We start from the raw sequence: 72089 nt of genomic DNA, 5'->3' as shown, positions 1-72089 counted from the left end.
CAACCAGGTGGCCATGGACATTCCAACGGCCACCTCAGAGACAATGATGAACGCATTTACACAAGGCCTCGTGGACGGGGACTTCTTCCGCTCGCTCGTTCGGAAGCCGCCCCGAGACTACGATCATATGCTGCACCGGGCCAACGAATACATCAATGTGGAGGAAGCCCAAGCTGCCCGAAGAAAGGAAACTCCAACCGAGCGGGCTCCTCCGGCCGAGCGGAAGCCGCACACTGCTCATCAGCCACCAAGAGGACCAAGGGCCGAAGCAATTCGTTCTCATCCAAGACCTCATGTCCAAGAAGTAGTAGCCGAGCGGCCCAGGACCAAGAAGAAATGGACTCCCATGTTCTGCTCATTCCATCGCACGGACACGCATAACACCCGAGATTGTCGGAGTCTTCCCTTGATTGCTCATCCCTTTCCTCGGAGTGGCGGCCGCAGATCACCATCGTCTGACAGGCGACAGAGGCCCCGTGGAGCCGAGCGGACGATACCCGATAGGCAGCAAAGGCAGACTCCCGAGCGGCAGCATACACAGAGACGTGAAGACAATCCCCGAAGGTCTAGGGAGCAACCCAGACCGTCCACCCGGGAGGAAGAGAATAGAAACAACACTTCCTGGGGCGAGATCAACATCATAGCTGGTGGGCCGACCGGAGGAGACTCCAACCGAGCAAGGAAGGCGGGCGTCCGGCAGCTCCAGATCCATGCAGTCGGCTGCAGTCAGGAAAGGGCGAGTGGACCCGAGATAAGTTTCGGGCCCAGAGACTTGGAAGGAGTCGAAGTGCCGCATGATGACGCTCTCCTCATCAAAGCGGTAATAGCCAATTACACTATCCACCGTGTTTTTATTGACATAGGGAGCTCGGTCAATATCATATTCAAAAAAGCCTTCGACCAACTACAAATCGACCGAGCCGAACTGCTGCCCATGATGACCCCCCTCTACGGGTTTACGGGCAACGAAGTTCAGCCGGTCGGACAGATCCGACTGGCTATCTCGCTGGGAGAAGAGCCGCTCAGGAGGACGCGGACAGTAAACTTCGTGGTGGTCGACTCTCCCTCGTCATACAACGTCATTTTGGGACGACCGGCGCTCAGCGAGTTCCGAGCGGCCGTCTCCACCTACCACCAGAAGATCAAGTTCCCCGTCGAGGACAAAGTGGGAGAAGTACAGGGAGATCAACTAGCAGCTCGGTGATGCTACGTCGAGATGGTCCGAGCAGAAGCAAATTCCGCTCGGAAGTCGCCACGGATCGAGGTGAACGCTATAACTGAAAAACCTCCCTCTTTAGTTTATGAAGAAAAAGAGGAAGTGCAGATTCACCCGACCCAATCGGAGGCCACAACGTTTGTTGCGGCCGATTTGGAGGCAAGCCAGAAACAGGAAGTGATCAAATGCCTCCAGAGAAACTGTGATGTCTTCGTCTGGTCGACGCACGAGCTGCCCGGAATTTTGCCGAGCATAGCACAGCACGAGCTACATGTCCGACCGGACGCTCGACCAGTGAAGCAGAGAAAAAGGGATTTCAGTGCTGAACAGAATGCCATCATCCGTGCGGAGGTTGAGAAGCTTCTGGAGGTCGGCCATATACGCGAGGTTCAGTTCCCGAGCTAGCTGGCGAACGTAGTGTTAGTCTCCAAGCCGTGCAACAAGTGGAGAGTGTGCATAGATTTTCGGGATCTCAACAAAGCTTGCCCGAAAGATTTTATCCTTTGCCCCGGATCGATCAATTGGTGGACTCCACAGCTGGCTGCGAATTGATATGTATGCTCGACGCTTACCAAGGATATCATCAAGTGCCGCTCGCCCCAGAAGATCAAGAAAAAGTCAGCTTTGTTACAGCCGACGGCACCTACTGCTACAATGTGATGCTGTTCGGACTAAAGAACGCGGGAGCCACTTATCAGCGTTTGATGAACAAAGTATTCAAAGAGCAGATCGGGCGAAATCTGGAAGTATACGTGGACGACATTCTCATCAAGTCCGTCCGAGCGGCCGATCTCTTCGAAGACATGGAGGAAACTTTCCGAATGCTACGAAAATATGGAGTCAAGCTAAACCCCCAGAAGTGTCTGTTCGGAGCAAAAGGAGTGCGTTTTTTGGGTTACATTGTGACCGAGCGGGGTATCGAAGCAAATCCCAGCAAGGTGAAAGCTCTACAAGATATGCCGCCTCCAAGAAATCTGAAGGAAGTGCAGCGTCTGACCGGTCGGATAACTGCTCTGTCCAGATTCATCTCCAAGACTGCCGACCGGAGCCTGCCCTTTTTCAAAATATTACGCAAGGCCACTAAATTTCACTGGGACGAGGAATGCGATCGGGCGTTTGAAGAACTGAAGGCATATCTGAATTCTTTGCCTGTGCTAGCCAAGCCAGATGTAGGTGAGCCTCTTTGTATCTATTTATCTTCGAATAAGCAAGCAATCGGCTCGGCATTAGTGAGGGCGAGCGGAGAAGAGCCTGTATATTTTCTGAGCCATATTTTAAAAGATGCTGAATCTCGCTACACTGGGCTCGAGAAGTTGGCCTTCGCTCTGGTCCTCGCCGCTCGGCGCCTCCGTCCATACTTCCTGGCGCATACCATCATTGTCAAAACTAATAGTCCGCTCGGACGAGTATTATTGAATCCAGAAGCGTCCGGACGGCTTATTAAGTGGACAACGGAGTTGAGTGAATTCAACATTCAATATCAACCCCGCTCGGCAATTAAAGCGCAGTCCTTAGCGGATTTTGTGACTGAGGTGCAGAATCCAGAGCCAGAAGCTATGTGGAGAATATATGTGGATGGATCGTCCACTCGGCTCGGAAGCGGGATTGGAGTATTGCTGCTCTCTCCCCAAGAAGAAAAGATGCACTTATCCGTCCGGCTGGATTATAAAGCTACAAACAATGAAGCAGAGTATGAAGCCCTCATAGCCGGCTTGCAGGCAGCTCGGCATGTGGGTGCCGGTCGGGTAACGCTTCATTCGGATTCGCAGTTGGCCGCTCAGCAGCTCTCTGACACTTTTGAAATTAACAACGCCCGGCTCAAGCTCTACGCTGAAGCCTTTGAGAAGCTTAAAGCCAATTTTAGAGAAGTCATTGTCCAGAAGATACCCAGAGCGGAAAATCAAGCGGCTGATGAGTTAGCCAAACTCGTGAGCTCAATAACACCGGTCGCCATCCAGCAGCCAATTGAACAAGTATCTTTGGTGGCGCACGTCGACCGGATGGAGGGCCTCACGTTTCCGAGCGACTGGAGGACACCCATCATGGAGTTTTTGCGCTCGGGCGCCACACCGACCGACCGGAATGAAGCCCAGCTGTTAAGGAGGAGAGCCGGCCGGTTCACACTCATTGGAGATCAATTATACAAGAAGGCATTCTCTCGTCCGCTGTTGAAATGCGTGAGCTCGGAAGACTCGGCTTACATCCTCCAAGAAGTACACCAAGGATCATGTGGAGGACATCCGGGCGGACGATCACCGGCTAAGAAGATCCTGCTGGCCGGATACTTCTGGCCAACCTTACAAGCAGACGCCGCTCGGACCGTGTCGACGTGCCTCTCTTACCAGAAGTACCATAACTTCTCCCACCGACCGGCGGAGGAAATGAAAGCAGCTACTGTGTCCTGTCCGTTCGACCAGTGGGGAATGGATATCGTAGGTCCGTTTCCTATGGCGACTAGACAGCGGAAATTTTTACTTGTGGCAGTTGATTACTTTTCCAAATGGGTGGAGGCAGAGCCGCTAGCTAAGATCACCGAGCAGATGGTCAAGAAGTTTATCTGGCAGCACATTATCTGTCGGTTTGGCATCCCTCGCCGACTTGTTTCCGACAACAGACGACAATTCACTGGAAAGTTGCTCGAAGATTGGTGCAAAAGTTATGACATTGAGCAACACTTCACGTTCGTGGCATACCCCCAAAGCAATTGTCAAGCTGAGGTAGCCAATCGGGAAATTCTTCGCATTCTGCGTGCTCGGCTCGACCATTTGGAAGGAAGTTGGGTGGATGAAGTGCCAGGCGTCCTATGGGCCATCCGATCGACTCCAAAGGAAGGAACGGACGTCACGCCTTTCCATCTGGTATACGGCGGCGAAGTGGTGATTCCGGTCGAAGTCGGCGTCGAGTCCGTCCGGATCCAGAATTATGATAATGACAACGCCGAGCGGAAGACCGTCGAGCTCCGACGTTAAATATCGAGAGACGAGCCGGCGTCTATAAACCCGCTGAGTGGAAGACCGTCGAGCTCCGACGTTAGCGGAAGACCATCGAGCTCCGACGTTAAATATCGAGAGACGAGCCGGCGTCTATAAACCCGCCGAGCGGAAGACCGTCGAGCTCCGACGTTAAATATCGAGAGATGAGCCGGCGTCTATAAACACGCTGAGCGAAAGACCGTCGAGCTCCGACGTTAAATATAGAGAGAGAGCCGACGTCTATAAACCTGCCGAGCGGAAGACCGTCGAGCTCCGACGTTAAATATCGAGAGACGAGCTAGCGTCTATAAACCCGCCGAGCGGAAGACCATCGAGCTCCGACGTTAAATATCGAGAGACGAGCCGGCGTCTATAAACCCACCGAGCGGAAGACCGTCGAGCTCCGACGTTAAATATCGAGAGACGAGCCGGCGTCTATAAACCCGCCGAGCGGAAGACCGTCGAGCTCCAACGTTAAATATCGAGAGACGAGCCGGCGTCTATAAACCCGCCGAGCGGAAGACCGTCGAGATCCGACGTTAAATATCGAGAGACGAGCCAGCGTCTATAAACACGCCGAGCGGAAGACCGTCGAGCTCCGACGTTAACAATCGAGAGACGAGCCGACGTCTATAAACCCGCCGAGCGGAAGGTCGTCAGGCGCTAACGGTAAAATTCGACGTTCAAAGGCGAACAACCGGAGTCTATAAATCCTCCGGACGGATAGCTTTCTGCAAGGTCTTACTCGGTTGTAACAGCCGGCTCATGATCGGGCCTGCCTTAAGGGCGAGAATGAAGACATCGTGCGGCCGAGCGACTCCTTTATAAAATGTACTTGGACGCGAGAAAACTGAGACCGAGACGAAAGTTAAAGATTGGACGCGGTTCGAACAAACAAATAACAAAAGGAGACTATCCGTTTACGTCAAGCGGCGGACAGACAAAATTTATTATATTCGCCCCTAACGGCAGACATACAAAAGATTGCACACTTGAGAGAAATTTCATAAGCCCCTCATTCACTATCATCGAAATTAAAGAGGGAGTCGGGGATGGAGCCCATCATAGCCGCCAAATCTTCGGGGGGGACGGACAGCTCGGCGGGTATGTGGCATTTGGTCTTCAGATAGTCCACTGCCACTTTGATCGCCTCTTCAAAAGTTAAGGATAGCTTGTCGCTAAACCTTTCGCCAAATTCATCCGAACGGACGAATGCTTTCCGCACCTCCGCCGACCGGCCAGGCTCCCTGTCCTAATATTCTTTAAAATTAGCTTTAGAAGCATCGAAGGCAGCTTGAAGATCTTTCAGAGCCCCTTCCGCTTTAGCCTGGTCGGCCGAACGACCCTCTCGTTCGGCGGATAATGAGGTTTCCAATTCTTTAACCCGCTGCTCTAACCCCCGGTTCTCTACCTTCATCATATCCATGTCATCGATGGCTTTAAGCTTCCGGGTGGTAGCGGTCTTTATCTCCTTGTCCCGCTGCTTGACCAAAGCTTCGAGTCGAGCCACTTCGCTCGACAAGCCGGAGGACTTACCCCGTTCGGCTTCCAGCAGCTTTTTGGCCTTCTCCAGAGCGGCCGTTGACTGTCTGCTATCTCCTGCGGCTTTGAGCTTCTTCAGCTCGTCTTCCAGTTCGGCTAGGCGATTGCTGATTGCAATCTGCTCCACCCAATTCTGCAAACGGATAGGAGCAAGTTAGAAACTAAATCCAAATAACAAACATGACAAAGAACATACCCCGGTCGCCTGTTGTAGATTGTTGTCGCCCAACTGACCGGGAGTCATCATTGCAATTCGGAGCCGAGCGTCCTCCCAAGCTTTGGCGAGAGGACCCGTAAGGGTGATCTGCTGCTCGGGGACCACTGGCCGATCAGCAGCCGCCATATATTCCTCGGATGGGAGGCGCAAGACAGTTTTTATCAATCTCGGGCCGCTCGGATCACCCAGGGGCGCAGCGGCCTTACCGGACGACTCACCGGTGGAGGAAGAAGGACGGTCGCCCAACCGCTTAAGACGCCGTAGGGTTCGGGGAGGACTGGAGGGCGGCACCTCAGAGATAGCCCTTGGAGAGCCCCGCGGCATGGGGGTACTCTCTATAGAGACCGTCCCGGATAGCACTGGAGCTTCATCGCCCCGCTCGGACTGCGGTTCATCAGATGGAGTTGGTTGAGAGGCTGGCTCTGGCCGTCTGTGCTTCCGAGTTGCCAGGGGAACGTCGTCGGCCGAACGGCCCTCTACCTCGACTTGAGTAGAAGGCTCGAGATCGCCCGCAGCCTCGCCGAGAGAGGCAGGAGCGTCTAAGGCTTCGGGGACAGTCTGAGTCCCATCACCCTCTTCACTGGCCGGACCAGCTGAGGCCAAGCTCCGCTCGGCGACCTCCCTATTCTTGGTCGCCTCGATCTCGGCGGCTCTCAATTTCAGTCGCTCGGTAGCCTTGGCGCGCCACATGACTTCGACTGCAGAAACAAAGAATAAATCAGTTAGAACAAAAGAAACGGGAAGATAAGAGAACTTACTCATGCTGCAAGGCAGATCGGTTGGGATAGAGGACAAGCCGAATATATACAGTACTCCTGGAAGGAGCATCTTGTCGATGTGATATCGCTGGTCGACCAGCCGATCGGCTGCATGAAGGTAGGCCGGATCTCCCCTGAACTTGCCGAGCTCCGGTTGCGCTGGCATCGCCGTTTGCCATTTGATACGAAAGGCAGGTAGCTCGGGGAAACGCACGTAGAAAAAGTGCTCATTCCAATGTTTATTGGAGCTCGACATATTATCAAAAAGGACAAAACCTATCCTACATTGGAAAACGAAAGTACCCCATTCGGCCTGCTTAGGGTAGTAGAAGTAGTGGAACACCTTGGGGTCCAACGGGATGTTATTCAGTTTAAACAAAACTACCACCCCGCTCAGCAGCCTGATGGAATTCGGAACTAGCTGGCCGAGCGGGATGCGAAAGTAGTTGCAAACTTGCAAGAAAAACTTATGGGGTGGAAGGCGTAGCCCGGCCAAAAATTGGTCTCGGAAGAAAAGAACGGTGTCGGGCGGCGGTTCATGAGGCCGATCGGCTGGGGTGGCTATTACTATGTGGTGGTCGGAAGGGATGTCATAAGTTCGAGCGAGGCGCAGCGCGTCCTCCTCGTCAAACCGGCTCTCCATAGTTGTGTACCAAAGACCAGGAGCGCCGGCGATCGACTGGGAAGTGCTAGTCATGGGCGAAACGCAGTAAGAAATTCGAGGCAAAAAGAAGGGTTCGAACAAGAAAGAAAAGGTGGTAGACTTGAAGGGGACAACTAACAGAAAAAAGAAGGAGGGAGCGAGGAAAAGGAAGGCTTACGAGCAAAAGGGATGATCGAAAGGGGCCTCGGGTTCGTCGGGAAGCTGAAACATGAGGCCGCCGGTGTAGAAAGAACAGCGGGAGGCCGAAGGTCGATGAAGAAGAAGGCGGCGGAGAGAGGAGGCCGCGAGATTTATAACGTTAGCCTCGTACGGCCTTAGCCGTCCGATTCAGGTCGTGAAGAACGAGGTCTTCATCCAGCCGTTCATTTCAAACGGCGGCTGTCCCATCGGAGGTGACGCCACCGCCATACCCTGACAAAAGTAAGATCGCCACGTGTCAGCAGGATACGGGTTACATTTAATGAGCGCCCCTTACCGCACGCAGTGCACGTGGTGGGCAGTAGAGAAGAGGATTCGACATGGATTCCAAGGGAATATAAGGCACGGGCAAGACACCGCCGACCGGATGAGCATCCCTATGCCTGGTCGAGCGGAGTAGTGTAGCGGCCGTTACTCAGGCAGATCGGCAGTCCAGTCAGTCGGACCTCGCCTCCTTCGACTAGACTTGAGGGGGAAGCAAGTGATCCGGCGGTTAGAACAGGGGACCCCCATTTTGAGGGGTCAACGCCACGTGGAAGTCAAAGGTCCAAGTGGTCCATCGGAGAAGGATGAGCCGACCGAATTCATAAGAGAAGGACGGACCGATCGACCGACAGGGGAACGATGGGCTGACCTCCCGACCGGCCGACCGGTGAATAACCGATGGCAAAAGGCGTCCCGACAGGAGTCGGAGTTCCGGCGCTCGATTGAACAGTAGCGAAGGGCCGAGCGGAAGGCCGAAGATAAGGTGACATACTGCTAGCAATCCCCACAGCACCTTACCGAGGATCTCCCCAGCATACCGAGGCATACGGAGAGCCGGATGGGATGTGAGTGCCGTCCGGCCGGGTGTAAGATGAGTGCCGGCCGGACGGACGCCCCGTCCAGTCGGCCGGACGGACACCTCGTCATGGGGTAGGGAAAGAAGGACAATTTATATCTTATGACAGCTGTCAAGTCCTATGACTAGGTCATACTCCTAATCTGGCGACGAAGTGTTCTACTGTCCCATCGAGAGCGTGCCTGGACTGTAGCAGTATGGTGTCAGGTAAGCTCTCTGACAAACACATACCGAGGTATGGGCTAAGAACACGTGTTTGCCTCGGTATGTGTGCGTGAGTTCTTTCACCGCTCTATATAAGGAGCCCTATACTTCGCCGGAGGTACGCGTTCTACAACTTTGGGAGCCACTTCTTCACTGTTCACTTGCCTGACTTGAGCGTCGGAGGGTCGCCGCCAGGAACCCCTTCCTAGTCCGACTTCTGTTCAAGTTCGCCGGAGTTTCGTACGACCAATCGGAGATCTACGCCAGCGACTCGGAGAGCGCCACGTGCCCAGCGTCTGTTGATTCAGCTTTCGGACAGGATCATTTACTATAATGTGAATCAAAAATATAGATGAATGCTAAAGGAGGAAATAAATGATTTTACTATTTATGGTTACTACAATTATATTGGTACTAAGTTTTATTTTATATCATGTACCTTATAGTATTCGAGCACGAGGCTTGCTCTCTGATTTGAGGATGGTTACGATGATTCTACAGCTGAGATGGGTAGATCCTGCTTATTTTTTTATAGCTTTGATTATAGTGCATAATTAATCATTACTATATTTGATTAGGTCACAGTTACTCGCTTATCTTAAATCTGTTCTATATTGCCCCTAAGTTTAATACCTTATTATTTGTCCTTATACTTTGATCTATTATTGATAGTTATGCAGTCTTGTTATTATTCATGATTGGGTTTATATATATGCATGATATTATCTAACCATAGTCTAGTTGTAGGCTTATGTTCATGCATTTCTATTATAGTATAGTTATATACTTATACTCGTGCCTACAGAGTATTGATATTACATGTAGTATAGTTGTATACTTACGAGGACATATATATTAGTGAGATAGTGTTGACCTATACTTGATGGAAATCACTCCCTAATAGAGGAATAGCATATTCCTCTAGGTTTTTCCTTTCGGATCAACCCCTAGCATTACATGATCCTAACCCCGTTGTTTATTATATGTGTGATGATACTATAGAATTGGTTGAGATATTAATACTAGGCGACTAATAACTTGGGGACCTAATTGTTTGTTTTCTACCTTTATATTAGTAAGATTATATCATAGTATGGGGTACCGAGTATCATAGTAGATCCTTATTTGTTATATAGGCTCATGCCTATACATTAGTAAGATTATACCATAGTATAGTACCTCGAGTAACCTATTAGACCCTTTGTTATTGCATCTTGTCGATCATTGTCTCCCATCCATGGTTGAGAGAGTCGTCAGCAACCGTTGGCATACCTTGTCAACCATTGTCTCTCATTTATGGTTGAGAGAATCATCAGGGACGTAAGTATATCTTGTCGACCATTATCTCCCATACATGGTTGAGAGAGTCATTAGTGACCATTGATATATACCCTGTGTGCCCACGGGACCATCTATGGTAGAGTGTTCTTTCGTAGACAGTGACTACTAATATACCTTGACTGCCCACGAGACCATCTATAGTAGAGTGTTTTCCCGCAATCAGTGATAGGGGAGCCAGATAGCTACCTCATCTAGTCATCCCATGGGATCATCCGTGGTAGAGCATTCTTCCGCGGACAGTGACTAGTCATTTACCCTGACTGCCCACGGGATCCGTAGTAAACCGTTCTTCTATAGTTAGTATTTGTTATGTGTCTGCTATATGTCGATTATGTATTTGTTCGTGCATGTTTAAATGTACTGTAGGTACTCCTGATTTGTTGGTTATACTTGGTTGAGCAGATTAGTGAAGTGTTATATTATTGATTATACTTTTGGTTAGCTAGTGATTATGGTGGGACACTTACGTTGGTTAGTAAGTATTTTACCTGAGACTGCATCCTTTTATCTCCTGTCAATATATTATTCGTGCACTACCTTCTTCTACCCATTGAGTATTTTATATTCATTATCCGTTATTTTTTCTTTGATTCTCCAAGTTCGCAGATAAAGGATGTGTGTCGCTCAGAGATCCTAGCTATCAGTCCCGCTCAAGTTAGATTTATGTTAAGTTGCTTGATTTTATTTCTTTGCATTGTTTATGTGTATAATTTTCTTCTTGTTTTGGATTTTTTAGCATGTTTCATGCATACATATACATATTGTCATTTGTGATTTAATATTATTATATTACATCGATATTTTATATTGACTTAAATTGATTCAATATCATATTTATTATATTATCATTAGAGAATATCGTCTGATTTAACGGATAAATATATTTTCGGAGCTTAAGAACGGATACCAAGAAAGATTTACTAAAAGATTCTCATGAATGATCCTCGAGAAAAGTGTGCATTTATTTTGTCGAAACTAATTTTCCATAATTATTATTATTATTTTTTTTGGTTAAAAACATAGTAATCAACGGTTTGGAACTATGATGCAAGTGGAACAGATTCCTAAATAACGAAGGTTTAAAATTAATTGAATTATAAAAATTAATCAATCATAATTAATTGAATTATAAAAATTAAATATCTAAATTATTAAAAAAAACTAAAATATTTTTGCACGGAGTGATAGTTATAAAATAAGCAAAATATCAAAATAAATAAATAAAGTATTCTTCACGAATTAACGCAATCTGATTATAAAAGATAATAAAATTTTGTAATCTGAATTATAAAATAAATACTATGTAATTCGATTATATTATGAGGTAATTGTTTAATCAAAATTTAAATACTGAATATACCCCTAGTCCACTGCGACCGCTGCTGCCCACTGTCGTCGGTCGCCGTCATCGCCACCGGCAATCGACGGAGGAGGCCAACAGTGGCGATCACTGGTTGCCGCAAGCTCCGGTAGAGGTGCGACGACTGTCGATAGAGATCGCAAGATATTTTTCTCATTTTATAATAATACAAATTATATTTCTTATAAAAAATAATAGACACTAAACAAAAGAATATAATCATCCTTATAATAAAAAATTACATACATTACCAAACGTAATAATATAATCAAGATTATATTACATTATAAATTTAATTATATTACAAATTAGATTATATTACACCAAACCAAACCAAACCAAACCAAACCAAACGTAATCTAAGAAAATCTGAAATTCTAGTTGCATGTGCCATGGGAGACAGTACAATTGGCCAAGTCGATCCAAGTGGACCAGACCAGTTGGAGAGACAACAACACAACACAGGTAGGGCATGCCCTTTTTTTGGTCAAAACATCTTCAATTTACCCGCTCTCCTGCGTTTTGTTACTAGAATCGCAAGAACAATAACAGCAAGAAATGCAATGATCGATAAAATCTTCCATGGCAAGCAACTAAATAAGCTGCCACATCCTGATGTCTGCAGTTCCTGCAAACATAAGATATCGAATATAGATTTTGACCATCATATGTTGAACTACAGGTTCAATGCGACAGACGAACCTCTTGGGCCTTCAGGTTTCCCTTGTCATCATTTTGCACGACATGTTTCTCCTGCCGCCTGAATATATCTTGAGCATGTTTGTAAAGTTCCACATCAAGACTGTTCAGATATTGTATTTGATCAAGAATCGAAGCAGGAACAGAACGACGTGCCTGAAAATACAATTTCCTTACATGTTTAGCTCTGAGGAACTTTAATCCCATCCTTAAACTAGAGTGAAGAATTAGCCAAAAGCAAGAAGAAAACCAAACATGTATACAATCTGATGAATAACTTTCTGAGACAACCACCCTCCGATATAGTGAAGTTATCTCGAGATATGAAAGTAACTTGGGGATAGAACCCAATGACGTATAAAGATCCATATAGCCGACCTCATCTAATAGAATAAGACTTGATTATTATTATTGTTGTATGCCCATTTTCTCTCGGTCGTAATTCCCACACTGCTTGCCTTCACGCCACTCACCTCCCTCCCTCCCTCCTGTGCACTTGTTATCATGTCATGCAGAGCAGTAACCACTTGCAACTCCAACTACTTATGTTTCCGTCACCACTGCTTGCATCTCTACTAACAGCAGTGCAGTCATCGTGTCGAAGATGTGCCCAGAACTTGCTTAAAATTGATTGGATCTTATCCATTCTAATCTAACTCAACCAATACAATAATCACGAACATGGAATTAGACTTAAATTAGGAAACAAACTACCTATAATCTGATGACAAATTAAATTAACAGCATTCCTTGATTGATTAATTGGCATATATGATGGGACGATTCCTATTAGGTGGAAGGGATGCCTCAATAAGAAGATGACAAAGAAATTTGATTCCTTGGAGACCATAGCAAAGACAAAAGATATAACAATTCCTCTCATTAGAAAGGACAACCAAGAAAGATATGATATGAAGAAACCTTGTACTTGGAAGGTCAGAACAAAGATGGCAATGCAACTGCCTTGTACATTTGGAAAACACAACCAAAGAGATGGCAGCCAAACTAGCATGATGCAAATGATAATGGATTAATTTAAATAATTGGTTTTAAAAAATAAAGTGAATAATGTTCTAGTGTACTTTACACCTAGTAACACAAGACAGAGCTACAGTTAGGCCTATAAAAGAGACTCCAACTCTTCTGGTTTCATCAATTCCAGCTTCTAATAAGTATTCCTTCTCTTGTGAGACTGTTAATCGAGGCCCACTATCCTGTTAGGTTCATCATCTGTAGCACGCAGATTTACCTTCATCCCACTAATGCTACATCAAGCACATTTCTGACATAATAACTAGATGTCACAAGATTAAGTAAATAAGAGGTAAATGAGGTGAAACAAATTTAACCAAACCAATAATTTTCATCAAATTTATAATAAAAAAAAAGTTGTTAACTCACCCAGAACGTGCAACAAATAATAAGATTAACAAAGAAGCTAAAGAAACATACTATTCTATTTCATGACTTCCTACTATCTCGTCATATACCTTCTTTGAAAATTTCACAGGAGAAATCCTTTTCAGAGACATTGTGTGTCGGGTTGTTTGAAATTTCCGTAAATTGGAATTGCATTTTTCATATGCCTCTATCAACTTTCCAACAGTCATCTATAAATGGCGAAGAAATGCTTGATTTAGAAGAATATAGAATGCATTTTAAGAAGGATTAGAGGATACTATTTACTGGAAGAATATAACAATAGGCTATAAATTCATAGATGAACAATAAAAGGACGAGAAGTAATTAGTCAAATTACATATTAAGAGGTAATACATTTTCTCTTCCTGGTTCATCATGTGGTGAAAGGATCTCGGTTATATTTAGATAGCCAGCAATACCCTATCATAAATGTGGAGCAGTTTAGTACATTATTGATAGAATAATATGCATAAAATAATTCTATTTTGAACTACCTCAGCCTGTTTTAGTCCATCAGCAGGATATGAATAAGAAAAGCTAGGTTCTGCAGAGAAAAAATCTACATAAGAGATGCTCCACATTTTTCATTAATTTTCAGGCCCACTTTAGCATGATATGCAAGATCTAACAACTGAGTCAGCGGTATACTAGTAAGAAATTAGTCAACATGATCTACAATCTAAGCTTTCATTTCTGTCATGCCTCAAAACTTAATCTGGGGTGAGTTGAACTGGAGTTTATTCAATGCCCATCGATCATTATTGTTGCTACAAGTTTCCAACTATTTACATGCAATATTTTGCATGTTGATTTTAGGATCTGTTTCCTAAGGCTCTAAAGGTTGGGGATGAACAAGGCACTCTATGACAACAACTCTGTTAGTGATATCAAGGGAAAGGACAACAAGCAAGGCAGATTTGAACATAATTGGCCCTATTAGTAGTTATTTTGGGATTTCAAAATTCAGATTCTCTTGCATGTTAGTTATTCTCACAAATGATAACAGTAATCTATAATATACAACAAATTTAAATAACTGTCATAGGTAAATATGACTGTTCGATTCTGAATGTAACAGCACGAATTAATTCTATAATGTACCAGTTTTGTTGGTTGTTTCCTGCTCAGTAGAGCTCCAGGCTTCAGACTGGGAAATAACTTGTGCTCCAACCAATTCAGCAAACATATTAGCAGACTTCTTGTGCTCTTCAGTAAGACCAACATATAACATATGATCCAACCTATGCTGTACCATTAGAATGTTGTAATTACTACTTAAAACAAATATTGATATGCAGCAGTTGTAAGACAATGGCATCAGTCCTTTCCAAAATGCACCTTAGCAACCTCAAGAACATAATGGCCAAATTCAGGGTGCTTCCTAAGACAATTGCGGACATCATGCAATTCTTCTAAATATGAGTTGTTTGTTAATCCTGCTACCTGTTATAAGAAATTGCAGTATTAACAGATATGCTCCATATAACTTGTACAGTCATGTGATAAGTCTCATGGAAGTAATTTGCTTGGAAATGGAAGTGGCCACAAAAGTAACCTTATAGAGAAATATGGAGCACAATCGATTAACAAAATGGGAATTGAAAGCAAACATAAACACAGAATGAAGAAGTACTTAAGCAACAAAAAGTGGAAACTACATCACAGGATAAAAGTAGGATAAGATCACCATAGCACCTTCATGGTCATAGGAGGGTTGAAACACAAATGATATTTACATTGAATGTTACTGATGCCAATACAAGATGTCCAAAGACAACTAAAAAACACAAACTACATGAGTAAAAAATATCATTTAAAAATAAAGGTAATGATCATCATCCTCGATTGTCATTACAAGCCTATGACCAACTTATTTGGGTCAGTAGATGGTATGAAGAAAATAAACATGAGGACACATTTTTCACAAGTAAAAATACACATGTTGGCCTTTTTAGTTGTGTTAGCCATGAAGCATTCACTGTTAACACAAGAAACAATGAAAGAGTTCAGCCAAACATCAAATGCACCAGCATATCCTCTTTTTTTTGTTTGTTTGTTTGGCTGGGCACAGGAACCTTCATGTCAAAGCCAATTTAATAGCGTGAATTAATATTTAAACTTGTAATCTGTTAAGAATAAAGAAAGAGCACATGAACATTAATTTTGCATGAGCATACAGATATTGTTGGCTTTTAGACATTCAGTATTAACTCAAGTAAACAACGAAAGAATCATAACTAAATATCATAATGCTACCAGCAACAATGTACTATGGCACCTGAAAAGTTGCTCCGTTGTGAATGATCTCATGAGCTATTGGGTCATTAATGAACTCTTGTAAGGGCATGACCATCTCTTCCATGTCATATGGATTATTCGTCTCTTCAATCTTTCTAAGTCTTCCAAGTTCTCTAGCATGCCTCTGCACAAAACATTGAGAATAAAGTGGTGAGATAAATACATCAAACAAAAAAGAATGAGAGAGCAAAACATCCATAAAGCTAATTAGTAATTCAATTATTATATGGCAGATTCATGATTTTTCAATGTCATTGGTGAAACGACCTATAATGTAACTATCAGGTCTAGGTCTTGGTGGTCAATTTGAATTTTCTCCACTGGCTGACTATTTTAACTAATTTTCCATATCAATAAGGATGTCTCAGGTTATAGCATTTAATAGGATTATGACTGATAAAGACAACATGGTGAAAATGTGGGGCAAGTCAAAAGATCAAAGGATTCAATAAATATGTAGAGGTGGGAGAAAGATGTGAAAGAGAGATGAGGTAATTTACTGGATGCTATCTCCATAACTTTAAAGGCTGAATAATCATATCAAATTAGATATCAAGGCATACCCAACAATTAGAGGCAAGGTTTAAAAAGACAGCTTAAGCAGTAGGTGAACAGACCACTACCTAGCACTCAGGCGATAGGGGGAGCCTAGGTGGTCACATTAAAAAACTATTAAATTAAATTAGATATACATTCTCAATAAAAATTGCTAACATACATATCTAACAAAGTGTACTAAATAAGCAAAACAAATTTACGATCGAGTAAACAAGTCAAGTCATAATTGATAAAAAAACACGTAACAGCACCAAACCACATCATATATCATATTGCAATGAAGAAAACATAAATGTATAAAAGACAATGAAACCTAAAAGCATAGATCCATATAGGCACATTGAAAGAAAATGCAAAACAATATGTCATAACAACCAAGTTCATAATTAGCATTTTATAATATGGACAACTAGTGTTATGGTATAATCAAATAAGTTCATCAAAGTCAAGTCTAGTCCGCTCTTGTAAAAGTCATTAATTTTTTCATCATCATCACTCACACTTTCTTCCTTAGGATTAGAGGCGTCAATTTGGGTTGACCTGTCAGGTTGGCATGCCCCGTCAAACAATTTAAGCGGGTTGGATTGAAATTTTATCAACCCAAGCTCGTCGTGGTCCGACCCGCCTAGGCCCGCGAGGGTCCGCCCGCGACGGGCTTAGGTTAACCCGCAGGTTGAGAAACACATGTAAACTAAGTTTTATGCCAATTTATTATCTTTCTTTGTTATAATTTTAAAATAAAAATAGTATTTTTTTATCCCACATAAGTACTTGTTTGTGCCCATTTATATTTAAAATGCATGGATACATTTGATTGATGAAATATTTTCAAAGTAAAACGTTGAAGATATGAAGGTTTTTTTTTTAATTTTTTTTAAAATAATTGATGGGCCCGCGGGTTGGCCCGCCAAACCCGCAACCCACCTTGGATTGGGTTGGGTTGGAAATTTGCCAACCCGCCAAGTTGATGGGTCGGCCCGCCTCGTCCCGCCAAATGATTGGCCCGCCACGGGCCAACCTGCCTTACTACGGGTTAGCCAATCTGACAGCTCTACTCAGGATCAACTGTTTTTCATTAATTTCTCCACTTGTTGAGGGACTACTAGCCTAGAGCTCCCCCTTCCATGAAAAATCTCATTAGCTTATAAGGCTTCTGCAACTAGATTCCATGACTTTTGACTTCTGCAACTAGGAACTAATTCATCTTCATTCGCAAATAGTTTAATCCTCTTTTAAATCTCTATTCATCCATTCTCTATGACTTTTGACTCTAGCGGCGGTCTTTTCTTCTCATTTTGTAATTCTTTAAATTTGCATTAAATTAGACAAACAGGATCATTCATCTTCTTTACAAGTAGTGTTGTAGTATCTGAAAACCAATGGTTAATTAAGAGGATTCATTCAATTTAATTAATAATTTATTAATGTAGATAGATTTAAATTAATTAAGTTAGCCTACAATTATGGGATTTGGATTAATCAATTATATTAAGAAAATAGTAGGACATAAATATATAAAAAATTATAAAGACTTATTATTTATATAACCTATGTATATAAATTTTTATATAAAATTTATATGACTTAGTAAATGTATAAAAATTTATATAACCTATGCAAATAAATTTTTATATAAATGACTTATTAAATATATAAAAATTTATATAACCCAGGTGAATAAATTTTTATATAAAGTTATAAGACTTAGTATGTAGATAAAAATTTATAACATATGTAAATAAATTTTTATGACTTAGTATAATAAAATTTATATGACTTAGTGGATAAAATTTAGACAAAGTCCTAAGCTCCATCTCTTTAAAACCCCTACCTCCAAAAGCCCCATCCCCTTGATGTGCCGCCGACCCTAAGGAGCTCCTCTCCTCCCCATTGTTCTCCACCGGTTCTAGAGCCCCAAGGGAAACAAGAAGAGGAAGTTAGTAGCTAAAGATTGAAGGCATGTTCCCTACTTTCATTATGTTGTAGTTAGTTGCTATAATTAGTGAACTTCGGGTTTATAGATTGATTTTTATGGCTGTTTGTTTTAAGAATGATTCCCTAGTTTATGTTCCTTTCCTAAGCTTCAAATGGTTTGCATGAATTGAGGATTTCGGATTTCTTGAAGGGATAGTTTCCTCACTAAATTTTAAAGGTTGTCCATCATGCTTCTACTTTACAAGTTGTGCATGTTCTTTGTCTTCTAGGTGCTTTAAATCTTTCTTATAATATGTAAAATTACGGGACATGTATAGAGAACGTTTAGGTAAATTAATATGAATTTAACACCATTTAACTAATGGCGAAAACATTAGGATACATCATACTTCATGAAATCAAACCATTGTTTGTAGTTTTAACATTTCATGTAGTTTCTCCATTCTTTTAATGCATACAATGACCCTTAAAATTAGGGAAATAGTGGTGAAGGTATGGAGAACATTTTTGATTAATAAATCTGAATTTAATGCCATTTAATTACTGGTGAAAATGTTAGGATTCTTCATACCTCATGAAATCGGACCATTGTTTGTAGTTTTAACATTTCATGTAGTTTTTTCATTCTTTTGATGCATACAATGGCCCTTAAAATTAAGGAACTCGTGATGAAGGTATGGAGAACATTTTTGGTGAATTAATCTGAATTTAATGTCATTTAATTACCGGTGAAAACGTTAGGATTCTTCATACCTCATGAAATCATACCACTGTTTGCAGTTTTAGCATTTCATATAGTTTCTTCATTCTTTTGATCCATACAATGACCCTTAAAATTAGGGAACTTATGGTGAAGGTATGGAGAACATTTTTGGTGAATTAATCTGAATTTAATGTCATTTAATTACCGGTGAAAACATTAGGAATCTTCATACCTCATGAAATCGGACCATTGGTTGTAGTTTTAATATTTCATGTAGTTTCTTCATTCTTTTGATGCATACAATGACCCATAAAATTAGGGAATTTGTGGTGAAGGTATGGAGAACATTTTTGGTGAGTTAATCTGAATTTAATGCCATTTAATTACTGGTGAAAACGTTTAGGATTCTTGTCAATTCATGAAATCGGATCATTGTGTGTAGTTTTAATACTTCATGTAGTTTATTCACTTTATTGATGCATACAATGACCACTAAAATTAGGGAACTCGTGGTTACGGTATATCGAACATTTTAAGATGTTTTATTAGAATTTAGAGACATTTAAATACTGTAAAAATATTTGGGGATCTCTATGTTTCATGTAGTAGGACCATTGAAATGATGTGTTGATATGCTAGTTTGTTTGATCTCACATGCTATAGATTAGTTTTTGGATCTTTAGGGCTTAACATGCTAGGAAAATAATCATGTTTGATAACCTTGCAAGTATATGTAAAGTTCAGTTCTTTAGGTTCAACATGCTATAACGGTGATGATGTTTGATAACCATGTAGCATAGGTAAGTTTCAGATTCTTAGGTTGATAAGCTATAACCGTAATCATGCTTCTGATAATGAAAATTACTTAATGAGAATACAATGAGGGAAAAGACCCCAGAGGAACCCGTTTACGGGAAAAGACCCCAGAGGGAGCCCAATATTGGATAGGTTGACTGTAACAAAGTGATAATGATAATGATACAGATTTAATGAGGATACCGCAAGGGGAAAGGCCCCAGAGGGAGGCCGTTTATGGAAAAAGGTTCCAAGTGGAATCTAATATCGGGTAAGTTGACTGTGACAAAAATGATAATGATTTGATGGGAATACCATTAGGGAAAAGGCCCCAGAGGGATCCCATTTACGGGACAAGGCCCCAGAGGGAGCCCAATATTAGGCCACGGTTTAGTGACAAGAGTTGTTAGCGCCCCACTGCCAGGTACCCTGGTTTTATAGCTGAGATTGATCAATCAACCATATGATGATAGCTAGTCACTGTCCACAATCCAACCTTGCCTTAAAAATATTTTATGATATATGATTCTTTTTAGAAAAATGGTTGTGATAACCATATAAATACATAACTCGGTATTCATGAATGGGACGGTGGTATGATCTGAGGACCCATGCTAGTGATCATGTTAAGCTACAATTACGTTCATGCTAGCTCATGCTATATACATATCCATGTTATGATAGGGTTATGTTTAGGTTCATGATATGCTACGTTTATGTTCATGTTATGCTATGTGTATGTTTAGATTGATGGTATGCTACATTTATGTTCATGTTATGCTATGTGTATGTTTAGGTTCATGATATGCCATGCTCAAGTTCATGTTATGAATATGTTAGGTTCATGATAAGCTATGTTCGAGTTGATGTTATTCTATGAATATGTTAGGTTCATGATATGCTATGTACATGTTCATGTTGTACTATGATTATGTTTAGATTCATGATATGCTACATTTATGTTCATGCAATGCTAGTATAGGGTTAGGTTCATGATAGGCTATGTTCATGTTCATGTTACGCTATGTACATGGTTAGTTTCATGTTCAGGTTCATGTTATGCTTATATTATGTCCATATATGTTTATGCTTATATACATGCTCATGATTATGTCTATTTCATGCTTAGTTTATTTATATGCTTATGCTTATGTTTTTGTTCATCCATAGCATGTACATTTATGTTATGCAAGTATGCTTATGCCTATGCTTATGTACATGCTCATGATTATGTCTATTTCATGCTTAGTTTATTTACATGCTTATACTTATGTTTCTGCTCATCCTTAGTATGTGTGTTTATGTCATGCAAGTATGCTTATGTCTATGATTATATACATACTCATGATTATGTCTATTTCATACTAAGTCTATTTACATGCATATGCGTATGTTTATGCTCGTATGTCTATGTCGACGCCTATGCTCACGTCCATAATATGCCAGTATGTAGGTCCTAAGTTACCTAGCATGGATATCCCTTAATACACTAGATTATGGGCGCTACCTATTGCATAACACGGTTTTGAATATGCCGAGTCTCTCGAGTCACAGATTATAACCTTTTTTTTTAGAAATTGGGACGAATGAGACAGGAGGCAATAATTAGTGAGCCAGCTTGGGACAATGACAGTACAACCCAAAGACCTTCTAGTTTAGTTTCTGCATTAGTTAGGTGTTTCCATTGAAGAAAAAATTTTGAACTGTAGGTCGCTAGTAATTTATGTTTTAAAAGTTGTCTATGTATCTTAGTTGAATTGAGAATCCATTATGGAAGTATGTGCAAGTGATAGCCGCAACTATATATATGTATAAATTAAATGAAAAAAAATAGAAGAAAAAAAACTAGGGATGTCACAAGTTTATTCCTTTTCTTTGTATGAATCTACAGGAAATAACAGTCTACTAGTAACTAATTTATATCCAACAAAAATATTACCATATAGACAATTTGAGGTTGTCAAGGTTCAACTTATCTTTTTAAATGCACTCCTATTTGTGTCACACCCAAAGGAGCTACATGTTAGGTTAAGAATCCTAATTGTCATTTTTTAGGAATGAAGAGTACATGATCAAAACAATAAACACCCTTTGTGCTATCAATTTAAGTAATAGACAATATTAGTAGAATTTGAAAATAATAATACTAATTTACTGACACAATTTTCATTATTGTTTGAACTTTCACTCATAGCTAATTGCCTTTCAAAAAGGTTGGTTGACTCTTCATATGCCTTGAATTCCACACATCACATTAGCTTAGAAGGTAGGATAAGGAAAGAAATTCCCTACACAAACGAGAATATAATCCACATTAGTATGTATCTCCATAGTCTTTATAATAGGAAAAGGGATTGAGTTAATAAACAATAATATTAAGAGCATTATCTAATTTCCCCTTTGTATATTTGACAATGGGATTCACATGTCTGTAAGAAAAACTCTGCATTCTTGAAAAGGTCATTTTGTCTACACTCTTACCTTTAATTAACTTTTAGAGCATTGCATTCACTTATCCGAAGAGAACATGATCCTCAAATTTGCTTGGGCATTTATAAAAATTTGCAATGAAAAAAAAGAAATTGCAATCCTTATGATTTTCTATCATGAATAATATACTCACTTGTACTTCTATAGGGGCATTTCTTTCCCAATTCTACCATTTAAAGATAATATGATAGTGTGGAATTGTTGGCATAGAATGATGCATCCAACTCTTTGGAAAGTAATTATTTTTGAATAAAAAAATATAAGAAAAATGAAGATTTCAACGCAAATATTGTCGAATAACACAGTCATTCTGAATAAGTTCTAGATTCTACTAATATTGTTGACCCCTTAATGTGATAGAGCATTGGCATTCAATGTGTGGATTTGGTATTGACCACTTGCAAATGATGGTTATTAAGATTCTTAACCTAACATATAGCTCCCCTCATACTCCTCTTAGTGTGAGAGGAATTGGAGTGCATTTGAAAGGGTAAGTTGAACAATGACCTTAACAAACGCAAATTGTTTATATCTTGAATATTTTTTGTTATACATAAATTATCAATCATTAAACGAATATTTCTTCGTACAAAGAAAAAGAATAGACTAGTAAAGAAGATAAAGAATAAATCTATGTCCAATTTAATGGAAATTATGGTTTGAAACCTCATATTGTGTCAAGCAACACGGTCAAAACATATCATTCCAATAAATTACCAAAACTCAATACTACTCAATAATCTATCATGCATTGTGTCAATCATTTTGTGTTGTTGCCTTAGTTATGTCGATGAGTATCATGTTATATTGTCATTCATCGCCCCTTGGCATGCTACAAAACACTTCAATATAAATTGTATTGCGTCATACTGTACCATTTCAGATGGGAAACATTCCGAAGCTACGCACATAGTTGTGTTCTAGCTCGGCAGACTGCTTACTTGTCTACGATGGGCTACTTACTTACTTTTCTATGGCAGGCTGGTTGACACATGCACATCTTAAGTGAATGAAGTGGGAGGTCCATTTTAGGCCAAGCTCCTCTGGCAGGGAAGCAGGCCTAGGCAAGGGTTTGATTCTCCACTCCGGGCTAGGAGAGAGGTGTGAATTATAAGCTCATAACATGGGATTTGGGACCGGGAATGCGGCGTGGAAGGAGCCCACGTCTCAGATTGAGCAATGAATCTCATCCCCAGGTCTATCGTTCTATGTTTCACCTCATTCCTACTCCCACCAATTCTGATCTGGCACCATACGTCAAAACATCGGTATGATACCAACACAACATCGTTTCAATCAAAAATTGAAACTTGAAACTCCGTCACAGCTCGAGATTTTGAAGCTTAATGCACAAGTAAAGAATCATAAAAATGAATGGGAAAGAAATCCCTTAAGTGAAAAGTGTTTTTAAGAATAGATAAATGGAGATTTAAAAGAGCAAGTAGTCCTGAGGCTTCACAAAAGATATAGTTGCAAATGCATTATGAGCTAATGAGCTTTCTAAGACAAAGGGGGGCTTTAGGCTAGTTGGTACCTCAACAAGATCGATGAAGAAACCATTGATTTAAAGGGATACTATGTAGAGAGTGTCGATGATGAGGAATTTGATTAGGATTTCTTCTTTTATAATTTTCTCCTACTAGAGGAGTAGACTTGAATGTTATACTCTTACTTAATTGTTGTATGCCACTAATTATTTATGTTTTGATATTTTAGCATGAGACGTTGTTTATTATGATATATTGTTATTTTTTGCAATGTGCTTATATGAAATGAATTTTTTATTTTGTTATATTTTATACCTTTTAAGTTTTCTTCATTACAACATAAAATATGATGTATTTTATTGTCATTATGTGTTTACTTATCAATTATGTTACTTTTATGGTAACATTATTGTGGAAACCATATTTTAAAACAGTGCATAAATTGATTTTGAAATCAAACCCTTGAAACATTTGGGATGGAAATTATAAAATAGAATATATAGCGCGAAGAAGTGTTCAAGGTGTGTTTTAATAAGAAAATAAGAGTAGAGCACGTTTCAATATAAAAGAAAATAAAAAACATGTAAAAACAAGAAAGAAGAGAATCAATGTAACACAAGAAAGTGAAGATCATAAACAAACAAACAATATACAGCAGGCAGCACAGAGAAGAAAAGCATACCCTTACAAATAAGTCCTGCCTCATCCAAGGAACTAAATACTTCCATGGCCAGATATCCAGTACAATCCGTCTAAACATTTGGGTTGTTGAAGTTAAATTTGGATGCACAACAAATTCAGCTGCAAGTTCGACAGAGGATTCATATGTGCTGAACACACGATCAATCGGATGCCTTAAAATTGTTACAACTGAAGTTTTATGCTTTGGTAATTTAGATATCAAGCTATAGTCATCATGGGAAGCCATCAATCTGCAATTTGGTTTGCTAGACCACCAAATTCAACTTATAAGTGTCAAGTATCACATAAGAGTAATAATATAAATCTGTTTTTTTTTTTTTTATTTATACAAAGGTTGAGTGCTACTCCAGTGCACAAAGAAAACTTACGTATTAGCAAAAGAAACAACGTGCATCTAAGCCATATTATTATTCTAATGCTATCAATACTTGGTAGTTGGTAAAGCATAAGAGAACTTGGTAAGGCATTAAATAAAGAGACAACAGGGGTCTAAGCAAAATTTTGAACCAAGGATACGGTTTCCCTTGTCTTAGGCGATAACTTCTAGAATACTGAATAACTCTAAAGAAACTTCAAAATAAACAGAAAATCTAATTGTAAAATAAAGAATTTATCTTACATTTGTTACTCAGTTTTTCCAGTTTTTTTCATTGCATCAAATTTAATAAAAATCAATATAACAGTTAATGCAGCACTAACATGGTGACAAACTCTTCTTCCTCAATTATCATTTGTTTGTCATAACTTCTGTAGTGTAACTACTGCACATGATAATACCACAATGAATAACTCACAATATATGCATGCTTGGCCTACCATCCAATTGCCGGCTACCTTTGCTTTGAGAATGTTGAAAAAGTAAAACAAATATATAAATTAATGAATTAAATTTCAGTATAAAATAATTCAGGAGAAACGTGTAAGAACAATAACTTTTACACAAGCTGGACTAATTTTTCTGCCTAGTTTTTATGCAGTTTCATTTCTCCTTTGGCCACAGAAGCAACACTTGTACCAATTCTAAATCAAACTATAAGGCTCACTGATTAAGCAGAGGACAGCAAGTTGCATAGAGTGGCTAAAGCATCATAATAACATTTTTACTGCAGACTTCAAGTCACAAATATAGAATAAAAACTAAACATGATAGCCAATGAAAACCAAAAATCACCTTGGATCGAATCGTAATTTGTCATAGGAAAGTGGACACTTCTGAGGACTCGTGTAAAGCTTTCTCAAAAGGCTGCCAGTAATTGATTTCATAACCAGCAAACCAACTCAGCTGAAGAAAGATATATGTGATCTGACTTGATACACATCAACAACAAAAATACTCACCAGTGGAAGTATGTTCGGCCCCCAGTTCTTGGAACATGCAGAAAAAACAATAGATCCTTTAGTATCAGCTCATCTGTATGGACTTCTGTTTCCATGGAAGAATCGACCCAGTTTCTCATGATACTTTCACAGTGTAAATAATCATCGCCACTAGAAGACACCGTTAATAAGGTCGATACTGCCACAAGTGAGTATTACAAATCAGTTGTCAACGCAGAGGCGCACCACAGGTCATCGGACAAAAAGTTAAAATTCTTGTGGTTTAAAATAAAATATCTGTGCAAGCAAAATCAAATATGTTAATTTGTATGCTACTATCCATAGTAAATTAATTGAACAACAACAAACAACAACAATAACAACCAAGCCTTTTCCCACTAGGTGGGGTCGGCTGTATGAATCCTTTTATGCCATTGAGCTCTATCTCCTATTATATCATCATCTATATTTAAATAAATTTTATCTTGTTTTATTGTTGCTAACCAAGTCTGTTTTGGTCTTCCTCTTCCTCGTTTGATATGCATGTTTATCATAGTTTCACATCGCCTAACTGGAGCATTTATTGGTCGTCTACATGTCCGTACCATCTTAAACGTGTCTCTCGGAGTTTTTTTTCAATAGATGCAACTCCGACTTTCTCTCTAATGCTCTCATTTCTTATTTTGTCCATCTTCGTATGTCCACACATCCACCTTAACATCCTCATCTCTGCAACTCTCATCTTTTGCTCCTGTGCTCGAGTCATAGCCCAACATCCAGCTCCATATAACATAGCAGGTCTAACTACGGTTTTATAGAACTTATCTTTAAGTTTAAGAGGTACTTTACTGTCACATAAAACACTCGACGCTCCCCTCTATTTCGCCCATCCTGCTTGTATTCTATGTAAGACATCTCTCTCAATCCCTCCATCATTTTGTAAAAATGATCCTAAATATTTAAATCTCTCCGTTCCGGGCAACTCGTCCTCTCCTATCTTAACAATTGTTTCACTACTTCTAATATTGCTAAACTTAAATTCCATATATTCTGTCTTTAATCTACTAAGCTTAAAACTTTTCCCTTCTAGTGTTTCCCTCCAAGATTCTGGCTTAGCATTTACTCATTCACGTGTCTCATCTACCAAAATAATATCATCTGCAAACAACATGCACCACGGTACTAGTAAATTAATTGAACCATGAATAAAAATTTACAACGTGCGTAATAAGCCCATTCTAGAGTATATAAAAGACGCTTAAAAAGAAAAGTGGGTAAAGTCTTAGTTATAAAACCGAGACCAAACTGACAGGACAAAACTGGAACCAGATCTCTTTGGCTTGGGTTACTCAACAATTCAGATGTGAAAAAAAAATTGATTTGAATGGCCAGTTTTCACAAAACCATAAGACCAGACCAATTTTGGAAAACTGGATCAATTTTGTCATAAGATTTGAAAAGTAAAAAATGTTCACTGACGATTTCACATAATTAAATTTGTAGTGGAAACATAACTATTTTCCATAATTTAACTGATGATAAGTACACCTATAAAAACCATAGCATCCTCTTTAAAATATGATTGTAAATTGGTTGTTCATATCAATACTTATTCCTCGTATGCTAGTAAATTAATTTTTATTACATTAGTTTATATATAATTATAATTTTTCATAAGTAAGTTTTGGGTTTTGGATAAAACTCATTTAAATATAGATGAGGATATAATAGGGTATTGAGCTCAATAACGTAGGAGAATCCATATATCCGACCTTACTTAGTGGGATAAAGACTTGATTGTTGTTGTTGAGGTTTTTGATATATTTTTATCATAAATGGATATGATAAATATGAAACTAGACCAAGTAATTGGGCATCTGACCAATTAGCTAGTCAAGATCTACCAATGAACAGATGACACACATTTTCTCAGGTTTGATTATGAAGAGAGGAATGGAACAACCATATCTCTAGGTGCTCTCCTTTGAAAAGGAAAAGTTCTTCCAAAACTAAAGAAATAAATCTGATTAAATTTGCACATGGAACTCATTCAAACAATCAAAATATAGATCAAGTGTACACATTTGGTTACTAGCAACATCCAGAGTAATTTGCAAAAACTAGAATAATAAAAAAAGCATTTACTGTCCATTCAACTTCAGGAAACACAGAACAATGAAGAGGAGATAGCAGATCGAATATGCTAGTCAAACTAATCTATTGCTTGACAACTAGATAATACATAAGAGTATATCAATGTTGTATGGTAAAAGCAACTTAAGGAGTCTATAAATCATGAACAAAAGTGACCATACCTAAATAAATAAAGATCAATAAACCACATATGAATATGTGTGACATTACTTTACATCTCGGTGTCATGATGCCTGCAGAAGAATATGAATCAATGAAGCAACAACGAATATCCAAGCAAGGATGATAAGACATACTAGAAAGAACAGAAACCATAGTTAGCCATATCCATCAAAGGCTTTTTGCATTTAATAGAAAAGATATAGAGCATAATCACTTATTATTTTGAAACCATATATCAGATAAGAAGTGTTTGATCGGCATTCGGCAGATACTCTTTCAGACTTGGATTTAGATACACAATTGGTGGTTGATATGGACAGGTGGTTAGACAAATGGGAAACCAAAGAGATCTTCAACTAACTCACAGCAAAGTTGAGTTAACCATTTGTGCGCGTCAACTGGTTACTAATGACACTTAAATTGCCACATGCAGTTCTCTAAAATCCAAAAGCTCATGAAATGAGAAAATTTGGATGGCATGAAGAAAAGGGATATTGTTTGCAAGATGCACAGTGCAAATAAAGGAAAAACTAAACAAAGTCTTCTAGGCAACAAAAAAACATTTGAATTAACCACTTTGGGGGAAGCACAAACTTTATTAAACATGGCTGGTACAAGCTCAAAATTTTAATCTCCATACCAAAGCAATTAAGTGGTTCAATTGATCCTGTGACTCTTGCCCTGTAATCAAGGAAAAATTATTGTATCATAAATTGTAACTTTAAACATTAATGTAGCACAGCTTTTAGAATTTTTTCAAATCTAACACATTTTTTTCATTTTTTTTTTCAAAACTAGCATAACATCCACAGACATATTAAGAACTAGCACCTTTCCATCCATCTGTTATTAAAATGCTAACATGGTATCGTGCCAACTCAGCAAAATGCTAAAGTGCGTGCTAGCATAAATCTATTATTTAATGGCAGCAATCATCTTTTGGTTGATGATCGACTACCAGCGTGCAACAACATCATCATCTTTCTTGCTGCACCAACTATCATCATTAATCCATTCTGGTATCCATGTCAGCATTTACTGAGTTGGCATGATGCCATGTAAATACCACATCAATGTTTTAACAACAGATAAATAAAAAGTTAACAAATGCTAGATGCTAGCATAAATTGTAGGCGTTTATGTTAGAATTGAGAAAAGGATGTAAGATATGCTAGATTTGGGAAAGCAACTATAAGTTGTGTGCGATATATATGGAATTTCTATCCTATTTATTTATTTTTTATTGTAATTAGATTTTGAATTTGGCAACTAATTGAACTGAACTGAGTCTATAATTTAACTTTTGGAGATCGATTTGATGTCAAATTAGATTTAGTTGAATGCATTGGTAGGTGTAGTGTTTAGGGTTAAGCGAGCATAAACTAAGCTCGATTTGGACATATTTTAATTAGTTTAGGGCTAAACCAAATTTATGCTGGGATAAACCAATTCAGTCATGTTTGTTGGGTCAATGAAGTTTTTGGGCCACTTAAAATTATTTAAATCTTTTTTGCTCACACACATTACCCATTCCTCAGCATTCTCCCCTCGTCCCCTCATTTGCGACACCATCATCTTGAGTCCCTCTCCAAGCAATCCATGCGTGGGCACAAGACGCCAACCAAAGCCTTGCGAAAGGCAAAGCTTTTATAGTGTTGGATCTTTATCCACAATCTACCGGAGGGATAGGGATTTCTTATCTATTAAGATGGCTTCAGCTGTCAGCCTAGCTAAGTAGGTCAATCGCCAACTTCGTTTGGAGCTGCAGGAATTTATCAAGTCGTCGATTGGCCAAGTTGCCAAGTCGGCGAGTGCTCCGAATGCAGGTCGATGAAGCTGATGCCAAGGCTCGAGACAGACGTCGAACAAACCCATAGGAAGAGTCCGAGTAGGGTGAGAAGAGTCGCTCGAGGAATAAAAATGTCGAGTCCTGCAGCGAAACAGTCTTCTTAAAATAGATTCGTACCCTTCGATGGTGATATAAGTGATAATCATGATTTTGCTATATTATTTTAATTCATAATGCATGATTTTGATGGTCTATTCATAGCTTAAATTCATGTTTACGCTACATTTCATAAATTGCATGTGATCTTGGACCTAATTGCAAATTAGCCTATTTTCATGGTATTTGATGCTAATATTTTATTTTTATTTTGTAGGCATCAAAAGGGTCATGGACCCGATCAAATCAGACCACATTTGAGCTCAAATCAAGGGCTAATCAAAGCGATCAAGCCTTGGAGTATTTTGGACCGTCCATTGAAGATCAAGCAGATCTGGGTCATCCGTTGAAGATCCGGCTCATTAACTTAATGAGGAGTAGATCTGGACCGTAAATGAAGATCAGTACTGTTGGATCGGATTTTAGGCCCTTTTCCACCGTTGATCAAGCTTCGAGAGTTCTGGACCGTTGGATCAGTTTTGAGGAGGATTTAAATACTGCGAGAAGCTACAGTGCAAGTTGAGCTCGGCGTTTCTGCGACAATTACTACTGTTCATCATCTCTGACGACCGCAGCTCGCGTCCATATTCTAGATCTGAGAGCAGAATTTCTTCTCCGACGGCGAACCTGAGCTACCAGCGTCCATCTTCCAAGATCGGAGAGTGCTAGAGGGAGGTTTCTCGGCGCGAATTTGAATCTGTTTCACTGTTGCGATCCTGTGAGAAGGAGGTTTCTCGATCAGCGATCTTCGTATCCAACTGAGCTCAGAGGGAGGTTTCTTTGAGTCTTAGATCTTCTTCCGATCTTCATTCCGCAACTCAAGTGGATCGATCTGATCAGTCGATCTAGCTTGGACAAATCACAGATACATACTCTGTTTCTTCGGTCGATGGGATTATCAGTTAGATGGGAGCTTGAGGGGAGGTTTCCAAGAGCCTTGAGCATCATCTGGTGATAGTTGGAAGCTTGGTAGTTCGTTGGATGCTTGAGGGGAGGTTTCTGAGAACAAATATGTTTTACAGCAAAGTGGAGAAGTTTTGGTTACGGGTTTGGGATTGTGGAATGTTAGGGTTTTAGTTTTCTTGTTTTTGTCTCTGAATTGTGCTCAAACTAGCTCAGATCATCAGATCTGATTAATTTTCCTTATCATTTCTTCTTGTTTTAGTTTACTGCAGTTCCTTCTATGAATTCCTTTGCTGCAAAACCCAGATCTGATTTTTGACTTGCAATTCTGATTTTCTTAAGATTTCTGCAATATCAACCACACTAAGCTACTAACTTAGTTTGTAATCTGAATCTTATGTAGCTAACTAATTAGTTTGCAATCTAGTGTTTGTTTTGAAATCTTTATTTCGGTTCATGTAAGTTAGTATTAGTTTCAATTCAAGAAATTAGTAAACCTTTGATCTAGTCATTGGATGAGTTGTGGCTGAAATCGTGCTTGAAGGTTGAATGCTTAATTGAGTTTATTTGATTGCTATATCTGTTCATGAAAAACAATATTTAGTAGAGAAACCAAATGATTGAATGTTGAATGCTTGTTTTGTTTGAGTTTTTGAGTTTAATTGTCAAGTTGGATTCTAGTTGTTCATTGAAGATTCTGTTGATTGTTTACCTTGCTTCACTGATGCATTGAATTTGAATTAAATTGCAGTTAAATTGATATTGAATTCTCCTTGATGATGTAAGAGCATGATTTGAATCGAATTCTAGAATCAACACACATTTACATACTAGTTGCCCTTGGAAAAATACTACTTGAGACTCCTTACTACGACACTTGTCTTAATTTTAATGAGTTTTAATTTTAATTAATTTGGAGCGCCTCGTGACATGCAAAAAGGCTAACACCAAATAAATCAGATTCGTACCCTCCGATGGTGATATAAGGTCATGCTTGGACGTATGTTTCCCAAATAAAACGGTGAGACCACGAACACAACATAGCACAGGTTATCGTTGCAAACTGAACATGTACCTAAATGTTATCATGGGTATCTACTGAGCGAAGAATTACAAGACAAAACGAACGAGGAAGAAATGAGGGAATCTGATGGAATTCTCTTTTGTTTTTCCTTCTATTAGAATTCTTCACAGAATTATTTCTGTCTTTTTTTCTCTTATTCTCCGTTGCTTGTTCTGTGCCAACTTATATATAAGAAGCTCCCAACCATGACCGAGCAACTTTCCGAGCAACTTTCAAACATGCAAGCAAGGGATGTGTAGAAGCAAATACACGTGGCATGCAAAGCATGTGCAAAACAAAGCAAAGTATTCAAAAGAGAATTATGACAAACATTGATTGATTCATGTGGACACACTATGCCTCGACCGCGGTCCACTGTATGCAATCGCGTTCACACAAGAATTCTTTGGGTTAGTATAATTCGGACCCTGAATTTACACCCCCTCTTGTATTTTATTCCAGCCTTAATGCCATAACTTCCAATGTAGGACTAATAACCTGTTGGTGTGGGAAGCATCCGACGATCGAACCCAAGTTTTGATAATGGCAAAGGATTCAAAGTTAAGGTTAATTGCTATCTAATGTGGTTGAATGAGTTTGTAAACCCTAGGTGGTGGAAAATCCTAAGGGGGGTAACCTTAGGTCCTAGGGGGTGGTAACCCTAGATGGTGGAAAATCCTAAGGGGGGTAACCTTAGGTCCTAGGGGGAGGTAACCCTAGGTGGCGGAAAATCCTAGGGAGTGGTAACCCTAGGTCTTAGGGGGTGATAACCCTAGGCAGAAAGTCCAGTCGGTCTGGAGGACCGGACTGGCAACAGGTATGCTCTCCTGAGTGGAGTAGGTGAAGATGCGTTCCCCGCGGAGGGAACAGTAGGCGTCGGTTCGACCTAGGGTTTCCGGTTAGAAATCTGAAGTCAGAACTGGACAGTCCGGTGACTATCTGACTTTCATATTCATATTATTATTATTATGTGCTAACTTTGTTTTGTAGAATATTTTTGGTACTAACATATCTTGCATGGAAAAAGGAGCAAGCCTTGCCTCGGATGAACAGTACCCAAGGCGCTCTCATGGAGCTTAGAGGCGCCTCGGGTGTAAGGCTGAGGAGTCTGCGCAGCGGAGCTGGAGGCGCCCTCATGGAAGCTTGAGGCGCCTCGGACGGCATTGAAGGCGCCCTCAAGAAGGTTGAAAGCACCCTCAAGTGGATAGACGAAGATTGCTTCAGAGCTTATCTGCGCTGTGGATCCGGCGGTGATGGAGTCACCCTCAAGAGGCTTGAAGGCGCCCTCAACAGCCTTTATAAGAAGGTCTTGGCCAGCAGCTCAATACAACACATTCCAAGCGATCATTCTTCCGTGCGCTGCTCAAGAGACGATCTAGAACTGCTGTAGCAACACCCCGACGACCAGGAGCTTCAAATTTATCATTTCTGTTGTCGGTATAAGTTAATTACTGTTTTACTTGTACTACATATTTGTAAACATTTGCGCTATTATAGTTGTTGCCCAAAGTAAATACTCAACGAGCGTGGACCTTAGAGTAGGAGTCGCCCTAGGCTCCGAACCAAGTAAATCTTGGCGTCCTTTCTGCGTATGTTATTTATTATTCCGCTGCAATTACTCGTAAGATTTCCAAATACGAAAAGTGAAAGCCACGAGCGCTATTCACCCCCTCTAGCGCGTCTCGATCCAAAAATTGGTATCAGAGCGGGGTCGCTTCGATTTGGTGCAACCACCAGTCAAGCACATTTTTTTCATGGTGTTTTTCAGTTTTTCGGAGTCGATCGGAATCGGTATTCTTGCCGCCTTCTGATCCAGTTTTTCGTAATTGAATTCTTTTCTCGAAGTGTGCAACACCACTCGAGATCGCATGTTATTTTTAAACCGCACTACTAATCCAGGATCAAGTCCTGGGACAAGTTTTTTTGTTTTCTTTGTGCGCAAGATTTTATGGCTCTCCAAGAAGGCTACAGTACAGTCTGACCTCCGCTCTTCACCGGAGAGGACTTCGGCTACTAGAAGGGCTGAATGGAGTCATACCTTCAAACTCACTTTGAAGTCTGGATGATCGTCAAAACCAGTCTGGAACTTTCAACTGACAACATTGGGAAACCAATCTCGTATGAGAACTGGGATGCAGTTCTAATAAAGAAGGTAGAAGCAAACGCCAAAGCAACCTGCACTCTTTAGTGCGGCCTAACCAAGGAGGAGCTGAACTGTGTCGGCCCGTTCTCTAGCGCCAAAGAATTATGGCAAAAGCTGATCGAGTTGCATGAGGGCACGTCCGATACAAAGGTAAGTAAGCGTGACTTACTGCTAAATAAATTATACAATATTAAAATGCAAGAAGGTGAGACGGCCAGCCAGCTCCATGCCCGGATACAAGATCTGCTTAGCAGACTCCACGCAATCGGACAGAAAGTGGAGAATCGCGACATTCTAAGGTATGCCCTAAATGCCTTTCAGAGGAACACCTTGTGGGCATCCATGGTAGATGCTTACAAGGTTTCTAAAGATCTATCCTTAATTAAACTAGATGAACTATTTGCAGAATTTGAATTGCATAAACAAGTTAATGCACGATAGAACGAGAAGGGTATAGCTTTGGTCGCAGGTACAGGCAGAGCGCGCGAATCAAAACCCAGATGCAGAACCGAACCGGAGTCAGAAGAAGAACCGGATTCAGACGATGACGACGACGACGACGAGCTCACGGCCGAACTCGTCAACTTGGTGAGAAAGCTCTACAAAAAGAAGAAGGGCTTCAACAAGAAGGACGTCAAAAAGGTGATCCAGTCTAAGGAGGCCCGACCAAACTCCAAGGTGAAGTTCGAAGTAACATGCTATGACTGTAACCAAAAGGGGCATATCAAAGTCAACTGTACGAACCAGAAAGATGCAAAGAAACAAAGAAGGAAAAAGGCTCTGAAGGCGACTTGGCACGAGTCTTCTTTAGAAGAGTCCGATAATGAAGAGCTCGAACAGACGAGTTTTCTTGCAATGACGGCCCGGGACCAAGTCAACGAATCCGGAAGCGAGGATGAATCGGAAGCTGAGTCCGAGAGAAGCCACGGATCCGTATCCGTTTCCGAATGACCCAACCCCTCTGTAAGTACTTCTCTGTTGTACAATTTAATTAATTATCTGATGCATAAATTAGCTAAATCTAATGTTCAGATCAAGTCACTTCTAAAGGAGGTAACAACCCTTAAAGAAGTGACTAACTCCGAATCCTTGACTGACTCTATTCAGACTAGAACCTCAACTCAAGTCCCAAAGCTTGAGGAAGAGAATTCCAGCATGAAAACTCAAGTCAAGGATTTGAAAATTACATTGGAACGGTTTACACTGGTTCCCGAATCTTGACTTGATTCTTGGAAAATAAAGGTCGTATACAATCGATCCGGACTAGGATTTAGAACTAAAAGAAAATACCATTCTTATCTATCACTTGTTAACAAACCAAATAGAAAGGTAGTCCAAGCATGGGTACCTAAGTCCAACTTGGTCAATATTGGATCCCCAAGGATCAAGTTCATCACCTTGATAGACCATATTGAGGCTATGATCTAGGGGAGCCAATAGAAAAACTATCTTTATTAACAATTAGAATTGTTTGATGATTGTTTTTTTTCTTCTTTTCTTTATGATATGCATGCTTAGACTAGGATAGATTAAGGACCTAGGCGTAATTTACACTTGATTAGTTAGTCCTAGGAGTTTCAAAAGGGAAATTAAATATATGATTTCTTTGAAAGACTCTGTCTAGAAGTGGTGGATGATCTCATACCCAAGAAGGCCTAGTGCCTCGCCACAGCCTGGGAGCCAATCATTGAAATGTGTATTTAATTGACTAATTGGAAAATCTAAGTCTAACTCAAATGTAAATTAATCCTTAGACATAATCTAAATTAAAGATAATCATCTCACAAAACTACTTAAGATTTCCTGATTGATAACTTAGAATCGAGTGAGATGGATCTAGGATGAATTTTGTCAAAATTAAGTAACTTAACCAAATTAATTTAACTTAATCAATTTAATTAATTTATTTTAACCTAATCAAAATTAATCAACTTAATGAATTAACTTAATAAATTAATCAACTTAATAAACTACTTAATAAATTAATCAACTTAAGAATCAACTTAATAATTAACTTAATAAATTAATCAACTTAATAATCAACTTAATAGTTAACTTAATAAATTAATCAACTTAATAATCAACTTAATAAATTAATCAACTTAATAAACTACTTAATGTAACTTAATCAAAACTAATTCAACTTAATAATTAACTAAATCTAATTAATCAACTTAATAATTAACTAAATCAAATTAATTAACTTAATAATTAACTTAATAAATTAATCGACTTAATATTTAACTTAATAAAATTAATAAATTATTTAACTTAATAAAATTAATAAATTATTTAACTACCAAATTAATTAACTTAATTAATAACTTAATAAATCATCTCACAATCACCCATAGGAAGATCATCTAGACTGGGTGAGATGGAACATTAAGTTGATTTCAGTCAAATTATCTTATAAATCCATTAAATTGACCCGAATCAAATACTTTATGTAGGAACATAAAGATTTGGATCGATGGATGCTAGATAGTGGATGCTCCAGGCACATGATTGGAAATAGATTGAAATTCACTAAGCTGAAACTCAAGAATCTAGGGTTTGTTGCATTCGGCAACGACGGAACCCTTAAGGTAATCGGAATAGATAATATCCAATTAAATTCCGATTTTTACATTCGAAAAGTCTTATTGGTTGAACAATTCAATTTCAATCTACTCAGTATTAGCCAGTTGTGTGACTCAGGATACTTAGTCACATTTTCAAAAATTGAGTGCATAATTAAGAATATTAAGAATTCTAAAACCACACTTAAGGGAATTAGGAAAAAGAACATTTATACGATAGACCTACCAACCTCCTCACTAAAGTGTCTATTGACACAACAAGAGAAAGCTGAGTTGTGGCACAGGAGAGGTCACACTCATACTAGACTCATCTAAAAAATGAGTCAAAATGGTTTAGTTAGATGTTTTCCCAAATTAAAATTTATTGAAAATTCAAATTGTAATGCTTGTCAACAGGGAAAACAAACCAAGTCAAACCATAAGTTAACCAACCTGTATAGAACAACTTCAATACTTGAGCTCCTTCATCTAGACTTGTTTGATTCACATGGGGCTAAGTCACTAAGCAAAAACCAATATTGCTTAGTAATAATCGATGACTACTCAAGATTTACTTGGGTAAAATTCCTAAAAACTAAAGATGAAACCTTCGAGGTTTTTAAAACTTTTTGTAAATTAATAGAAAATGAAAAAAGCACTCAGATAAAAAGAATTAGAAGTGACCATAAGGGAGAATTTGAAAACCACAAATTTATTGAGTTTTGTGAAATTAATGGGTATAAACATGAATATTCATGCCCTAGGATCCCTCAACAGAATGGTCTAGTCGAATGAAAAAATAGAACTCTACAAGAAGCCGCTAGGACCATGTTGAATGAATAAAATTTATCTAATCAATTCTAGGCCGAGGCAATTAATATTGCCTGCTATATATAAAATAGAATTTTAACTAATAAAATTGAAAATAAAACACCTTATGAAATATATTATAATAAAATTCCTAACTTAAACTATTTAAAGGTATTTGGGTGTAAAGTGTTCATTTTAAATACCAAAGACTACTTAGAGAAATTTACGTCAAAAACAACCCCAGGAATATTTTTAGAATACTCAACAACCAGTAGGGCATATAGAGTTTATAATAAAAACACCCTAAAAGTTGAAGAAATAATAAATGTAATCTTTGATGAAGAAAATAACTTACCCAATGTAATAAATGAAAATATTAATACAAAATATGTTAACTCAAGAAACATAGAAGACGATGAAGAAATTCAACCTAAACCTAGTGAATTATAAGAACTAGTTACTGACCCAAATATAAGACCAACAAGAGCAAGTACCTATCACCCATCCGACCAAATTTTGGGTGGCCCAACTCTAGGAGTCAGAACTAGGTCATCTTATAGGAACCTAAGTTAAATAGCCTTTATTTCCAAGATTGAACCCAAAACTATAGATGAAGCCCTACCAGACCCAGACTAGACATTAGCAATGCAAGAGGAGTTAGCCCAATTTGAAAGAAACCAGATCTGGGAACTAGTACCTAAACCCATTAACAAAACCATAATTGATACTAAATGAGTTTTTGGGAACAAATTAGATGATCAGGGCGAAATAATTAGAAACAAAGCAAGATTAGTAGCTAAAGGGTTCAGCCAAGTAGAAGGGTTAGACTATGATGAGACCTATGCCCTTGTAGCTAGACTTGAATCTATTAGGATGTTGCTGGCCTATGCAGTACATAAAGGATTCAAACTATACCAAATGGATGTAAAATCCGCCTTTTTAAACAGATTTATCAAAGAAGATGTATATGTAAGTCAACCCCAAGGATTTGAGGACTTAGAACATCCAAACTATGCTTTTAGGTTAAAAAAGACCCTATATGGACTAAAACAAACACCTAGGGCTTGGTACGAACGCCTATCAAACTATCTAATATCTAAAGGGTTTAACCAAGGTCAAATAGATCCAACCCTATTTGTAAAAACCTTAGAAAAAAATATTTTTGTAGCCTAAATTTACGTAGATGATATAATTTTTGGCTTAACCAATACAAAATTTTTAAAAGAATTTACCAAATTAATGGAAAATGAATTTGAAATGAGTCTAGTAGGATAACTTAACTTTTTCTTAGATTTATAAATTAAATAAACCAAAGATGGAATTTATATCTTTCAACCTAAATATACTAAGGAGTTAATTAGGAAATTTGGAATGGAAAATTCAAAAAATATTAATACACTAATGGCTACTAACATTAAAATTGACTCAGACTTAGAAGGAAAACTAGTAGACTTGAAATACTATCGAAGTGCGATAGGGAGTCTGCTGTACCTAACTGCAAGTCGACCGGACATTCTTTTTGCAGTAGGTATATATGCAAGATACCAATCTTGTACAAAAGAGTCACATCTAACATACGTCAAAAGAATACTTAGCTATATTAAGGGAACCCTAAACGTAGGACTCTGGTACCCGAGGTCTTGCACCTTTGATCTAACTGGTTATTCTGACTCAGACTATGCTGGATGCAAATTAGATAGAAAGAGCACAAGTGGCAGCTGTCAATTTCTAGGTCAGTGCCTAGTAAGTTGGTCAAGCAGAAAGCAACACTGTGTTGCTTTATCTACCACTGAAGCTGAGTATATAGCCCTAGGTGAATGTGCATCTCAATTATTATGGATGATGCATACCCTAAAAGACTATCAACTAAAATATCAAAATACAAAAATTTCAATTGATAACATAAGTTCAATTAATCTAACCAAGAACCCAATTCACCACTCAAGAACTAAACATATAGAAGTAAAACACCATTTTGTAAGGGATCATGTAGCTAAGGGTGATGTTGTGCTTAACTATGTTGAGTCCAAATCAAACCTGACTGACATATTCACAAAGTCCTTACCTGAACTTGAGTTCAGTGTACTTAGAAGACAAATAGGGATGTGCTTGGTAGAATAGAACTTATTTCTTTTAAAAAAAATAAAAAAAATAGTTCTGTTTATTGTTTTTTTTAAACTATGTTTTTTAAAAAATCAGTTTGTTTTTAAATTGATTTTAAAATTCTAGGAAAAATTATTTTTCAAAATTCCAACTTTTGTTAGTTTTTCAAAAATCTAGTTTAGCCTAGGAAATGACCCCCTATATATCATGTACCCCTGGTTTCAGCCAGAGCATCTCACAAGCACACTAGGATTAACTTGCTTGTGTTTGAAAACACTTAGAGAGGTATGAGATGCATAGGGTATTGCCTGGACTTAAGAATGCTTATGTCTGTGCATCGACATGAGTCTGGGCAATAAACACCTGATTTACATTAATCAAGTTAAGTTATCCTAACTTAGTCAAATCTAACTGGATCACTGACTTAACTTGACTAACCAAATGAAAGTTGTTGCCTCTAGGTAAACAGTTAGTAGCTAACGGTCAGACATTTGACTTAGAATACTGATTACTCATGCTTGGACTTAGTCAAATTTTTTTTTTCTAAATGAAAGTGGCCTTAGTTAAATTTTTACAAGTTGATACTATTTAAGCTAAGTATTTTTCAAATTTAACTAAGTAAAATTAATTTTGAATCTCTAAAATTTTTCTTTTATTTTTGTTCGCTCTTTTTAAACTAATTTTTTTTCTAACAAAATGAGCTAAGTTTTATCAAATATTTTTTGTTCGCTCTTTTTAAACTAAATTTTTCTAATACAAAATATCTTCAAACTTTTTCTTAGCTAAAAACTTCTTTCCAAACTTAGTTTCTAAAATATCTTTTAAGATCTTTTCTTTTAAAATCTTTTTACTTTCTCAAAATATCATATTATGTTCAGAACTATACTTAACTTTTGATTTCACCTAGCTAAACGTTTTACAAGAAAATTTATTCTAAAAAGCTAAGTGTTTATCAAAGTATTTCAAAATAATTCAACCTCTTATTTAAAAGTTTTTACTCTTTCAGGTTTCAAAAATCTTACTAAAGCTAAGTTTTTGTTTATATAGCTAAATTTTGGTGTTTTAAAACTTACTGAAAAGTTAAGGTTTCAAAGCTAAATTATTTCTCAAAACAAGTTATTAGAAAATTCTTAGTTAAGGCCTATGATCATCCTCTCAACTTTCCTTTACTTTCTTATTTATTTTGATATATGGCAAAGGGAGAGAGTATAAGAAAATTCATAGGGGGAGAGTATAAGAAAATTCAAAAATTTTAAAAGTCTAAAGAAAATTCAAAGAAGGGGGAATTTTTTAAGCTTCTTTTAAGGGGGAGCTTTGCACCAAATTTATGCTTGTGCTATTATTTAAAAGTCTTTATAGCATTTATTTATTATGTTTTTTTTCTTAACTTTGAATTTTAGTTGTCATAATCAAAAAAGGGGGAGATTGTTGGTGCTGGAAGCATCCGATGATCGAACCCAAGTTTTGATAATGACAAAGGATTCAAAGTTAAGGTTAATTATTATCTAATGTGGTTGAATGAGTTTGCAGGAAAGACCTAACTGTGGTTAGGCAGGTGGAAAATCCTAGGGGTGGTAACCCTAGGTCCTAGGGGGTGGTAACCCTAAGTGGTGAAAAACTCTAAGGGGCGGTAACCTTTGATCCTAGGGGGTGGTAACCTTAGGTGGAGAAAAACCCTAAGGGGCGGCAACCTTAGGTCCTAGGGGGTGGTAACCCTAGGTGGTGAAAAATCCTGGGGGGAGGGGGTAATCTTAGGTCCTAGGGGGAGGTAACCCTAGGTGGCGGAAAACCTTAGGGGGTGGTAACCCTAAGTCCTAGGGGGTGATAACCCTAGGCAGAAAGTCCAGTCGGTCTGGAAGACCAGACTGGCAACAGGTATACTCTCCTGAGTGGAGTAGGTGAGGACGCGTTCCCCGCGGAGGAACAGTAGGCGTCGATTCAACCAAGGGTTTCTGGTCAGAAATCTGAAGTTAGAACCGGACAGTTCGGTGACTATCAGACTTTCATATTCATATTATTATTATGCGCTAACTTTGTTTTGTAGGGTATTTTGGGACTAACATATCTTGCATGGACAAAGGAGCAAGCCTTGCCTCGGATGAACAGTACCTGAGGCGCCTTCATGGAGCTTGGAGGCGCCTCGAGTGCAAGGCTGAGGAGTCTGCGCAGCGGAGCTGGAGGCGTCCTCATGGAAGCTTGAGGCACCTCGGACGGCATTGAAGGTGCCCTCAAGAAGGTTGAAGGCGCCCTCAAGTGGATAGGCGGAGACTGCTTCGGAACTTATCTGCGCTGCGGATCCAACGGTGATGGAGGCACCCTCAAGAGGCTTGAAGGCGCCCTCAATAGCCTTTATAAGGAGGTCTCGGCCAGCAACTCAAGACAACACATTCCAAGCGATCATTCTTCCGTGCGCTGCTCAAGAGACGATCCAAAACTGCTGTAGCAACACCCCGACGACCAGGAGCTTCAAATTTATCATTTTTGTTATCGGTATAAGTTAATTACTGCTTTACTTGTATTACATATTTGTAAACATTTACACTATTATAGTTGTTGCCCAAAGTAAACGCTCAACGAGCGTGGGCCTTGGAGTAGGAGTTGCCCTAGGCTCCGAACCAAGTAAATCTTGACGTCCTTTTTGTGTGTGCTATTTATTATTCCGCTGCAATTACTCGTAAGATTTTCGAATACGAAAAGTGAAAGCCACGAGCACTAGTCATCCCCCCCCCAGTGCGTCTCGATCCAACATAACCCACAAGTTGTGTTTCCATTTACATTTTTCCAACAATCCCTCAAATGAATGAAAACAATGTATGTGATAGTATTCGACAGTTGAGTCATGTATATGATACGAAGGTGTTACCCTTTGAGCCTTCCCTTTTGAAAATCTATTTGCTCACTAGCTGATCAGTAGACGCAATATCTTTGAACTGTTCTGCCGTTTGTGTAAGTATGGACAAATCTCACCTAGAACACTCTCTGATATAGCTTAAGTCTTATAAGTGTGTTTATTCTTGGCAACACATCTGGCTATGTGAGAAGCGCCAAGAATTGTACCTCCAATTCTCTTCAAAGCTGCCCCGCTTCTTTCTCACATAGGTGATCTCTCGAGAGAATTTGTCATTACTCCACTGTAATTATTAAAAGCAAGAATGCTTACATGGCTCTGTGTCAGGCTAATTACCGATTGACTATCGCAATGTATGCAAATTGTCGGCATAGATTTTGGCCATCCAGGACATCTTCTAAGAATTGTCATAACCATTCAGCTTCTTCTCTACATTTGTCAAGAGCTACAAACTTTAACTCTATCGTGGATTTGGTTATTACGGTTTACTTAGAAGATTTCCACGAAATAGATGCACTTCCCAAAGTGAATACATATCCACTTATGGACTTAAAATCTTTCATGTCCAATATCCAATTCGCATAGCTGAATCCTTCGATTACAGCAAGATATCTCGTGTAGCGCAGTCCATAATCAAGAGTATACCGTAAGGACCTCAGTACTCTTGTTTTCCCTTTCCAGTGTGTATCTACTCAGTTTACTTATTGCGTAGGCTAAGTCAAGTCGTGTACAACTCATTAACTACATCAAACTTTTAATCACCCTAGAGTACTCGATCTGAGAGATACTTTCATCTTGATTTTTCGATAAATGTTGACTTATATCTATTGGAATTCATGCCAACACAGTATTACCGTTGTTGAATTTCTCAAGAACTTTGTCCAATAATGAAAGTCCTGTTATTTTAAGAATTTTAATTCTTAGAACCACATCAGTTAAGCTCATGTTTTTCATGTCAAATCTTAAGTTCAACATAGTTTTTGTAGCTTTAATTATCTTATCATTACCCCCAATGATAAGTATGTCATCTACATAAAGATATATTATGACATAGTCATTTCCTATGTCTTTCATGTATATACATTTATCACATTCATTGATTTTAAATCCACTTTCCTTCATAGCAATATCAAATTTTCTATGTCATTATTTTAGAGCTTATTTCAAGCCGTATAACGACTTTACTAATATACAAACTTTATTTTTCTACCCTGGCACAGAAAACCATTTAGGTTGCTCCATGTAGATTTCCTCTTCTAAATCCTCATTTAGAAAAGTGGTCTTTACATCCATTTAATGTATTTCCAACCTGCGGCGATAGCCAACAATGTTGGTGCGAGAAGCATCCGACGATCGAACCTAAGTTTTGATAATGGCAAAGGAATCAAAGTTAAGCTTATTTGTGATCTAACATGTCTGATGGAGATTGCAGGGAAGTCCTAAGTGTTCTTAGGCAAAAGTCCTAGTTGCGGTTAGGCAAGGTGAAAACCCTAGGGGGTGGTAACCCTAGGTCCTAAGGGGTGGTAACTCTAGGTGGAGGAAAATCCTAAGGGGGGTAACCTTAGGTCCTAGGGGGCGGTAACCCTAGGTGGAGGAAAATCCTAAGAAGGGGTAACCTTAGGTCCTAGGGAGTGGTAACCCTAGGTGGAGAAAAATCCTAGGGGGCGGTAACCCTAGGTCCTAGGGGGTGGTAACCCTAGGAAGAAAGTCCAGTCGGTCTGGATGACCGGACTGACATCAGGTAATCTCTCCTGAGGGGAGTAGGTGAGGACGCGTTCCCCGGAAGAGGGAACAGTAAGCGTCAGGTCGACCTAGGGTTTCCGGTCGGAAATCCGAAGTCAAACCCGGACAGTCCGACGACTGTCAAACTTTATATTTATGATATTATGTGCTAACTTTGTGTTGCAGGGTGTCTTTTGGACTAACGTATCTTGCAGGTACAAAGGAGCAACCTTAAGCCTCGGATAAACAGTGTCTGAAGCGCCTCCATGGAGCTTGGAGGCGCCTCGGGTGCAAAGGATAGAGCCTGCGCGCGGCAGAGCAGGAAGCGCCTCGGACTGAGCTGGAGAGGCCTTGGACCGCAGATTGGAGGCGCCTTGGACTGGCATGGAGGCGCCTTCAAGTGGATCAGAGGAGAAGTTTTCAACGCTGATCCACGCGACTGACTTGGCAAGCTAGAGGTGCCTTGGATGGAGTTTGAGGCGCCTCAAGCAGTGTATAAAAGGAGGTTTTGAGCAGCAGGTTTTTATCATCAATTGCAAAGTGTTCTTCCTTCCTGTGCTGCTCAAGAAACGACCCGGCTAAGCTACGACAAGTTCCCGACGACCCGAAGCTACAGTTTTTCACTTGGTGTTGTCGGTATTGTTTATCTTCAGTTCACTTTATTGTAATTCTTGTTGGTTGCTACTCGGAATATCGTACCGGTTCCCCTGTACAAAAATTTTGTACAAGTCCTGAACCTTTTCTAACAACATATTTTGTTTTTTAGAAATTAAATTCGGAATCGCAAACAGAACTTAACATTATTGATTCCAAATTTAACTTATCTGTTCTTAGAGCTTTAGACTTGGTTCGCAATCGATGTTTAACATTATTGATCCAAATCTATCCATGTTACAAATTCAATTAAATATTTATTTCAGAGATCGGCTCCCAGGTCAAACATGGCGAGACACTTGGCCTTTTTGGGTATGGGAACATCCACTACTGCCTCGACAAAGCCTCTCAACGAAATTCAATATTTAATTTCCTTATAGTAACCCTAGGTTTAACCAAAAAGAACAATCGAATCACAAGATCGAAAAACAAAGAAACACAAATTCGAAACCTAGAATCACTAGCCTCTTGTGTTTGGTATTTCAAGATCTAAACAAAAAATATGAACTAGTTATGATGCGGAAACTTATAACTAGTTATACCTGACCTCACGATCTTCTATCGTATTCCTCTTCTTATCTCGGACGTCATGTGGGCGACGATCTACCGAGACGAGAATCCACCCAAGCTACCTTCTTCTCCAAGCAAGATTCGGCCACCACAATAACTCCAAGAAAGGATGAGGTTCGGCCACCACCACCAAGCTCCAAGGGATGCTAGAAACAAAGTCTCCTTTCTCTCCTTCTCCAAGCAAAATCCGGCCACCACAAGAGCTCCAAGAGATGATGAGGTTCGGCCACAAGAAGAAGAAAGGAGAAGAGGAATAGGGCCGACCACACCAAGGAAGAAAAGATAGAGGAATAATAGATCATATGTTCTTAGGTGAGACACCTCTACCCTCTTTTATATTCCTTGGTCTTGGCAAATAAGGAAAGTTTTATAAATAAAAACTTCCTTATATTCCTTGCCATTGTTTAAGAAGGAAAATTTAATTAAAATCTCCTTATTAAACCTCTAATGACCGGCCACCTTAATCCCTCCAAACAAGGAAAGTTTTAAACACAAAATTAAAACTTCCTAATTTGTTTCCGGAAATTTGTAAATAAAAATTTCTCTTTTGAAAATTCCTTTCATGGTTGATCATAAAAGGAAACTTTTATAAATTAAAATTTCTCTATTAAAACATGTGGATGATTTTCAAAAAGGAAAGTTTTCTCTAAAATTAAAATCTTCCTTTCAATCTACAAATAAGGAAAGATATCAAATCTTTTCTTAATCTTTTGTAGAAACTATAATAGGAAAGATTTAATTTTAAAACTCTCTTTTAAAATCATGAGGATGGTTTCATAAAAGAAAAGTTTATCAAAAAATTAAAATCTTCCTTTTAACTACAAATAAGGAAAGATATCAAACCTTTCACTTAATCTTTTGTAGAAAGCTATAAAAGGAAAGATTTAAATTTTAAACTCTCTTTTAAAATCATGGCTTCCACATAAGAAAAATTTTAAAAAATAAAATCCCTTTTATTTTATTTTGGCTGGCCACCTAAGCTTGGGTTCAAGCTAGGGCCGGCCACCCAATGGAACCAACTCACCTTAGTTTGGCCGACCCTAGCTTGGGCTCCAAGCTAGGCTTGGCAGGCCGCCTTAAGGTGGGCAAGAAGGTGGGTATGAGTGGGTATAATATTTTATAAATAAGAGGCTACGATAGGGACCGAGAGGAGGAATTGGTTTTGGTCTCCCGATGAGCTTGAGCTTCTCGTGTTCGCCCCGAACACCCAACTCGAGTTCATCAATAAGAACTCATTCCACTAAAGAGTTATTATTGAACTACCGTACCAATCTCATATTACTATATGTGCTCCTTCTTATCATGAGTGTGTTAATCTCCCTGTGTTTAAGATGTCGAATGTCCACTAATTAAATGAGTCACTGACAACTCACTTTAATTAATTTCTTAGTCCAAGAGTAGTACCACTCAACCTTATTATCATGTCGGACTAAGTCCACCTGCAGGGTTTAACATGACAATCCTTATGAGCTCCTCTTGGGGACATTATCAACCTAGATTTCCAGGACACAGTTTCCTTCTATAATCAACAACACACATTATAAATAATATCATTTCCCAACTTATCGGGCATATTGATTTATCGAACTAAATCGCACCCTTTGATAAATCAAAGAAATAAATATTAAGTATATGTGCTTGTTATTATATTAGGATTAAGAGCACACACTTTTATAATAACAGAGGTATTGTTCTTTTATTTTGTCAGTATAAAAAGGAACTACCTCAAATGGTCCAGCTCAATACACTCTGAGTGTACTAGTGTAATTTATCAGTCAAGATAAACTAATACCTAATTACACTACGACTATTCCAATGGTTTGTTCCTATCCATCTTAGTCGTGAGCTACTATTTATAATTTATAAGGAACTGATAACATAATATTTTGTGTGTGACACCACACACCATGTTATCTACAATATAAATTAATTGAACAACTACACTTAGCATATAAATCTAGACATTTGACCAATGTGATTCTTTATTTATAAATAAATGTTTATACAAAAGCTAGGCTTTTAGTATACATTCCAACAATTCTTTACTGTACCAAAATTCCGACATTATAGTTGTTGTCCACCGAAAGCGATCAACGGTCGCGGATCTTGGAGCAGGAGTCCCCCAAGGCTCCGAACCAAGTAAATAACTTGTGTTCGTGTGTTGCTTTCCTTTACTATTTCCGCTGCGTTATTCCGATACGTTTTAATCCGAAACGAGTGAAAGCCACGAGCGCTATTCACCCCCCTCTAGCGCATCTCGATCCAACAATTGGTATCAGAGCGGGGTAGCTTTGATTTGGTGCAACCACCAATCAAGCATTCTTTTCGTGGTGCTTTTCAATTTTCGGAGTCGATTGGAATTAGCATAATTGTTACATTCTGATCTAGTTCTTTTCGTAATCGTATTCTTTTCTCGAAGTTGGTGCAACACCACTCGAGAACACAATTTATTCTTATTTCCATACCGCACTACTAATCCAGGACCAAGTCCTGGGACATCTTTTTTTTTTTTTTTTTGCATATCCTCTAAATGGCCCAACAAGAATGCTACAACACTGTTCGTCCCCGCTCTTCACCGAAGAAGACTTCGGCTACTGGAAGGGCAGAATAGAGAACTTCTTAAAGATCCAGTTCGAGATGTGGATGATCGTCAAGACTGGATTCGAACTACCGATTGATGAAGACGGCAAACCAACACCTTGCGAGAACTGGGATCCAGTACTGATCAAGAAGGTGGAAGCAAATGTCAGAGCAACTTGCACCCTCCAGTGTGGACTAACAAGAGGAACTCAACCGCATCGGCCCTTTTCCAGCGCCAAGGAGTTGTGGGAGAAGTTGATCGAACTTCATGAAGGAACATCCGACACCAAAGTAAGTAAAAGGGACTTAATATTTAATAAATTATATAATATTAAATTACAGAAAGGCGAGACAGCTACCCAATTCCACGCCTGGATACAAGACCTACTCAACGGGCTTCATGCGATCGGGCAAAAGGTAGACAATCGGGACATCATCAGGTATTCCTTGAACGTCTTTCCGAGAAATACCTTGTGGGCATCCATGGTAGATGCCTACAAGGTTTCTAAGGACCTCTCCTCTATTAAATTAGATGAGTTGTTTGCTGAGTTTAAGCTTCACGAACAGATTAACTCACATCCGACCGAGAAAGGTTTGGCTTTGATTGCAGGTACAGGAAGAGCACGCGAGTCAAGATCAAAGCGCAGAACCGAACCCGAGCCAGAAGAAGAACCGGATTCGGACGATAACGACGACGAGCTCACAGCCGAACTCGTCAACCTAGTGAGGAAACTCTACAAGAAAAAGAAAGGCTTCAACAAGAAGGACCTCAAGAAGGTAATTCAAGCCAAGGTAAAGTTCGAGGTAACATGCTACGGGTGCAATCAGAAGGGGCACGTCAAGACGAACTGCCCAAACCAGAAAGATCCAAAGAAACCATGGAGGAAGAAAGGTCTGAAGGCAACCTGGGACGAGTCTTCATTAGAAGAATCCGACGATGAAGAATTCGAGCAAGCAAGCCTTCTCGCACTGACGGCTCGAGACTACACCAACGAATCTGGAAGTGAGGACGAATCGGAAGCCGAGTCCGAGAGAAGCCACGGATCCGTATCCGTTTCCGAAGGGCCAAATACCGCTGTAAGTAGAAATCATCTTTATAATTTAATTAATTATTTAATGCGTAAATTAGCTAAGTCTAATGTTCGGGTCAAGTCGCTTCTAAAGAGGTAACATCTCTTAAAGAAGCGACTAATATCGAATCTTTGATTGAATCTGTTAAGACTGGAACCTCAACTCAAGTCCAAAATCTTGAGGAAGAGAATTCCAGCCTGAAAATTCAAATCAAATATTTGAAGACTACATTGGAACGGTTTACACTGGGTTCCAAGAATCTTGACTTGATTCTTGGAAAACAGAAATCCGTATACAATCGATCCGGACTAGGATTTAAAGCAAAAAAAAATTTTCGTCCATATTTATCGCTTATTAACAGACCAAACAGTAAGATAGTCCAAGCATAAGTTCCCAAGTCCAAACCTGGTCAATCAAGTTGGGCTTGGCCAATATTAGGTTCCCAAGGATCAAGTACATTACCTTAATAGACCATATCGAGGCTATGATCTAGGGGGAGCAAATAGGGAAAATATCCTGATAAAAAGATAAACCATTAAAGGAATATAACTCAAATCTAATTTATAAAATTAAATAAGAATATATATAATTATCAATAATATAGGGGGAGGCTCCGGAATAGCTAGCACCTCCAAAACTAACCTACCCGGCAGGGTAATTAGAACTAATTGGAAAAGGGAACAAGTTTAACTTGACCTATGGTACTGGTGAAATTTTGGATGATAGTACGTTAGAGAAGTTTAGTCTATGCATGTCTAGGAAGATATGACTTCAACCTGGTGCATTTGGCCAAGTGGAACTAACCAAAGCTACTTTTCATGGATCCTAACCAGTTAGACCAAGGTTTTGTATTAAGTTCGATAGGACTATTTGGAAAACCTCGAAGGAATGGTTACTTTAATGATGTCCAAGTGACTCACCATAGCTCAGAAGTTTATCCAAAGAATGCTTATTTGTTGAGCCTAAAACTAAATCTGAATCTAACACAAAGTTAACCCAAACCCTATAATTGAACTCAATTCATCTCACAAAATTATAGGATTCCTTGATTTAAAATTTAGATCGGGTGAGATGACTAAGGATTAAAAATCAAACAATTAAAACAAATCAAATTAAATTAATAATTAAAAATCAAATTAAATTAATAATTAAAAATCAAATTAAATTAAATCAAATTAATAATTAAAACAAATCAAATTAAAAATTAAATTAAATTAAAAAAATAAAAATATATATATATATATAAAAACTTATTTAAAAACTCTCTTAAAAACTTATTTAGAAGTTCTTTTAAAAACCTAGATTAAGTGATTAAGGAGCCAACTTCAATCAAACTATCTATTCCATCAAATAGATTCCAACTCAAATACTTTCTGTGTAGGAATTGGATCAATGAATGTTGGATAGTGGATGCTTCAGACATATGACTGGAGATAGATTGAAGTTCACAAAGCTCAAGTTAAAGAATTTAGGATCAGTTGCATTCGACAACAACGGTAAACTTAAGGTAATCGGAAGAGGTGACATCGAACTCAGCTCCGATTTCATTATACGAAAAGTATTATTAGTTGAAAATTTTAACTTTAACTTACTCAGCATCAGTCAATTATGTGATAGTGGCTACTCAGTGAACTTTACCAAGTCTGGGTGTATAGTTAAAAATGTCGATAACCCTGAAATCATACTTAAGGGCATTAGGAGAAATAATGTTTACATAATTAACCTTCCAACGTCCTCAATAAAGTGTTTCCTAACACAACAAGAGGAAACTGAGTTGTGGCACAGGAGACTGGGTCACACTCATACTAGACTCATTTCAAAAATGAGTCAAAATGGTCTAGTCAGACTGCCCAAATTAAAATTTATTGAAAATTCAACTTGTGATGCTTGTCAACAAGGTAAACAAACCAAGTCAAACCATAAGCTAACCAATCTAAACAGAACTACTTCAATACTTGAGCTCCTTCACCTTGACTTGTTTGATTCACACGAGCCAAGTCACTAAGCAAAAACCAATATTGATTAGTAATAATCGATGACTACACAAGATTTACTTGGGTAAAATTCATAAAAATTAAAGACGAAACTTTTGAAGTGTTCAAAATTTTCTGTAAATTAAAAGAAAATGAAAAAGACACACAGATAAAAAAAATAAGAACTGACCATGGGGGAGAATTTGAAAATCATAATTTTATTGAATTTTGTGAAACTAATGGATATCAACATGAATATTTTTGTCCTAGAACCCCCAACAAAATGGTCTAGTAGAATGTAAAAATAGAACCCTACAAGAAGCATCTAGAACCATGTTAAACGAATACAAATTATCCAACCAATTCTGGGATGAAGCAATTAACACAGTCTGTTATATACAAAATAGGATTTTAATTAACAAATTTCAGACTAAAACACCCTATGAAATATACTATAATAAAATTCCTAATTTAAACTATTTAAAAGTCTTCGGGTGTAAAGTATTCATCTTAAACACTAAAGACTACTTAGGAAAATTTTCATCAAAAACAACCCCAGGAATATTTTTAGGGTACTCAACAACCAGTAGGGCATATAGAGTTTAAAAAAAAATACCCTAAAAGTTGAAGAAACAATGAATGTAATATTTGATGAAGAAAATAAACTACCCGATATAAGAAATGAAAATACAGAAAATGTTAACTCAAGAAATACAGAAGATGATGACAGAATTCAACCTGAACCTAATGAATTTGAAGAACCAATTCCTAACCCAAATGTAAGACCAACAAGAACAATCACCAATCACCCATTTGACCAAATTTTGGATGATCCAACTCTAGGAGTCAGAACTAGGTCATCTTACAGGAACCTAAGCCAAATAGCCCTGATTTCTAAAATTAAACAAAAAACTATAGATGAAGCCCTACCAGACCCAGACTGGACCTTAGCAATGCAAGAAGAATTGGCCCAATTTGAAAGAAACCAAGTCTGGGAACTAGTATCTAGACCCATTAACAAGACAATAATTGACACAAAATGGGTTTTCATGAACAAATTAAATTATCAGGGTGAAATAGTTAGAAATAAAGCAAGATTAGTAGCCAAAGGGTTCAACCAAGTAAAAGGGTTAGACTATGATGAAACCTACGCCCCTGTAGCCAGACTTGAATCAATTAGGATGCTGCTGTCCTATGCAGCACATAAAGGATTCAAGCTCTATCAAATGGATGCAAAGTCCGCTTTCCTAAATGGATTTATTAAAAAAAGAAGTGTATGTTAGTCAACCCCCAGGATTTGAAGACATAGAACATCCAACCCATGTCCTTAGACTAAAAAAGGCCTTGTACGGACTAAAACAAGCACCTAGGGCTTAGTATGAGCGTTTATCTAACTATTTAATATCAAAAGGGTTTCACCAGGGTCAAATAGATCCAACTCTTTTGTAAAAACCTTAGAAAATAACATTTTTATTACACAAATTTATATAGACGATATAATATTTGGGTCAATCAACTCAAAATTTCTAAAAGAATTTACAAAACTAATGGAAAATGAATTTGAAATGAGTCTTGTAGGGAACTTAATTTCTTCTTAGGATTACAAATTAAGCAAACAAAAGATGGAATTTACATTTTTCAAACAAAATATGCTAAGGAGTTAATTAAAAAATTTGGAATGGAAACTCAAAGATTATTAATACACCAATGGCTACCAACATTAAAATTGATTCAGACTTAGAAGGAAAACCAGTAGACTTGAAATACTATTGAAGTGAGGTAGGAAGTCTACTGTACCTAACTGCAAGTCAACCAGACATTCTTTTTGCAGTAGGTATGTGCGCAAGATATCAATCTTGCGCAAAAGAGTCACACTTAACTCATGTTAAAAGAATACTTAGATATATTAAGGGAACCCTAAATGTAGGACTATGTGTTGGACCCCGTGGTAGTTTTGATGTGATCAACCAAGTTGGTTAGGTCCTGCTTTGTGTTTGATTCCAGTGTCTAAGTGTGCAGGAACTTAGGAGCGCAGTAAGTCGAGCGGAAGACGCAGCTAGCGAGAAGGACGGCACGGGAAGGGAGCCGACGAGCTCGGTGCGTCCGAAGGATGAGAGAACTGCGGAAGAGTACACTGGTGGGCGAGAAAAACGTGCACGGCGTTCGAGGGACGTTAAGCCGGGGAGGAAGACTATTCGAGGAGAAGGCCGGGAATTGGGTTCGGGTGAGCCCTATTTCGGTTGGCCGCAATCACCCAAAAGAACGGAGCTTCGGAAGCCAAAGCGAAGAAGAAAAGGAGTCAAAAGAGGTTGAAAATTACTGTAGCAGGAAGTTACTGTAGCAGGAACTTGAAGGCGCCTTAAACATGCATTGAAGGCGCCTTGGACCCTCGGGATAGAATTTCCAGAGGCTATTTAAAGGCCCCTGGAGCTAGGAATTAAAGAACAACTCAAGCAATCAATCGTGTAGTCATTTCTAGCAATAGTTCTAAGCTTCCAAAGTGTAAAAGGCTTCTCCGCCTTCAATAAAGGAGATTCTTTTTAGTGCGCTTCTCATTGCCCTGGATTAACAACCTCCTTGGTTGTAACCAGGTTAAATTCATGTCTTCTATTTAATTTCTATTTCTTTATTTGTTATTATTTTACTATTGCTTTTCTGAGTTGAAATCCGAGGAGGGTATAGTTTATTTTTTGTTTTCAGCAATTCACCCCCCTCTTGCCGACCTCCGCTGCACCTATAAGTGGTATCAGAGCCTGATCGCCTCAGAAGGACTAACCGCCAACTGAAGCACTACGATCAAGACGATGGCCGGAGCGAACATTCATCCCCCGAAGTTCGACGGAGACTTCGCCATATGGAAGCGCAAAATGGAGGTATTTTTCAAAACTGAATTTGACATTCTTTTAATAATGAAATATGGCTATGCAGTTCCGAAAGATAAGGAGGAAAATACCTGGACGAAAAAGGAGTAAGCAGATTTCGTCGCCAACGGAAAGGCTGAGTTCCACCTACTCAGCGTTCTGCCGCCTAAGGAGGTAAATCGGATCGGAAGCTACGACTCCGGGAAAGATCTCTGGGAAAATTTTCTGGAGCTTCACGAAGGTACCTCCGAAGCAAAGCTAGCGAGGCGCGACATCCTCCGGACCCAGTTGATGAACCTCCGGATGAACTAAGGCGAGAAGGTAGCGCAACTCCAAGCGAGGATCAAATAGCTGATTACTCAACTCAACAACCTTGGAGAAGAAGTAACGAACTGGGACTCAATCCGGTACGCGCTCAACGCTTTCCCGAGAACTCCAGAGTGGGTCTCCTTAGTAGATGCGTACTATATCTCTAAGGAGTTCGAGGTAAGTACTCTAGAACAACTGTTTTCCACTTTTGAACTTCACGAATCTCGAGTTTCAGAGCCCAATGGAATAGAGAAGACCAGTCAGAACATTGCCTTAAAGGCAAAAATGAACAGTTCTGACTCCGAAGCCTCGGTCGACGAATCAGAAGCGGCACTACTGGTAAAACGCTTTAATAAATTTTTTAGTACTAATAAGTTTAGATCGCAGAGGCATCAATGAAAGAAAAGAACGATTCGGTGCTACAACTGCAACGAAGAAGGGCATATCAAAGAGGACTGCCCAAAATTGAAGAGCAAACGGAAGGATAAGGAAAGGAGCAAGAATCCAGCTCGACCCAAACACAACCTAAAGGCCACGTGGGATGATTCGTCGTCCTCCGAATCAGAAGTTGAAGAATTCTCGGGGATAGCACTGATGGTCAACCATCAACTAGAAGAAACGTCTAGCTCAGAGATGAGCATCGATGAAGGGGGAGGAACATCATAAGAGGAAAGCTGCAGTGAAGACTCACCGAGTCAGTTAAGTCAGGTATGTAATCTAACCTCGACTCAGTCTTTTCGCTTTATTAAATCTCTTTCTAAAGAATTATTCGAATTAGAAAAAGAGAATAAAGAATTGAAAATGAAATTAACAAAAGCATGTCCACTTGAAATGTACGATAGTATAAAATCAGAAAATGATAAATTAAAATCAGAAATTGAAAAATTGAAATCTGCTGCATGCTTAAATCATTTTCCAAAATCAAAACTAAGGATTTATGGTAGATTAAATTGGTACATTAGAAACCATCAGGGTCAACTTAGAAAAGTGCCCAAGTATTATGTACCCCCTAAATTTTTTACTAATCCTGTAGGAAGGAATCTTTATTGGGTTCCAAAATCTTTGCTGGTTTAAATTTCTCTTTTTGTTAAAAGCTTACAATGAGAAAATTAAACATTGAAATTCTTTATGGAAGCTTTGTCTAAGGAAGTGGTTGTTGCTCCAATAACCAAGAAGGCCTAGTGCCTCGCCACGACCTGGAAGCTAAAATATTGAAAGAAAATGTTTAATTAACTTTCTGAAAAAGCATTAAACAAGAATTAAATAATGCTTTGAAAGTTTTTTTAAACACGTTTGCAAATTTCTAAAAAAAAAATCGATTTTGACTTAGAAATTATTGTGAAAAATTCATTTGACTTGAAATCTCTTGAAAATAAAAAAAAAAAAAATATTTGACTTAGAAATTTTTTTTGAGTTATCACCCCGTTTTTGCTGTGATCAAAGGGGGAGAGAAAGGTTACAAGTTAAGGAGAAAGGTACAAGTTAAGGGGAGTTAGAAAGTTTAAAATTTTAATATTTTTTTTTAAATGTGTTGCAATTTTATTTATTGCAAAATTTATGATTTACATGCTAGTTTAGTAATTTTTTCTTTAAAATTACTTTTTGTGTCTGTTTTAACCCTAACTTGAACTTGGGTTGATGCACATCAAAAAGGGGGAGATTGTTGGACCCCGTGGTAGTTTTGATGTGATCAACCAAGTTGGTTAGGTCCTGCTTTGTGTTTGATCCCTGTGTCTAAGTGTGCAGGAACTTAGGAGCACAGGAAGTCGAGCGGAAGACGCAGCTAGCGAGAAGGACGGCATGGGAAGGGAGCCGACGAGCTCGGTGCGTCCGAAGGATGAGAGAGCTGCGGAAGAGTACACCGGTGGGCGAGAAGAACGTGCACGACGTTCGAGGGACGTTAAACCGGGGAGGAAGACTGCTCGAGGAGAAGGCCGGGAATTGGGTTCGGGTGAGCCCTATTTCGGTTGGTCGCAATCACCCAAAAGAACGGAGCTTCGGAAGCCAAAGCGAAGAAGAAAAGGAGTCAAAAGAGGTTGGAAATTACTGTAGCAGGAACTTGAAGGCGCCTTAAACATGCATTAAAGGCGCCTTCAACATTGAAGGCGCCTTCAACATTGAAGGCGCCTTCAACATTGAAGGCGCCTTCAACATTGAAGGCGCCTTCATTGCTTGTTGAAGGCGCCTTGAGCCAGGTCAGAATGACCGTTCGAGCACCGGATAGAATTCTATCCACTTACCGAGCTGGAGGCGCCTTGGACCTTGTTGGAGGCGCCTTGGACCCTCGGGATAGAATTTCCAGAGGCTATTTAAAGGCCCCTAAAGCTAGGAATTAAAGAACAACTCAAACAATCAATCGTGTAGCCATTCCTAGCAATAGTTCTAAGCTTCCAAAGTGTAAAAGGCTTCTCCGCCTTCAGTAAAGGAGATTCTTTTTAGTGCGCTTCTCATTGCCCTGGATTAACAACCTCCTTGGTTGTAACCAGGTTAAATTTCTGTCTTCTGTTTAATTTCTATTTCTTTATTTGTTATTATTTTACTATTGCTTTTCTGAGTTGAAATCCGAGGACGGTATAGTTTATTTTTTGCTTTCAACAATTCACCCCCCTCTTGCCGGCCTCCGTTGCACCTACAAGTCTATGGTACCCTAGGACTTGCACTCTTGATCTAACTGGCTATTCTGACTCAGATTATGCCGGGTGCAAGCTAGATAGAAAAAGCACAAGTGGTAGCTGTCAATTTCTAGGTCAGTGCCTAGTAAGTTGGTCAAGCAGAAAGCAACATTGTGTTGCCCTTTCAACCACTGAAGCTGAGTACATAACCCTAAGAGAATGTGCATCTCAACTATTATGGATGATGCATACCTTAAAAGACTACCAATTAAAATATCAGAACACTAAAATTTCAATTGACAACATAAGTTCAATTAATCTAACCAAAAACCCAATTCACCACTCAAGAACTAAACATATAGAAGTAAAACACCATTTTGTAAGGGATCACGTAGCTAGGGGTGATATTGTACTTAACTATGTTGAGCCCAAATCAAACCTAGCTGACATATTCACAAAGCCCTTACCTGAACTTTAGTTCAGTGCACTTAAAAGACAAATAGGAATGTGCTTAGTAGAATAGACCTTATGCTTGGTTCTTGCATCCTTCAAAATTTTAGAAAAAAAATGTTTTCAAAATCTTAATTTGATTAGACTTTCAAAATTTGGACTTAGCCTAGGCACTAACCCTAGAAATCATGTTCCTCTAGTTTTAGCCAGAGCATCTCACAAACACCCTAGGCTTAACTTGCTTGTGTTTGAAAGAAACTTAGAATGACGTGAGATGCATAGGGTACAGCCTAGACTTCAGAATGCTTATTTCTGTGCATCGCAGTAAGTCTGGGCGTTAAAACCAACATTACATTAATCAAGTTAAGTTATCCAGACCTAGTGGATCAATTGACTTAACTTGACTAACCAAGTGAAAGTTGTTACCCCCTAGGTAATCAGCTAGTAGCTAAAGGGTTAGACATGCGGTCAAGAGAATTACGTGATTAATTTTTAAGTTACTCATGCTTGGACTTTAGGACTTCTTGAACTTATGTAAAAATGGCCTTAGTTGCAACTTTATAAGCTTATTTTTTCTCAACAGCCTTTTAAAACCTAGTATGTTTCAAATCACTTTACCAAATATTGTTTTTAAATTAACCTTATCTAGCAATTTAGCTAAGTATTTTTTAGCTTTTTCAAAAAAAAAAAAAAGATTTCCAAATTTAACTAAATGTTTTGAAGTGTTTTCTTTGTTAAGTATTTTCCAACTTCAATTCTTTTTACAAAAAGCTTTCTACACTAAGTAATCTTTTAACCTCTTTCAAAATTTAGCTAAATACTTTTTCTTTCTCTTTTAAGTAAGTATTTTTCAAAGGTTTTTTAATTTTTGTTCAAAAAGCTTTTCGAAATAAAGACAATATCTTTTAAGGCTTTAAGAATTTAAGGAAATATTTTTTTAACAAAGCCGTTCAAATTAAGCATTTTATAAGCTTACCCACCTTTTCAATATTTCTTCGAATTTAGTTGAGCTACTTTTCAAAGAAAAAATAATTTTTGGCTAAAGTCATTTTTCAAACTTAATCAAGAATATTAAAAGTTAAAAGCTTCATTAAGCTAAAAAGTTTTACAATAATATTAACTCCTAAAAGCTAAATTGTTAAAGCCTTTATCCTTTCTAAATATTTTTTGAAAAGTTAAAAACAAGCTAAGGTCATTGATCACTATTCCTTGTAATTCCCGCTTATTTTGATATATGGCAAAGAAGGAGAGTAGGGAAAAATTCAAAATTCAAAATTTAAATTAAAAAGAGCTCTTATTAAGGGGGAGCCTTACATCGTTAAAAGTTTAAGTATGCTTTAGCTTAAGTTATGTTTGCACTTAAATTTATTCACTTAAGCTTGTTTATGTTTCTTACTTAAACTTTGAAGATCGTTTATGCATCTATTTTACTTAACTTTGAATTTAAGTTGTCATAATCAAAAAGGGTGAGATTGTTGGTGTGGGAAGCATCCGACGATCGAACTCAAGTTTTGATAATGGCAAAAGAATCAAAGTTAAGCTTATTTGTGATTTAACATGTCTGATGGAGATTGTAGGGAAGTCCTAAGTGTTCTTGGGTAAAAGTCCTAGCTGCGGTTAGGCAAGGTGAAAACCCTAGGGGGTGGTAACCCTAGGTCCTAGGGGGTGATAACCCTAGGTGAAGGAAAATCCTAAGGGGGGTAACCTTAGGTCCTAGGGGACGGTAACCCTAGGTGGAGGAAAATCCTAAGGGCGGGTAACCTTAGGTCCTAGAGAGTGGTAACCCTAGGTGGAGAAAAACCCTAGGTGGAGAAAAACCCTAGGTCCTAGGGGGTGGTCACCCTAGGCAAAAAGTCCTGTCGGTCTGGAGGACCGGACTGGCATCAGGTAATCTCTCCTGAAAGGAGTAGGTGAGGACGCGTTCCCCGGAAGAGGGAACAGTAGGCGTCAGGTCGACCTAGGATTTCCGGTCGGAAATATGAAGTCAGACCCGGACAGTCCGACGACTGTCAAACTTTATATTTATGATATTATGTGCTAACTTTGTGTTACAGGGTGTCTTTTGGACTAACGTATCTTGCAGGTACAAAGGATCAACCTTAAGCCTCGGATGAACAGTATCCGAGGCGCCTCCATGGAGCTTGGAGGCGCCTCGGGTGCAAAGGATAGAGCCTGCACGCGGCAGAGCAGGAGGCACCTCAGACTGAGTTGGAGGCGCCTTGGACCGCAGATTGGAGGCGCCTTGGACTGGCATGGAGGCGCCTTCAAGTGGATCAGAGGAGAAGTTTTCAGCGCTGATCCACGCGGCTGACTCGGCATGCTGGAGGCGTCTTAGATGGTGTTTGAGGCGCCTCAAGCAGTGTATAAAAGGAGGTTTCGAGCAGCAGGTTTTGATCATCAATTGCAAAGTGTTCTTCCTTCCTGTGCTGCTTAAGAAACGCCCTGGCTAAGCTACGACAAGTTTCCGACGACCCAAAGCTACAATTTTTCACTTAGTGTTGTCGGTATACTTTATTTCAGTTCACTTTATTGTAATTCTTTACTGTACCAAAATTCCGACATTATAGTTGTTGTCCACCGAAAGCGATCAACGATCGTAGGCCTTGGAGTAGGAGTCGCCCAAGGTTTCGAACCAAGTAAATAACTTGTGTTCGTGTGTTGCTTTCCTTTACTATTTCCGTTGCGTTATTCCGATACGTTTTAATCCAAAACGAGTGAAAGCCACGAGCACTATTCACCCCCCCCCCCTTCTAGCGCATCTCGATCCAACAAACAATACTCTGATGGAAGTTATTCTCAATACCGAAGAATATGTATCAAAGTAATCAAGGTCTTCTTGTTCTAGATGGTTGACTCCAAATTGGTGATTAGTCAAGCCTTATACTCATCATCTTGTCATTAACCTTTAATTACAATCTAGTCTTGTACTTATCAATCATGCCATCTTGTTTAATTTTCTTCTTGAATATCCATTTGCAACCGAGTGGTTTATTTCCAAGAGAAAGAGCCACAAATTCCCAAGTGTGGTTGTGCAAGATAGAGTCAATTTCAGATACAATTGACTCTTTCTATTGAGGTCCCTCAGGACTGCTTCTAAATAACTTTAGGGATCACTTTCCAAATGAAAGTGATAAAATACGTTCTAAAGAACTTTTCCACTCGAGATCTTTTACTTCGTTTGAGCTCAACCTCAACAGGTTTATCAGCTTCTTTTTCTTATGGTTTCAATGGCAATTTGGAAGAACTCGTTTCCTTTCGGGTCTTATATGGAAATACATGTTCGAAGAAAAGGTATTTCTCGATTCAATAATCGAGTTCTTGTGTATCCGATATTTGAGATTCAAACACAAGGAACCTGTAGGCACTATTATTATGAGCATATCCAAGAACTATGCAATCAACAGTCTTTGGTCCTATCTTAATCCGTTTCGGATCAAGAATCAACACTTTGACAAGGTACACCCCCACACTCACAAGTATTTGTAGAATGGTTGTCTGCTAGTCCACAGCTCATAAGGGCTCTTTTCTATTTTTTTGGAGGCATATAATTTAAAAGGTGAGATTCAAACACAAGGAACCTGTAGGCACTGCTTGGTCCTATCTTAATTCTCTTTGGATTAGGAACCAACACTTTGGCAAGACACTCCCACACTCACAAATATTTGTAGGATGGTTGTCTTTCGGTCCACAACTCATAAGGGTGGTTTTTTTTCTATTTTCTTTCGGGACACTTTATCTAAAAGGTAATTAGCCGTTAGTACAGCTTCCCCCAACATTTGCTCTAATAGTCCAGAACTCAGCAAAAGAGCATTCATCATCTCTTTTAGAGTATGATTCTTTCGCTCAACAATACCATTTTGCTGAAGAGAATAGGGAGCTGTTGTTTCGTGTTTGATCCCGTGTTTAGCACATAACTCAGCGAACAGTGATATATATTCACCGCCTTGGTCACTTCTAACCACTTTAATTTTCTTATTAAGTTGATTTTCAACTTCATTTTTATAGATAAATTTCTCTATAGCTTCATCCTTATTTTAGAGAAAATACACAACCATATTTTTTGTGATCATCTACAAAAGTGATAAAGTACTTATTCCTACCACGTATCAATGTACTTTTAAGGTTGCACAAGTCAATGTGAGTTAGGCCGAGTGGTTTAGTACTTTTTTCAACATATTGAAAGGATGACCTTGTCATTTTTGCTTCAACACAAATCTTACACTTGTGTTTCGGATTAAGGTGGAATGTAGGTATGCTTTGCATGTTAACTAATATACGCAATACATCATAGTTAACATGTCATAGTCTGCCATGCCACAAACTGAAGGACTCGAGCAAATACATAGAAGAGTTTTCAATTTTATCTTAGGCCGAATGGACATTTCATTGATCTTAAACAACTCATTATTTGCATAGTCTCTTCCTATAAACATTCCATGTTTGGACAACACAACCCACTCAAATACAATCTGGAACCCATACTTGCTGAGAAGCAATCCAAATACTAAATTCTTTCGAATCTCTAGAACATACAACACTTTGTTCAAAGTCAGCTCCTTGCCTGATGTTATCTTCAACACCACTTTCCCTTAGCCCATTATGTCTGAAGTTGTTAAATTCCACGTGAACAACTTATCCCCATCTTTGACTTCTTCAGAGTTATGGAGCAGTTCCTTACTGCAGCAGACCTGTCTGGTGGCATCAGTATCGATCTACCATTATCGCAGATTGAAACCTATCAGGTTTACTTCAGAGACAATGGCACAGAGGTCCATGTTTGGTTCCTCATTCAGGTTGGCTTCCTGCTTCTTCTTTGGCTTTTTGTATTCCTAAGCTTTGTGATAACTCGATCACTAGCACTTCCTAGAGAATTTTTTCTTGAAACTAGCTCCTCTAGGTGTCATCTTGGAAGATTTGGGGTTCTTCCGTTTCAAGATTTGACCATGCTCGACTACGTGGACTTTTCCAGTAGCCTAAGAGAACCGTTTTCTCTGAACTCTTGTTGTCTTCCTCAATGTGAAGTCTAATAATGAGTTCTTTCACATTCATCTCCTTTCATTTATTCTTTAGGTAATTTTTGAAGTCTTTCCAACCGTAAAGCAACTTTTCAATGATTGCTGTCACCTGGAAGGTTTCACTCAATATCATGTCTTCTGAGTGAGTCTCCTGCAAGATCACTTGAAGCTCCTGGACTTAACTGATCACCGATTTAGAGTCAAGCATATTGTAGTTTAGAAAGCGTCTAACAATGAGCTTTTTGGCCCTAGCATCCTCCGATTTATATTTCTTATCCATGAATCGGCAAGACAATTAAGGATATAGTTTCGACATAGGAATTCAAATTGGTTCCATTTGTCCACTATAGTGATGATTTTCATATCACTTACACCCTCAGCAAACTTGGGAGGTTCCTCGTGTTGGAACCCCAAGGTTGTTTTTGGTGTGATCAACCAAGTTAGGTTATGCCCTTTTATGTTCTGATCCCTATGTCTAAGTGTACAGGAGCTTAGGAGCACAGGAAGTCGAGCGGAAGACACAGCTAGCGAGAAGGACGGCACAGGAGAGAGCCGACGGGCTAGGTGCGTCCGAGGGACGAGATGTAGCGAAAGAATACACTGGTGGACGAGAAAGACATGTGCGACGTTCGAGGGACAAGAAGCCGGAGCATAAGCCTGCTCGAGGAGAAGACCAGAAATTGGGTTTGGATGAGCCATATTTCGGTTGGCCGCAATCACCCAGGCGATCAGAGCAGCAGCGGAGCAGAGAGAGGTTGTAAAGACTGCTGGAGGCGCCCTCAACAAGGGTTGAAGGCACCTCTAAGGCGCACCCGCACCTCCACCACCTTCAGGCCGAAGGCGCCCTCCATAAGCATGGAAGGCGCCCTCCATGAGTATGGAAGGCGCCTTCGGTCAGTCAAAATAGCCGTTTACAGTGGATAAAGTCTTATCCATTGCACTTTGCTGGAGGCACCTCAAGTTACGGATAAGATTTTCCAGAGGCTATAAAAAGACTCCTGGACCTAGGAAATAGATAACAATTTGTATATTTACTTTCCTAGTCTTTTCTGAGCTTTCAGTGTGTGTAAAAGACTTCTCTGCCTTCAATGAAGTAGATTCTTAGTGAGCTTTCTACTGCCTTGGATTAACAACCATCTAGGTTGTAACCAACTAATTCTTGGCCTTTTACTGATTTTATTTAAGTTGTTATTTCTGTTTTTTAATTGCATTACTAATCTGAGTCCAAGGATTGAGAAAGGTTTATTTTAGTGTTTCAGACAACTCAACCCTCTCCAGTCGGCCGACCCGGACCAACAAGTAGTATTAAAGCCTAACAGCTTCAGGAGGACTAACTGCCGAATGAAGCAAACGAGATGGCCAGACCAAGCATCTAACCACCAAAATTCAAGGGAGAATTCGTGAGCTGAAAAAATAAAATGAAGGTATTCTTTAAAATTAACTTTGAATTATTTTTAATAATGCAATTTGGTTTTGAAGCACCCGAAGGCAAGGAAAAGTATCAATGGACGAAGAAGAAACAAGCCGACTTCGTGGCAAACGACAATGCCGAGTTTCATCTGCTTAGTGTTCTACTGTCACAAGAAGTCAACTGGAATGGCGCTTACAAGTTTGCCAAGGAGCTTTGGGAAAAATTCCTGGAACTACACGAAGAAACCTCAGAGGCGAAACTTACAAGATAAGGCCTACTTCGCAACCAAATCACCAACATTCGATTAGAAGAAGACGAAATCGTTGCACATCTTCACTCGCGAATTAAGGAGCTTATCACCGGACTATCGAATCTCGAAGAAAAGGTAAGCAACTGAGATTCGCTAAGGTACACACTTAACGCATTCCCTAGAAATAAGGAATGGGCATCACTGTCACCCTCCTCTTTGCTGGATCAGCATCACGGTAGCTCTGAAATCTTTCACTATGTGGCTACAGATCTGGATTCAGGGTAAGTATCAGATTGGTAGAGATCTTTGTAGCAAGCTGGTTTCTATTTTTGTTTAGAGGGTTGTGTTTTGTTAATTGCCAGTGTTTGTAGCTTCGGCCAATATTTTTCACCGGCGATCCATGGCTCTGGTCATCGTGTTCTGGTAATTAGTCCTTCGATTATGAGCTCATCACTTTGGAATTGAGTAAGTTGTGGAGGTAATTTTGAATACGAACTAGATTTAATTCTAGTTGTGGAATGGTTAGGAGTTCTAATTCTATTTAGTTAATGATCTGTTGCTTGGGTGGATATAAATTTTTATCAGATTTTGTTGGATGCATGGTTGATGTTAGGATCATTGATTTGTTGTGGATGAATTGAGTATGTATTGATCTTAGAAGATAACAATGATTAAATTGATTAACTCATGAGTAGGATTGAAGTGAAGGAAATCATGGATTGAGTTAAACCTAATTGGATTAATGAATTAGGTTAATTATTTCGATTAGAGTTTTCCCTAATTAGATTAGGGATTTATCTAGCTAATTAATTCATATGTAGTTAGCTAAATATATTATGTGATCTGCAGGACTTTGATTCGAGACGAGGGTTTCAACGTAGGATTTCTGGTCATGATCTTCTTTTGAGACGGGTACTTCTGACTTATCGCTTTAATATAATCATTTTAGATATGCATAATATTATATAGCTAGTAGCAATAATTATGCTTGCATCTGCTTTGGTATGTCACTATTTCGTTCTTGTAGTATGCCTATAATTTTATCTATTATGTATCCATGCTTATATCTCTTGATTATTGTCATGTGTACCTTAGTTCCTAGAGGAAGTGACACACTAGGCTTCACTAAGTATAGGACTAGTTTTTTTTCTAGATTTTATTATCTGGCATGTGTACTTAGATCTATGATACCTAGGTCATAGTATGATTTATTTTCCTGTTTGGTACATATTATGTGGAGGTGATTATGGTTAGGATTTACATGCTTAGTGTCATGCACCATCTTGCATGATTGCATGCTGTGCGATTGTCGGCTCTATTATTGTTGAGCACATCGCCAGTTACATGATCTGCACACACAACCACTCATGGGTTAGTGGTACATCAGGCAGGGTGTGTGCAGTTTGCTCTGTCAGTGCTCCGTTGGTCTACTCATGGGTAGTATGACGTAGCGTGGTAGCATGTCAGGGATCCCTCCTTTGGACTGTCTCAGGAAGATGAGAACATTGCACTCCCCCACTCTGTTTGGGATAGGAGGATAGGTGTACTCCGACAGCATCCTGTCCACTCGGTCACTCAGGAGCAGTGATGGCAGAGTGCACAATTGTCATAGCCCTACCCACTCGGTCTCACCATCACGTGTGAGATGGCTGACTGGCGTCAGGAGTGACACATGTCATTTTGCATCATTTTGTATGATTGCATTTATTGCTTGTGTTTGTTGCATATTGTATGCTGCATTTGTTTGGTTGCATATGATTGACATGCATACAGGTGACATTTTATATCTGGTCTGGTGACCCATATATTCAGATAGGAGGTTCTGGTGAGTACAGTTTCTTCAGCCCTTTTTAGTCTGCATTTCTTACTTTGTTCAGGAAACTGTACCGCATGATTATTACTGTTAGTTATATCTTATTATGTATGTCTATCTGGTATCCACTGGGTTCTTGGACTTACCTCGTTGATATATTTTTTTTTCAGATACCAGCTAGAGGTATGTGGAGTCGCTTAGAATATCCTGTCTGCAGGTCCTACGTCGCATCCAAAGACCACTTCGAGTTTTGTTTATGCTTTACTTGTATTTGGTATTTAGTGTATTTGGTGGTTTTGTTGTTTTGCTGTGTGGTGTAAGCCTAGCCGGCTAGCAGTCTCGTTTTTGGTTTGTAATGATTTTCTATCATTTTCTGCTATGTTTTTTGTTTATGTACATCCGAGTGGGCTGTTTAATATATATATAACTGCGTGGTTGTGAATATTTTGTTCCAGCCGAGTGGGCTGAGTATAAACTGCGTGATTGTGTATATATTCCAGCTGTATGTGGCTGATGTATATTTTGTATGTATGTATGTCTCAGATTGTCACCCGTACAGGGGTGATGTTGTCGAAATTTTTTCTGGCAGGGACTACTTGGGGTGTGACAACACGAAGGAACCTCGGAGGTGAAACTTGTAAGACGGGACCTACTTCACAACCAAATCACCAACCTTCGATTAGAAGAAGATGAAATCGTTGCACACCTTCACTCACGGATTAAGGAGCTCATCACTAGACTTTCGAATCTCGGAGAAAAGGTAAGCAACTAAGATTCGCTAAGGTACACACTTAACACATTCCCTAGAAATAAAGAATGAGCATCATTAGTAGATGCGTATTATATCTCTAAGGATCTAGAATCTGTTACCTTAGAAGAGTTATTTTCAATATTTGAAGTCCACGAAACGAGATGTGCAGATCCGAAGATGGAGCTGAAGCACAACATTGCCCTTAACGCAAAGATGGACGAACAAGATACAGAATCATCTCTCGACGACAACGAAACGGTAATGATTGTAAGACAATTTAAGAAATTACTTAAATCTAGAAAATCTAACCATCCGCAAGGTTGAAAGAGAAGAATAATCAGATGCTACCGCTGCAATGAAGAAGGACACGTTAAAGACAACTACCCTAAGTTAAAGATCAACGAAAAGGACAAAGGCAAGAACAAGAAGCCCGTCCAAAAGAACAAATACAAGACCCTAAAGGCGACGTGGGACGAAACGTCGTCCGAATCAGAGGTTGAAGCTTTTTCCCGACTTGCGTTGATAGCAAGTCATCAAGAAGATAGCTCATCCGAAATGATTATCGAGAGCATCGATGAAGGGAGAGCATCAACATAAGAAAGCAACAGTTCAGAGGGAGCTACGGACAACGAGATCGACAAGGTAAGTCAGGTACGATCTCTTCCACCTGATAAATTGTTTAAATCTGTGAAATTATTAACTAAAGATTGTTGCAAACTTGAAAAAGAAAACAAAGAATTAAAAATAATTTTAACCAAATTTTGTCTGTTAGAAGATTTTGAAAAATTAAAAATTGAAAATGATAAATTGAGGACACAAGTTGAAAACTTGAAAAATCATACATGTTCAACTGTTCAAACTCAAAATTTTAAAGACTAAGCTAGTACCTTAGATTTCACAGGGGTCAAATTAAAAAAAAATACCCAAAAGTTACGTACCTCCAAAATCTTTGATTAATCCTGTAAGAAGGAACCTATATTGGGTTCTAAAAACTTGTATAAATTCAAAGTAAAATTGGATTTAGAGCTTTCAAATAGAAGATTAAATATTTGAATTCTTTAAGTGACTTTGTCTAGAAGTGGTTGATGATCCAATAACCAAGAAAGCCTAGTGCTTTACCAGAGCCTGGAAGGCATTTACTGAATTGAATATTTAATTGACAAACTGATAAACATGAAATAGTTAATTAAAGCATTAGTTGTCAATGATTTAACATTTATTTTTTCTTCTTGGCTTGCAAATTTCACTTAGAATTTTTTTTTCTGTTGCAAATTTTACTTAAAAATTTCTTTTTACTTATAAGTTACTTAGAAATTAAGCTTTCCTTATATTTTTTTCTTTGCCCTTAGATTTTTTGTTTACCCTAATTTTTTATGTGATCAAAGGGGGAGAAGGGAAGGTTAAGTCTAAGGGGAGGTAGTAGTTAAATTTAAAGTTAACAATCTTTTAGCACTTTCATGTATATTTACAATTTTATTATCTTTACTTGGTATTGCAATTTTATTATCTCTACTTGATGGTTGGTTTACCCTAACTTAACTTGGACTGCTCACATCAAAAAAAATGGGAAGATTGTTGGAACCCCAAGGTTATTTTTGGTGTGATCGACTAAGTTAGGTTAGGTCTTGTTATGCTTTGATCCCTGTGTCTAAGTGTGCAGGAGCTTAGGAGCACAGGAAGTCGAGCGGAAGACGTGGCTATAGGAGAGAGTCGACGGGCTCGGTGCGTCCGAGAGATGAGATGTTGCGGAAGAGTACAACGGTGGACGAGAAGGACTTGCGCGACATTCGAGGGATGAAAAGCCGAAGCGGAAGCCTGCTCGAGGAGAAGGTTGGAAATTAGGTTCAGGTGATCCCTATTTCGGTTGGCCGCAATCACCTAGGCGATCGGAACAGTAGCAGAGCAGAGAGAGATTGTAAAGACTGCTGGAGGCGCCCTCAACAAGGGTTGAAGGCGCCTTCAAGGTGTGCTCACACCTCCACCACCTTCAGGCGGAAGGCGCCTTCCATGCTGGATTACACCCTCCATAAGTATGGAAGGCACCTTCGGCCAGTCAAAATAGTCATTCGCAGTGGATAAAGTCTTATCCGCCGCGCCTCGCTGGAGGCGCCCTCAAGCTACGGATAAGATTTTTCAAGGGCTATAAAAAGACCCCTGGACCTAGGAAATATATAACAATTTGTGTATTAACTTTCCTAGTTTTTTCTGAGCTTTCAATGTGTGTAAAAGGTTTCTCCGTCTTTAGTGAAGGAGATTCTTAATCATCTTTCTACTGCCTTGGATTAACAACCATTTAGGTTGTAACCAAGTAATTCTTAGCCTTTTACTGATTTTATTTAAGTTGCTATTTTTGTTTTTTAATTGCATCACTAATCTGAGTCCAAGGATCGAGAAAGGTTTATTTTAGTGTTTTAGGTAACTCAACCCTCTCAAGTCGACCAACCCGGACCAACACCTCGGTCAAGATCCGTGCTAGGTTCAGCATAGTCGAGAACATCTTCTGCTGCTACCGATTGAAGTTCAACCCAGTGAACTTCTCTAGCTTTTCTCATAATTGATTGGAACATTTCCAATCGGGGCGGAGGAGGGCGACACATGTTGAGTCTATTGCATCTCAACATCTTCTGCTGCCATCTCAATAGAATGAATCTATTTTAAGATTGTTGGATCTTTATCCACAATCTGTCGAAGGGATAGAGATTTCTTATAAGTCAAGATGACTTGAACTGATTATCTCAAGTTGTCGGCCTGACTAAGTTGGTCGATCGTCGACTTCGCCTAAGTTGCCCCAGTCCAAGTGGGAGTGGGAATTTGCCGAGTTGTCGATTCGCCAAGTTACCAAGTCGGTAAGTGCTTCGAGTGTTGAGTCAATGAAGCTGATGTCGAAGGCTTGAGACGAACGTCGACCAAATCCGAAACCTGAGTCCGAGTTGCGTGAGGGGCATCACCCGAGAATAAAGACATCTAGTCCTGCAGCGAGACAGTCTCCTAAAAATAGATTCGTCCCCTACGGCGATGCTATGAGATCACGATTGGACATCTATTTTCTAAAATAAAACAACGAGACCATGAATACAACCTAACACATGTTGTCATGATGAATTGTACATATATCTAAATGCTATAATGGATATCTACCGAGTGAAAAATTTCACCACAGAATGAACGAGGAAGAAATGATAGAATCTAGTGGAATTCTCTTTTTCTTTACCTTCTATTAGTGTTTTTCCCTCTTAGTCTCCGTTGCTTGTTCTGTACAAGTTTATTTATAAGAAGCTCCTATCCATGACCGAACCACTTTCAAACATGCAAGCAAGGCACATGGAGAAGCAAATACACGTAGCATGCAAAAAACAAGGCAAATGCATGGGACACGTGGAGTCGTGTATTAGGACAAACATTCATTGAATAATGGTCCAGAAGATCTTATCTCGTGGCTTGACCCTCAATCAGGATCCGTTACGTACAATCACGTTCCCACAAAAACCCTGATTCAGTAATTCTAAATTCGCACCCCTCTGTATTTTAGTCCAGTCTTAAAGTCACAATTTTCGATGCGGGACTAATAACCCACAAATCTGTGTTTTCATTCCCATTTTCCCAACATATAGCAGGTTAGCAGCAAGATTTTCTTGGACGCATGAATATAAAGAATCAGAACAATAACAATCAAGCAGCCACAGTCTGATGGGAGGAGTCAAAGCTAAAAAAACTTATAAAAGAAAAACAAAGACAAACGTTCTGATACCTGCAATTGGCCACTGCCGCCGCTTCGTCGCCGCCAATCAGCGAAGAATTAGGGTCTGTTTGTGAGAAGTGCGGCAAGGGGAGGCAAGTGTCTGTTAGGGAGGAAGTGCGGCCAGAGGTGATAAGGTTTGATAAAGGAAGGGGAGGGTGAATAAAGAGAAGGGCAATTTGAACTGTGTTCGAACGGTTAAAGAAAGGAAAGGAGGATTATTTTATATATCATAGGGGATACTAAAAGATTTCCTTTCATTTTCAATTCTATACTCATTTTAAAATATTAATGTTGGTACACGAAGTCGGTAAAAGGAGAAAGATGAATTATCTGCAAATAAAAAAAAAATCCCTCTCATTCTAAAATAGTAATAATAAATTAAAATGAATAACATAAAAGAGAGAAATGAACTCAACAATTTAAGTTGGTTACAACCAAAATAGTTGTTAATCCAAGACGATTGAACAACGCACTATGAATCTCCTTATCTGAAGGTAGAGAAACCTTTTACACACTTAAAGAGCTCAGGAGTTGTTAGAAAATTGAATACAGAGTTGAATGAATAATCCATATCTCTAGGGGCCTTTATATAGCTCTTGGAAATCCTATCTTGAGTCCTGAAGGCGTCTCCAAAGAGGTTGAGGGCACCTCTAAGGGGATGAGCGAATAAAACTTTATCTGCTCGCAAACAACAATGTTGACCCAGTTGAGGGCGCTCTCAAGGACATTGAGGGTGCCCTCAATGCTATTTAAGGCGCCCTCAATGTTGTTGAGGGCGCCCTCAAGTTGATGAGGGCGGAGGCACCTTAATGACTGTTGAGGGCGCCTCTAGTTGCTTTTCCAGTACTTCTTCGTCTTCACTTTAGCTTCCAAAGTTTCGATTGTTTGGGTGATCGCAGCCAACCGAAATATGGCTAACCCGAATCCAATTTTCGACCTTCTCCTCAAGCAGGCTTCTGCCCCGGCTTCTCATCCCGTGAACGTCACGCACGTTCTTCTCATCCACCGGTGTACTCTTTCGCAGCTCTTTCATCCTTCGGATGCACCGAGCCCGTCTGCTCCTTTACCGTGTTGTCCTTCTCGCTAGCTGCGTCTTCCGCTCGACTTCCTGTGCTCCTAAGCTCCTGCACACTTAGACACGAGGATAAAAAATAAACAAGACCTAACCTAACTTGGTTGATCACATCAAAACAACCACGGGGTCCAACACCACGCTCTAATCTTTCCTTTCTGCTTCTTCTTCTTCCTCGGAGTTCTGACTTGAACGTCAGAGGACCAAACTAGGGACACTCTCCCTGGTTTTGTCTTTAACGTTCCCCTCATCTATCTCTATGGTGTGCGCAGGAGCTCGTTTCCAGCTTCGGGGTCTTCTACTTCTTCCAGTCAACGCATCCTCTCGCCATGTCACCGGCCTACTTAACATCCCAACTTTCGGACGGGATCGTCTATTAAAAAAGGTACATTAATATGATGCATGTTATTTGTAGTGTTGCACGTGATATTATTTTAGTTGATGAGACATGAAAGAGTAACTACTATATGAAGAGAAATACTAGAATTGGAAAAAAAAATATTTAGGCTTAATAAAGTAAAGTTAAAATATATGAAATTTAAGTTTAATAGTAATAAATATAACAAGATAAGTATTAAGACATGACGAGTTATTTGTAATTGAAAGTTTTAAGTATATCTAGCTTCATTTTTATAAGAAGACAGAGAGGTTCATAGAAATTTACATGGGATATAAATAGGATGGTTAAAATAAAGGAGAGTGTTTAGTAACCTTTGTGAACGTAAGCTATCTCTAAATCTTAAAGGAAAATTATAACAAAATGCTAGTTAGATCTATTATGTTATATGAAATTGAATATTGTGTTATAAATAGAGCATATGAGTG

General features: G+C 39.1%; 1 protein-coding gene across 3 annotated transcripts; it reads right to left on the bottom strand.

Moving 5' to 3' along the window:
* Positions 1–11620: 11620 nt before the first annotated feature.
* Positions 11621–70379, bottom strand: LOC122007082 (protein-tyrosine sulfotransferase-like). Of its 3 annotated transcripts, none has more exons than XM_042562850.1 (14): positions 70202–70379; positions 28676–28716; positions 28035–28106; positions 25741–25918; positions 25574–25645; positions 24383–24647; positions 15713–15856; positions 14773–14877; positions 14536–14680; positions 13929–13978; positions 13789–13854; positions 13503–13622; positions 12016–12168; positions 11621–11941 (listed from the first exon to the last, which is right to left on the bottom strand). In XM_042562850.1, exons 3-14 carry the CDS (start codon positions 28099–28101, stop codon positions 11801–11803), a joined length of 1506 nt encoding a protein of 501 aa, XP_042418784.1. In that variant the 5' UTR covers positions 28102–28106; positions 28676–28716; positions 70202–70379; the 3' UTR covers positions 11621–11800. The 3 variants fall into 3 exon arrangements, with proteins under 3 accessions (XP_042418784.1, XP_042418786.1, XP_042418785.1); XM_042562852.1 differs by having other exon boundaries at positions 11622–11941; positions 28630–28716; positions 70202–70359; XM_042562851.1 differs by lacking the exon at positions 28676–28716 and having other exon boundaries at positions 11622–11941; positions 70202–70359.
* Positions 70380–72089: the final 1710 nt, after the last annotated feature.

The sequence above is a fragment of the Zingiber officinale genome, chromosome 7B (assembly GCF_018446385.1).
Source record: "Zingiber officinale cultivar Zhangliang chromosome 7B, Zo_v1.1, whole genome shotgun sequence".
In the NCBI taxonomy this organism is placed as follows: domain Eukaryota; kingdom Viridiplantae; phylum Streptophyta; class Magnoliopsida; order Zingiberales; family Zingiberaceae; genus Zingiber; species Zingiber officinale.
Note: the sequence above shows the minus strand (reverse complement) of the source record. Positions and strands in the feature narration are given on the sequence as shown.

What these genes read in the sequence shown, in the direction of transcription:
- LOC122007082 (XM_042562850.1), bottom strand. Translation starts at nt 28,101, where the DNA reads ATGACACCGAGATGTAAAGTAATGTCACACATATTCATATGTGGTTTA. An exon ending in GGAAACAACCAACAAAACTG is followed by an intron (nt 13,979 to 14,535) that starts GTACATTATAGA and finishes TTTTCTCTGCAG; the next exon opens with AACCTAGCTTTTCTTATTCA. An exon ending in GAAACCTGAAGGCCCAAGAG is followed by an intron (nt 11,942 to 12,015) that starts GTTCGTCTGTCG and finishes TTATGTTTGCAG; the next exon opens with GAACTGCAGACATCAGGATG.